General features: G+C 43.6%; 3 protein-coding genes and 5 non-coding genes across 8 annotated transcripts; 4 read left to right on the forward strand and 4 right to left on the reverse strand.

Moving 5' to 3' along the window:
- Positions 1-10,589: 10,589 nt before the first annotated feature.
- Positions 10,590-15,228, reverse strand: LOC145363560 (putative G-protein coupled receptor 139). The gene is made up of 2 exons (XM_080218746.1): positions 15,183-15,228; positions 10,590-11,500 (listed from the first exon to the last, which is right to left on the reverse strand). Exons 1-2 carry the CDS (start codon positions 15,226-15,228, stop codon positions 10,590-10,592), a joined length of 957 nt encoding a protein of 318 aa, XP_080074872.1.
- Positions 15,229-16,679: 1,451 nt separating this feature from the next.
- trnaq-cug (transfer RNA glutamine (anticodon CUG)) lies at positions 16,680-16,751 on the reverse strand. The gene has a single exon. It is a non-coding gene; the product is annotated as a tRNA-Gln (tRNA).
- A 1,001-nt stretch (positions 16,752-17,752) lies between these two features.
- trnan-guu (transfer RNA asparagine (anticodon GUU)) lies at positions 17,753-17,827 on the reverse strand. The gene has a single exon. It is a non-coding gene; the product is annotated as a tRNA-Asn (tRNA).
- Positions 17,828-25,009: 7,182 nt separating this feature from the next.
- Positions 25,010-28,064, forward strand: LOC145363561 (putative G-protein coupled receptor 139). The gene is made up of 2 exons (XM_080218747.1): positions 25,010-25,079; positions 27,163-28,064. Exons 1-2 carry the CDS (start codon positions 25,010-25,012, stop codon positions 28,062-28,064), a joined length of 972 nt encoding a protein of 323 aa, XP_080074873.1.
- A 6,428-nt stretch (positions 28,065-34,492) lies between these two features.
- trnan-guu (transfer RNA asparagine (anticodon GUU)) lies at positions 34,493-34,566 on the forward strand. The gene has a single exon. It is a non-coding gene; the product is annotated as a tRNA-Asn (tRNA).
- Positions 34,567-45,258: 10,692 nt separating this feature from the next.
- trnak-cuu (transfer RNA lysine (anticodon CUU)) lies at positions 45,259-45,331 on the forward strand. Its single transcript has one exon. It is a non-coding gene; the product is annotated as a tRNA-Lys (tRNA).
- A 4,290-nt stretch (positions 45,332-49,621) lies between these two features.
- trnak-cuu (transfer RNA lysine (anticodon CUU)) lies at positions 49,622-49,694 on the forward strand. The gene has a single exon. It is a non-coding gene; the product is annotated as a tRNA-Lys (tRNA).
- A 9,396-nt stretch (positions 49,695-59,090) lies between these two features.
- Positions 59,091-62,841, reverse strand: LOC145363562 (uncharacterized). Its single transcript, XM_080218748.1, has 4 exons — positions 62,799-62,841; positions 62,359-62,653; positions 61,915-61,955; positions 59,091-59,404 (listed from the first exon to the last, which is right to left on the reverse strand). Exons 1-4 carry the CDS (start codon positions 62,839-62,841, stop codon positions 59,091-59,093), a joined length of 693 nt encoding a protein of 230 aa, XP_080074874.1.
- Positions 62,842-71,698: the final 8,857 nt, after the last annotated feature.

The raw sequence follows: 71,698 nt of genomic DNA on the forward strand, positions 1-71,698 counted from the left end.
GTATTGCACTTTGATGTGTACATTTCTGATGATAATTTATTGTCCAATATGCATTGTAAACACACTAACTCAAGCAATTATCTTGAACAGAAGGTGCACCCTGTTTTACTGCAGTGGCTCCTTTCAATTCTTCATTGTTTCCCAATTTCTTTTGCACTTGTTCAGCCAGTTCAGCAATGCAGATTGGTGGATTCTGTATTTATTTTGCTAATCTGCAACTCACTGTTGTTGATGGAGAATGGAACAATGGTTGCTAACATCACCGGAATGTTGCTTTCACCTCATTGTCCCTCCCAGAAACAGGATAGAGTTCCACTTTTCCTCACCTTGCAAACACCGACTCGCAATCATTGGATCATCCTCTGCATTCCAAGCAGGCAAATGTGATACCGCAACTAAGCTTATCTAATTGTTCTTTTCGCCTTCAGTCGAAAACCGGAAAGAAAGAATTTATTGATGCCTTTTACAGACTTCAGATGTCCGAAAGTACTTTCTAACCCAAGGAAGCTCATTTCCGGTGTTGTCGCTGTGGTGATGTTAAAAACTTTATTAACACAGAAAACAGTGGGAATGTTTAATTGTGTGTCAGACAGGGTTGCCCACTGACCCTGGAGTAAAGAGATTGCGGAGTCCAGGTATTTTCCGGTTACTTTGAACTCACACACACACACACAAGTACACGCACACACTCCCCCTCAGTCTCTCACTTTATGATTCATTGAGGAACCACTTTGATTAGAAACATTCTGCTGAACGTCTTATTCAGATTACTCAGTGACATTGAAATGCAATTATTTCTATAGTTCATTCGCTAAGTCTCCCTTCTCATCCTCCTGGTGCATTCACTGAGGTGGCACAGGTTGACCAGGGACTGAAAATAGATTGGTGCTTGATTACGCCAGACAAATTCCTGCAGTGGTTTCCATTAACCCGTGCAAGATCGGTGACACTTAAACTCACCGACTCTTACCACCAGTCATTGGGCATATTGTAAAAAAATTCCAAGCTGATAATCCACTTGTGTGACCGGCCCGGAAACACTGCTTCTGTGGTCATAAAACACCGAAGTGCGATTGGATCCCAGACCTTGTGGTCCGGAAGACCTGTTTCTACGCCCAAGCGTCTGAAATTCACATATAGACCCTTGCCCTAAACACACTGTGGTTTGTGGTGTGAAGATATTTCCTGTAACTCCAGCTGTCATAAGAACATAAGAACATAAGAACATAAGAAATAGGAGCAGGAGTAGGCCATCTGGCCCTTCGAGCCTGCCCCGCCATTCAATAAGATCATGGCTGATCTGTCGTGGCTCAGTTCCACTTTCCCGCCCTCTCCCCATAACCCTTAATCCCTTCTCTTATCAAAAACCCATCAACCCGCTTCTTAAAAATATTTAGCGAGGCAGCCTCCACCACTTCAACGGGCAGAGAATTCCAGAGATTCACCACCCTTTGAGTGAAGAAGTTCCTCCTCAACTCCGTTCTGAACCGCCCCCCCTTTATCTTGAGGCTGTGCCCCCTAGTCCTACTGTCTTTTTTGAGCGGGAAGAGTCTTTCCACCTCTATCCTATCCATCCCATTCATCATCTTATACGTCTCAATGAGATCTCCCCTCATTCTTCTAAACTCTAACGAGTACAAGCCTAGTTTATTCAGCCTCTCCTCATAGCTCAACCCCCTCAACTCCGGTATCAGCCTAGTAAACCTCCTCTGCACTCCCTCCAAGGCCAAAATATCCTTGCGCAGGTGCGGCGCCCAAAACTGCACACAGTACTCCAGCTGCGGCCTCACCAATGCCCTATACAGCTGCAGCAAGACCTCCCTACTTTTATATTCAATCCCCCTCGCTATGAAGGCCAGCATCCCATTCGCCTTCCTGACCACCTGCTGCACCTGCAGGCTGGGTTTTTGCGACTCATGCACAAGGACCCCGAGGTCCCTCTGCACCGTCGCCTGCTGCAGTTTTTCGCCACGTAAGTAATAGTCCTTCCTACCATTCTTCCTACCAAAGTGGACCACCTCACACTTGCCAACATTAAATTCCATTTGCCATTTCCTGGCCCATTCGCCCAGCCTATCTAGATCCTTCTGCAGACTCTCCACACCCTCCGCACAATTTGCCTTTCCCCCAATCTTGGTGTCATCAGCAAATTTCGACACCCTACACTCGGTTCCCTCCTCCAGATCATCTATATAAATGGTAAATAGCTGAGGCCCCAGCACCGACCCCTGTCACCTGTCACCTGTGACAAGGTGAACTCACTGTTGTGCAAAAGACGAGGCCTTGGGACGTCATCTGTGAAAAAAAACACTCTCAGTGTTGTTAACATTGCTGCGTGATATTGCAGGGTTTTTGTGTAGCAGATTACTGTGGGTTTTATTACTTTAATGATACTGCGACTGCATCTGTTCCCTACTTATTATTTTGAATTTGTTGCATTTGATGTTTAGTATTGATATCAGAGCATTTGTGTCGTTTCCTGTTCAGGCGAGTAGAAGGATGAATCTTGCTTAATGTGCTCACAAATCCACGACTGATAAGTCTGGATTGTTCATTTCGAAAGACGTGAACGCTCACTAATAATCAGACAAATATACCAACGGAACAATGGTTTCACGGTCATCAGTAAATTCTGAATTCTGGGCCTCTTGAACATTAACTGAGTTACTGGATTAATCGTCTCGCGATAATAGCAGGGGGCCACCCCTCTTTATTTATGATATCACCTGATTTTTACTCTGTCTATTACACTCGGTTCTTTTCAATATTGATCTCTGTTTCAACACTTTCCTCATTTTCTGTCCATTCCTTCTACGGTGACTTAAATTTCCTCTGTCCTATTTTCCAATCACTCAGTCTAGTTTACATGCTCCCTCTTTCCTCTGACTGCTTGCGTGAACCCGGAGTAAAACCACTCTCGCATTGCGGATGTACCGACACCTCAAAGAGTGCAGCGCTTCAGCAAAGACAGACCACTCCCACAAAACATAAATTTCAGTTATGAGAACTGACGTCTTCACATTGCTCCGTGAGTTTGTGTGTCCCGGATTGATAGTAATAGGCGTGTTGCTAGCTGAGCCTATTCTGCATCGCATTTGTTAAGCACGACAGCAGACTTCGATCCATTCTGCATTTCGTTACAGGAACGAGTGCCGAAGACTTGTGGTCCGTTGGCTCACCTGAGTTGGAAATTCTGGAAGAACGACCTTATTTTTCTGCTATATTAACTCCAACTCTTTGAGTCTCCTTCTGCAGAAAGTTGGATTTTCTTGTTTTAAATACATTTTATAAATTGCGGCACAGAGATTAGTGTTAATATTTTCCAAAGTTCTACTCTGCCGAAAAGACAAAAAAAAAGTTCTGGAATTAGATCTGACTGCTTTCCTGAACCTGGGGTCAAACCACTCTCGCAGAGGGAGGGCCGTAAATTCTGGCTGAGGTTTTTGTGCGGCGTTTTACGTATGATCTATCGCTGTGCCTCACTGCACAGTAATAGACCGCCCCGTCCTCCACACTGAGGGCGTTTATATTCAAGTAACCGTTCAGCTTCGACTTGTTAGCATGCGCCAGATATCGTCCTGAAACTTCATCTGTCTCCCGTGCTAAGCTTTTGGTAATAATCCATGTCAGTGGCTGTGCCGGTTTCTGCTGATACCATTGCATGAAGTCCATACCCTTGTTTGTATATGTGCAATCTAATTGCACCGAATCCCCTGCTGAAGCAGTTACTGCCACCGGTGTCTGATTTACTGGTTCTGCGCACAGTCCGCCTATGAAGATAGAATAAAATATCAAGAGCATTTGTTTGTTTTTGCGATAACTTGCGGAGCCTCCCATCTGCACTTTAAGTGGATATTTCTGATCGTTAATTACATTGCGGTGTAAGTGGCTTGGTGAACGTTATCCAGTACTTACTGTGCAAGAGTCCCGCCAGGATGAGCAGAAACATGTCTGACTGAATCTCTCTCAGTGAATGCGAATGGAATGAGTCAGAGACTGAGAAAGAGAGGGAACCTGAGCTCTGTGCAGCTGATTGCAGTGTGAGTGAATGTGAGTCTACGTGTGTCTGTGGAAGGGAGGGCTTTTATTGTGCCATCACCAGCCTACTAGCGACGCAGATTTTATTGATAATGTCCGTGAGATTGCGAGGCCCAGCTTGAATGTGGCGCCCTCTGCTGGCAAATGTTGCTTAATGCTCGCTGGAATTGGACTGCTGAGTGGGATCAGGGTTTACTGCAACACATATGTCACAAATGCATCCCAGAAATCTAAATTATAGCTTGTTAGACAAATGACGTATTTATTGTTGATGATTATTGTGGAAATGATGCAAAATCTGCGGTAACCATTCCTGGAGTTCTTTTTTTCAAATCCTGGGTACGACGAAATCGAGAGAACGCAAGACTTTGGAGAAAGTGCAGAGGTGAGAAATCAAGAGAGTGCTTGGGGTTAACAGTTAAATTTGATTTTTATTGTTTACAACCAAGAAGGCTCAGAAGCAAATCAATTGATATGTTCATTATTTTTCCCTTTTCGGAGAGAAAGATGTCATGTTGTAGATGCATTTTAAAGCCACGCTTCTACTTCTGTCGTAACTGTTGAGGACAGTGGCTGGTGACAGAATCTCCGTGGCCAATAGAATGTAAAAGGGTTGTTTTTGATGGGCGAAGGCCCTCTTTCTGCATTGTAGGGTTCTATGATTCTACATATATTGTAGCACACGCGCTTTGTTCTCAATTTGGAAATCAATTGTTATTCTCTCTTCTGTAAATTTTAAAATAAACGTCCCTGTAAAATGTCAAAATAAATCTTGAAAGCATAATGAACATATCATCGTTTTTCCAAACTAATTTCCCCATCAGGCAAAATGCATATCCATCCTTGGGTCCAATCTGTGCAAAAAAACAAATCCCTCGGAGTAAAATATCTCTCTATTGCCCACCGCACGAGCCACCCTGTCCAAGTATAAGAATCTCCCACACCACAGCGCAGTCCTGTGCAATCTCTCAGGGAGAAGTGGAACAATGAGACACACAATTAGAAAAAATACCACCAGAGGGCGGTTCGGCTTTACTAGAGTTTCAGCACTGGGACATTGACTCGCTCTCAGTGAATATATGCCAGATAATTACCTATGTACTGAACAAAAATAGACATTAATGATTGCAACCCAGTTCAGTGCAACCAAATATAGCTACTTGAATCGACATCTACGGAACTATGGCCCAAAGTTCCTCAGCAACAGCACTGGTAGGCAGCTCAGTCTCGATGTTGACATTCTCAATAAAACATTTCCCTTTAAAGCATTTTCAACACTGAGTGCAGAACGGTAACACACACTGGAGTGTTTTACCTATAGTGAGGTGTGATGCGACAATGACCATGCTCCAATGTCAACTGCAGGTTCCTTTTACATGTTTTGAAAACATTTTTTTGCCTGAATATCATAAGACCCTAAAATCCTGAACCTACACAGATTCCCCAACAACAATCCCACACAGGCCATATCCCCGGAGCCCACATATTCAACCCGCTAACCCTTCTAACCTATACACATACCTAAGGGGCAAGTTAGCGTGGCCAATCCGCCTAACCTGCACATCTTTGGAGTTTGGGATGAAACCGCAGCACCTGGAGGAACTTTGCACTAGTGGAAAAGTTAGATATGTTACACATCCTCTTTCTCCATATCAATAGTTCGGAAAGACCACAGCAGTTCAAGAAGGCTGCGCACCCTCTCTCCTTCTGAAGGGGAGAATGGAGTAGAAAACTAGACTTTACAGCAACTCTGACATTACTCCATGTATTAATAATAATAATTAAAGCCCTTAAGAGGAATTTCACTGGAGTCATGGTTATCACTACACTGGCAGTGGAACCAAATCCGTGAAAACAAAGTGACAAATTCATTCAAAAATTATTTACTTTCTTTGGTACAATTCTGGTGAAGGTGTTCATTCCCCGACTCTGCTGTGTAACCCGGGAAGCATTTTCTCTGTAAGAATAGTGACTGGAATGAAAAGCAAGGAAGTGAGGTGAGAACAGCCTGAGACACGGCAACAGATAATTAAGGGCGGGGTTTAGAAAGGGTGGCTAAATATCCAACCCTCTCCCCTTCCACAGAGAGGACAGAGACAATGCAGCTTCTCAGCATCTGGGTTGTGTGGGGAACATTCCTGACAGGTAAATGTGGATGCGCTCTTTCATTCCCCAAGCTTGGTTGGAGTCAAATTTCAATCATCCAGGGGTCTAAACTTTTTCTTATTAATATACTATTTTCCAGATCTGAGTCATGGAGATTCTGTCACCCAGCCGCTGCCCTCAGATGTTAAGGCAGAAGGAGCAGCGCTCGTATTAACCTGTACCTATGAAACTACACAGAACAGCTATACATTACACTGGTACCGACAACTCCCAGGAAACCAGTCCGAGTTTATAGTGTGGAGAAATACATATAATAATGAAGATAAAGCAGATTTTGCCAAAAGCCGTTTCTCTATAAATCTTCAGACCTCGACTAAATTCACCAGTTTAACCGTTTCGGATCTGCAGCTGACTGATGCCGCCGTGTATTACTGCGCTTTCCAGCCATCACAGTGATGGAACGCAGTCTCACCCCTGTACAAAAACTGCCTCTGGGTTGTTGGTGCGAGCTCCGTTCTGTTGAGCTTTAAGTAGGACTGCGGTTGCTGCAAAGCAGCCGCGCTCGCAGGCGCTCAGATACACACCGAGAGGAAACCAAATTAACCTCGGATCAAACTGTCACCCAACAGTTAGCAGGAGAGACTGAGAGAATGAGCTGCACAACTGCAGTGGAACAGAGAAACATCACATCATCATAACTGAAGCAAGCCGTTAAAATCCCCGCCCTCAATGATCGGCGGTTCAGACTATTTTGACCATCGGGGAAGTTATTACATTTCCAGCGTTGTGAAGGCCGCGGTATCAGACATTGGAGTGTTTAATGAGCAGGGACACACGGTGTGACTGAGACACACTGGGTCAATGCGATACCAGCTACAGCTTCATTCAAATCAATCAATACACATATACTCGTTTTTCTGAATATGTTGACATTTTTAGAGTTCACTTTCCCACAGTTTTCTTCCATCTTATAAGAAAAAGGCAATTAGATTTTCCCCGATGTGCTGACTATTTTGTGAAGCGTATATACACAGTCATACCCTATTAAGTTTAACAGAGATACTTAACCTTCATCTAGATCGCGCGCTCTGATGCAAAGTTAAAATATCCCATGGTCGCCATTTCAAGAATGAAAAATGAACATTCTCCCCCACGTTTCTGGGCCACAGTGTATAATTCACTTCTCACAGTTGAAACACGTGTGTTTTTTTTATATCTTTACCTCAAAGTTGTCTAGCTCTGCACAAACTGGTCTTGGACAGGAGTGTTATTGGAATGGTATTTTTGATCATGAACCTCTCTAAATAATGGTCAGCTCACACAGTGTGAAACTAATAGCAATTACGCCTCACTCTGGGCCACTGGGGAAGAAGACGCCACAAATGTCCCCAAAATAAAACATTTAAAAATAATTTTACCGAGCTTGCCTAGTAAAGCATTTATGGCACTTTCCTAGTTTCCTTTGGTGGCGGTAGTGTTGGAACGGCATTGTTACAGTCAAGCTGATATTAAGAAACGCCAGCTGTGAGTTGCAATGGGAGTTTCACTGTCTTGTCATTAAAATAACACAATGTCACCATCGGCTGGTGGCTTTCATTTACTGCAAGCGCTGGCCATTGTGTGTCACAGAGAAATTCAGTCAGTCGCTGGCTGGACCTGGGACCGGGTTGCTAAAGTGTGAATATTGTACAACACTGTCAGGGATGGAAATTTTCAGCAGGAGGTCGGGTGGCGCATTTGCCCTTTTGTCATCATCCACACTCTGTGAACTTTGTTCCCCATTACCCATGGGAGATATTGTTTGGAGATTGCAGTTTGGGATTAATGTATACCACTTAGTGTAGTTATCAGATGTTAATTCCATCCAAACTTGTAGCAGGTGAACGTTGCTGCCTTTTGATGTATCAAGCTCTTTGGAAATTAAATTGATCATGGTATCTGGATCTGGATACTATTAGTGGGCAAAAAAAACTGACAGATTTTTGTCAATTATTTTTATCGAAATCAATCTCTGTTTGCATTGACCCGTGCAGAATAAATGATTTTGGTAAAAACATTTTGCCATCGCCAACAAAGAATTACAGGATTCTCACATTGATGAATTGTTATGTCATCAACTGATTATTATTATGCCGAATAACATATGCTTCATTTCAGGTAACTATAAAGAAGAAATAAACGCTATCCTTGCTTTAATTCTTGATAGTTAATTCTGTTTATTCAATGTGCACGCCATGAAGAATGAATGAAACGTATTCACATCAGCATGAAATTTTGCAGAGTGCAACTGTTAAACTTTTGTTGTGCTGCACGCAGAGGGAAAATATTTTGTCCCATTCTTCCCTAAGCTAAGCATTTTGTTCTAACCTTTGCATTTTCAAACTTACCTGTGAAATGCGGAAATATTTTTGCTACTATTAACAGAGTATTTTTAAGGTGAATTTTTGAAATGACATTCTCAGGCCAGTTAGATTTTCTAAACTCTGCATTTTCATGACACTTCGAAAAGAACGGCAGGACGATAGAGACAGAGACCAGAAGAAAGAAGGTTCACACACAGAGTGCACGGAATCTGTTGTCACTGAGCCCACATCTGGTGATGACTTAAGCCTACCTCTGCCCAGTAACACTGACCATACCTGCAACGGATGCTGCAGTTGCACACATGGCAATTGTTCAAGGATGCACAGTGCCCACACCTTCAGAATCGCATGCATAATCTGTGCCAGCATTTGTCATGATGGGAATTTCACAGAAGCTAATCAGGTCACGCGTGACACCATGGATTGTGTGGCGTTAACAGCACCCACAAGTGGGCCTACTGGCCCAAGTGAGGAATTGAAGTGGTGCTGGGTCTATGCAGCCAATGACATCAATCTGTTATTCTTTGCTCTTTCCAAACCCCATCTTCGACTGATAGATATGGAGCGGGCCATTATGGTGACGGATGAAGAGGCAGAGGTGGTGGATCAGGAGGTGAAGGATGTGGTGAGACTACCGCAGGAGCAATTAACACCAGTCCCTCCGGAAGGAGGGCAGGGGGCTGCCGCTGAGGTCCTGGAGGTGGGTGAGCAGTCTCCGAAAAGGGTGCACAGAAGACTGAGGTTGCAGTGGCGAAGGAGGTACAGGACCCGGAATTTATTTGACACTGTCTCAGAGGCGACATGTCGCCGCTGGCTGCGACTGTCCAAGAGTATAGTGCGGCTCCTATGTGAGGTGCTCATACATCTGGAACCTCAGGGGAGGGGCGGACACTGCCATTCTACTTACGTTTTATTTGCTAAATTTGCTTTCTCAAGGTTTTTTTTGTAATCCTCAGGAAGTTGAAATCTAAACACTCAGGTAAGTTTAGGAAATTCCCCTATTGATCGTCATTTATCGAAATTCGGGGGGCGGGGGGAGTGGGAGGGAGGAGCGGGGTAAAAGCAGCTGGCTTTCCAATTACAAGAAAATTTGGCCGGTGGATAACAGGGTGCTTGAGTGTCTTGGGTTACAGGGAAATATAGGCGAGATGGTCAAATGCTCAGCTAAGTGGAGGATGGAATTTAGCCCTGAAAAGGTGATACACTTTGGGAGGATGGGTTTGACAAGGAAGTATGCTATGAAAGATATGACACTAGGAAGTTCGGAAGAACAAAGGGATCTTGGCGTGAGTGTCCATATTCCTCTGAAGGCAGAAAGGCAGATTCATAGGTGGTGAAAAAGTAGGAGACACACTCGACTTTATCAGTTGGGGTCTAGAGTACAAAATCAGAGAGGTGATGATGGAGTTATATTGGAATTGACAACAGAATCACAAATGTTGCATGGTCACAGGATGCTGATATATGATGTAGAGTAGAAGTGGAGTTGAGGCTATCATTGTATTAGCGGGAGAACTCAGAGTTGATACTCCTGTCCAGTGACCGTGAAATTGATACTGACCTGCCTGTAAATAATGTTATTTAATCCATGGCCTCTTTAAGGGCAGATGTCATTATTTTGGCAGGTTTGCATCACGGGTACAGGGAAGAGACCCGTCAGAAATTTGGGATAGTTGGAACTACACTACTGGATGTATGGCGTTCAACGTGGAAAACTAACCTCATTTATAGAGGAAGGTCACTTGTTAGAGAATTGGGGTCCTTGTATCCTTGTTATATGAAAAAAAATTCTGGGCACAGTAAGACGTCTCACAACACCAGGCTAAAGTCAACAGGTTTACTTGGCAGCATGAGATTTCGGAGCACCGCTCCTTCCTCACCACTCACCTGATGAACAAGACATGGCAAAGTCACATTTACTTTCTTATTTCTACACTTCGATGGGTGGTGATTACGTTAGAGGTAATAATTCTCAGACATTGACATTAATTAAATGTTAGTAATTTTTATTTTCAAGCCTGAACTGGTAAGAAGTGAAACCATTGACTAGATTTAATGAAGAATTATAAATATTGGAATGCATTACTTTCTCGGAACAATTATTTTAGTAATATGATTCAGTGGACAGTGGAGAGCATTTTTCAACTCTTCTCTGAATTTCTTCTGAATGGCTGCGTAAATAAAGGTGTTGGTGCAGGAACTAAGAAGCTGCAGCATGTCCCCGGATTCCTGGAGAATAAATTTGGGATCACTGAAGCTTTTAATGTTATAACCGTTTGTGATTCGTACATGCAAGAACTGTATAACATACGTCATCCACAACAGGATGAAACTGCCAGAGATTGTGAAGAGTAAAATGATGGACTTTCTCCGGCTCTCCATCTCGGGGTCAGTCTGATTCTCTCTGCCTTTGTCTGTACGGAGTCTCCTCCTGGCTCGGCTGGCTGCTAGAATGTGTCTGACGGTCAGAGCATTGAACAGGAGAATCAGAAGGAACGGAGCACACGGGGTCAATAAGCGGTCAAACCAGTCGTATGCTGTCCAGAAGAGTGAAGTGTACCGGATATCCTTCAGTCTGCAATACCAGGGCACATTGTCAACTACGTAAATAGGCTCGTGGATAAAGTACCACGGAATATTTGTTAAACAGCCCAGAGCACAGACAGTTCCTATCACAACAGCTGCAGTTTTCTCGGTACAGTATTTTATTTTCAGCTTCTGGCAGCATATTGCCACAAAGCGATCAAAGGTAAACATGACTGTTAACCAGACAGAACTCACTCTGGCTGCGTAAGTTAAAGCAATGCTCAGACTACAGAGTGGAGTGATGGACAAGAAGCTGCCTGGAAAATAAATGCCACTGATGCGATTTAATATCACAGCGGTGATAATGACCAGTAGATCCGTCACATTCATGGAGATAAGGTATCGAGTGATACATCCCGAAAGACCACATTTTCCTCTCGACAGAATCACAATCGCCACGAAATTAGCTGCATTAAAGAGAAGGAGAATTAACTTGCACAGGAAAACCACACTAATATAATCGCATTGACCAAAATGCATGGACTCTTATTTTCTGCGTCTGAAGAAATTTTCTGGGAGTGAAGAAACAAAAGCAGATTTAATAATGTGAAGATGGAAGACATCACGGATGGAAGAAGTGTGTTCTTAATCATCAAAATTGATTATCCAGTTTCTCCAGTTTCCTCCATCATTTTCCCTGTCACCACACACATGTCCTAATCAGATGATAAGTCATAAAATGAGGACAACTGGAGAAACTGAACTGATCTTGCAGGGAAAAAAAATTCTGTGCTGCGACAATTCGAATATAAACTTGAACATAAAACACAAATATTATTGTAAGAATTGGAATAAAATCACAGATAAACCCTGTATCGTATATGGGCACAACGCGAAGGCTATAATACCTGTTGAACATGATGAGCATTTTCCTCAGTTTAGTTCACTTAGTTCAACTTTAAATTATCTTTCGAAATTTATTCTTCCATCTGCACTGATTAGGAGGTAACTTACCTTTGTCAAGGCATTTTGATGTGTGACTTTTTACACTGCATTTCTCAGCCAATTATAGTTCGGGCCAATCGTTGATGTGCCAAACGAATCCTAGCAAGGAATGACCACACATACCCTTCGATTTCGAATGGTTTCTCTTGTCTTTGCCCTCTGTGTAATATAGCTTCGCCAATTTCATAGAATGGCAAAATTATTACAATTCAGCACGATCCCATTTCAGCAATTGTGATTGCACTGTTTCTCTGAATGTACTTCTCACCGAGAGTGTTCCACTATCCTATCCTCCTAACATTCCACATTCATCCATCCAGACAACTGTACAGTTAGTTTCTGAATTGTTCAATAGGATTTCTCGTCACCACAATGTCAGGCAGTTTATCACAAACACCAGCCATTTGCAGTGTAAAAAGCATTTCCTTAAATCAATTTTGCAGATTTTACGAACACTGTTCCCTTTATTGTGCGATGTTTTTGCTAGTGGAAACAACTTCTCCACGTCCAGTAAGTCCAGAACCCTTATTACATTGAAATTTAGTCCCAAACATTTATATACGTTTACTTCAATTCCGAAACCTTCACCTTGAAGTGTCATGCACTGTGTGGACTCTAATCAAGCTTTTTTTGGTGAACTCCATAACAAATAACTCCTATAGATTTTAAAAGCACATTACTGCAGATGCTGGACCCTGAAACCAAAAGACCTGCTGGAAAATTTCAGCAGGTCTGGCAGCATCTGGATGACGAGAAATAGCTGACGTTTCGAGTCCAATGACCCTTTGTCAAGGCTGTTTCTTTATCAAAGCAAACTCTTTACCGATAAATATCTCCGTCTCCAACACTTTATACACTGCTTCATTGAGTCAAATGAGGTTCGTCCAGGATGACTCACCCTTTAGAAAAACATATTCTGAGTTATTTCACCCCTTCTGCCCCTTGCTCTGGACATCTCTACCAGAACAAACTGTTTCTACCCCACAGATCTTTGGAACCCTTCACTAATTTTCATCAAAGCCCTTAACTAGTCCTTTAATCTTATCTATGGAATGTACAGCAAATGAGATTTAAGTAACCGTACCTGAGTATTTACTATCGAAGTCTTGGTATCGTTATGGCGAATCTACATTCCACCATTTTTGAAACGCCAAGTCTATACTTCATACGGTGACATGGCAGAAAAAGAATATATTGCTCCGAATGGGCCCAACCAGAGTTGTATACAATGTCAGATATCTTATATCCTTTTGTGCACAGTATCCTTGAGATACGTTCAGTAGACAACAAACAATTTATTTCGATGCCTTACCTGGGACCGCGATGACAGCAAGTGTAGTGTAGTAAATGGCGTATGGTAGTCCAGTAGGTGGAGCGTGCATCTTCTGTGAGACGCAGTAATGTCTAACCGAGAATCACTTGTGCCTGCTCGACTTTCAAATAATACTCTCTTATACCTGGTTTTATCCCCCTTAGGCGCAATTAGCTCACAATACCAATAATGTTACTTACACTCACTGAACAAACATCATTAATTAAACAATGAAACATGGTGGATTGTATTCCTTGAGGAAGCACTTTGATTTTTTTTTTGCTTCGGCGTTGATGCATGTAATTTAACAGAAGTGACATGCTGATTTTCACACTTAAATGCACCTTCAATCCGACAATGAAGTTGTTAATTGCTAACTGATATTCTAATTAGGCCAGCATCAATTTCATCTATATGAAAGGCCTGGAATTGAATAACGGTATGAAAATAAAGATGGCCTATCGACAAGAAACTTGTACAAATGACCATGAAAATCAAAGGAACATCAAAACCTGGCGATTCTTCTATAATTATGCTCGCAGGCTCCAGAACGTCGACTCATAGAAGCATGCAGCACAGAAGAGACCCTTTGGCACATCGATTTCGCATCAACAAAAATGCATTAAAACTAAACTAATCCCACGTTGAAGCACTTGACCCATCGTCTTGACTGTTATGAAATTTTATGTGCTCATCAATGTGCTTTTCAAAGTTTGTATGTATTCGTGCCTCTCCAGTCCTACCAGGCAGTGCATTCCGGGCTTTCAACTCTCCCTGTGAAAAAAAATGTTTCCTTAAATACCCTCTAAGCCTCCTGCATCTTACCTGCAAATTATGTCTTTTTTCTATTGATCCTTCAACAATGGGGGACATCAATTTTGTCCCTATCCTGTCCATAAACTTCTTGACCTTATCCAATCCAATTAGGTTCCCTTTCTGCCTCCTCTGCTCGAAACAACACGATCTTATCCACCCTCTCTTCATATCTAAAACTGTTCATCTCAGGCGCCATTCCGGTGAATTTTGTCTTCAGCCTCGCCAGTTAAATCACATGTTTCCTTAAATAGGTCTACAAGATCTGCACACAGTACTTCCAGCTTTTGCCTTTCCAGAGTTTCATACAGTTCCAAAGTATCCTACCTGCTCTGCTTTCTGTTGGCCCTATTGATGGGCGGGATGGAGGAGTGAGCTGGGTTTTAATATGAAACAAGTGGAAAAATGGAAGATTTTTTGAGACAAAGCTGATTTCCCCGATGTCCCCCCCCCCCATCAAATTGAGTTAGCGATGCCCCCACTTACCCTGTGTTCCCCCCAAATACATGTTCCCCAATGTCAGCATGGTGATACAGTGGTTAATACTGCAGCCTCACCGTGCTAGGGACCTGTGGGTCATTTGCACGTTTTCCCCGTGTCTGTGTGGGTTTTCTCCGGTTTCCTTCCCCAGTCTGAAAGTTGTGCTGGGTTAGGGTGCATTGGGCCGTGCTTAAATTCTCCCTCAGTGTCACCCGAACAGGAATGTAGAGACTAGAGGAATTCTCACAGTAACTTCATTGCAGTGTTAATGTAAGCCGACTTATTAGTGACACTGATAAATAAAATTGAACTGAAGGTCAAGGCGCTGCTGTGACAATGCACCCTCTTGTTTAAACACTCTGCAATGCTGAGACTGGGGAGAGGAATGAACAACAGGGAGCAGCATTGCAGCTTCTCTCCCCCCATTGAAACTGGGATTGTTGCTCCATCTGCTGCACCATCCCCACCACATCCACTGGGGGCAATCTGGACAATGGGCTGCAGGCAGACATCACTGCGCCTGCGTCACAATCACTCACCGCCGGCGGCCATCTTTCGTTGCCAGGGGAGACGGCCAGCGGCCATCTTGCGTTGCTAGGGGAGACGGAGTCCCGCGCGCTGCACTCTGGTTGAAATCCCCTCCCGCACATGCGCCCCGGCAGTTCCATTTTAATCTTTTAATATTTTGAATCTTGATGATTATTATTCACATTTCACCCGTCAGACTTTCGGTTCCTCCTCCATTCGGGAACATCGTTTCTTTTTTTTATTGCGCCTGTTTGTCAATCACAGCCGCGCGGTGCGCTCTGGGAAAATACTACAGCACATGCGCGGTTCCGCCACCTGCCTCTTTATAAAAATATGTATTTTATTTAATTTTAATTCCCGGATGTTCCGCCAATGAGCAGCGGCTGTGCCGGATTGGGCAAGAGGTGACACTGGGCGGAGCAGCGCCTGGGCGTGTTACGGCGACCCCTGGTGGTCAGGAAGGGAAATAGCAGCAGGACCGTCTCTGCCCAAAGGCTTCCCCAGTTCAGCTGCTCAGAGACACTGGGAACCTCTTCAACTGGAAACTTCAGCTTCTCACATTCACCCCCTGTGTTCAGTCATTATTTAATAGACAACATCTGTAGTGAAATCAGAAACAACTTGTTCACATTAAAGGGGATGGGAATCTGAACCATTCTGCTCAAAAAGCTCTGCTTGCCTTGAAATTTCAATTGAAATGTTCAAGATGAGAATTGAAAGATGCAAGTCATGTTGCATGTGGAACGCAAATGGATCCACTCTGTGCTACACATCTTTGCCATAAACTACATTCTATCCTGCGCTTCGCCCAGTGCGAGGGGTAAGGACTGAGTGGTCAGGGAATGGATTGATCTCAACATCGAAAACTTATCAGGATCTTGCTGGTCTCTGTACTGAACAGTGTTGGGATTAGGCACAATTTCCCCATGGAATGAGAGAGAATAAATTGGGTTCCGGTTGAAACTCCTCTGACACCAGTGAATAACTTTGGCAAACACCACTCTTCAAACAGACAGACCGAGAGCAGTTTCCAGTTACAGGAACTGAAGGCGAGGAACTGATCTCGTTAGAAAGAACAGAATAATAATTGGTGGAAGCTTTATTTAATCGCCACAACCACCTTCCCTTTCCAGCCGCTGAACTGTGAAATATATTTTTGTTGTGCTGTGTGATTTCTTTCTGAGATTAATACAGGTATCGCAGGTAGAAAAAAAAGTTCATTTTTAAACATCTATTCTCAAGATACCAATCCTACCCCACATAATCATCTGTGTAATTTATATAAATGACGAAGAATGGGGGAGCCAGCGTAGGTTCTTGTGAAACGCCACTGGACGCTGGCTTCCAGCCCCAAAGGCAGCATTCTGTCATCACCCTCTTTCTCCTATCACCCATGTTAGTTTCCCGGGCCCCATGAACGTGTCTTGTTTATACCATATATTCATTTGGGGTGATTGAATTGAAATGCCCTTCACCAAATCAATCATCTGCGTTGAGAAATTAAAGGAAGGTTCTACCGAGATTTGACCTCGGATTGCTGGATTCAGAGTCCAGAGTGCTCACCATTACACCACAGAACCAAACACACCACAATCCAGCTCCCTCTGGCTGTCCAGCTTCCAGGGTCAATTAGCTGCTTGATACAGACACAGACAGTTGGTGAACCCGAGCTTTACCTGGAAAGCAGGCAAAGCGAATATATGACACACGGCATTGAGAGGAGATGGAGTTTAGACATGACAGTACAAAGAGACAGAGATATCTCATCTTCCTGATCCAGTTACTGATGACAGGAATGTACACAGTGCGAATTATCCACGGTCACACTCTCCTTCCAGCCTTGAGCACGGAGTTAAGTTTTGAAGTGTTTGAAGTTTTGCTCCAGTTATTCAGGGTTTTGTTGAGACAATATTTGGAATAGTGTGTGCAGTTTGGATCTCCGCTTTTTAGCCAGAATAAAAGCAAAATCTGAGGATGCTGGAATCTGAATCAAAAACAGAAAAAGCTAGAAATTTTCAACAGCTTTAACGAGATGGAATAGTTAGCATTGAAAAACTGCAGGGATTCTATGATTCTATGAGTTTGATAGGGTGGAGGCTGAGACATTATTTTCCCTGATCCGGGAATATAAAACACGGGGCACAATATCAGGATAAGGCGCTGATAATTCAGGACAGCGATGAGGAGAAATTGCTTCACTCAAAGGGGAGTGAATCGTTTAAATTCTCTATGCCAGAGGGTTGTAGATGCTCCATTATTGAACGCATTTCAGTTTGGGTTTGACAGATTTATGATCTACCGAATAATGAATGGAAACAGGGATATGGAATTGGAACAAATGCTCGGTCACAAATTCATGTCTGGATTCCAATTGTTAAGTTTAGTGGTATAACGGAAGCATGTATACAATGCTATATGTAAGATGTCTGTAGTCAATAGTCATTAAATAATGTTGGTGACAACAGATAACAGTGTAGCCCATAACACTTAAGAGTTTTTTTTTATTGATGCCCACGGAACCCATCGTGAACCCGCAACGGTTCGCTTATGAATGGTGATGGTGAGAAAATATGGCAAGCTCCGTCCCTGGGTGGGCTCGATCCACCAACCTTTACGGTTAACAGCCGAACGCGCTAACCCATTGCGCCACAGACACTGAGACAGAAACTAGTGCAGATTTTCTAAACAAGGATGTCAATGACCACAATTCTATTTCTGCAAAATTTTGTTCCAGAACTGCAGCATGACAGCACCGTGTACAATTCTGTACCAGCCTCTTTGGTTATGTTGATCCCGTAACGTTGCTGTAGTGTGTTGGTCATTCCCTTTCTCCTATGAATGTGCAGGTAAAATGAATCCATGTGTCTTATCGCAGGGAGGAATTCAATGGGGCGGAAGGGAACTGACAACCAGAAGCCCAAGCTTCCAATATTTTCCACTCAATCATCAATAACACCATTCCCAGCTGCAACTCCTTCCAAATATTGTGATCCGTTTCCCTTCTTTTCTCTTCATTTTGAAATTCGCTTCAATACCCAACATAAATTGAATTGCAAACCTGAGGGCTAACCGTGGGAAACAAGTCTCTGGGTAAAACAGATACTCATTTCCCGATTCACAGCACTCAGAGTTTCACGCAAGTAAAGGAATTTAACACTGAGAGGTTTGGGAAACTTGGTGTGAATATTGATTGTGGCCCACTCAGGTATTGTGTAACTGCTGCTCGATGGTTCAGTGAGAGGGATATAATCTATGTACGTTTTGCTGAGCTTGTGTTCGGTGTACTGGGAGGCCTCAACCGGGTTGAATTTTGTGTCCCAGAGATATGCAGTAATCCACTGATTGAAGCTGCAGTCGCGGGGAACGTAGACAGGAAAACAGAATGAAATGGTTTTATTTATCCGGGATTCCTTTTTTTCAATATTCCACTTCCTCCTTCTTTGGCCATTAGTTTATTTTTCTAATGTAATTTTCAAAGGATAGCCACTGTTAAGTTCTGGACACTAAGCAACTGATCTCCGCAATTATCATTACAGCTTTTCTTCCTTTACTTTCCTTGAACAGGCTGTGTCAGAAAGCAAGACTGATACAGCTGCTGCTTGGGAGCTCAAAAGCGACTGGAGTCTACGCTGGAGATGTCTATGCAAACGTGTCAGGTTCCATCCTATGTTGGTGAGTGTTTATCACAGATGGATATGAATAGTGGGTCGATGAACAGAGCTTTCTGATCGATTGCCCTGGACTGTGAAACAGTGCTATAATAAATGAGGGATGACATGCCATGCCATAGAAAGAGGAATGAGAAAAGTCAACAGTACATGAGAAACTGCTCAGTTTTGTTTCATCATTGAGTACAGGCAGACAATTAGCTTATGCATCAAGGGGAAGTTCGCTCATCTGTGCAGGTACATTGTGCAACATTTCTTGTCATTCAGTTATCTAAATTTTACTATTTCATAACTTTTCTTGTTTTGTCATTAACTACTTTCTTTTTCCCCTTGTCTATTCATTGTTGCCTGTTTATTTGATATTATTTACTTTTTTTTCACCTCATTCTCTTCAGAACCCCCAGATTCCGTATATATCGGGTTCTTCGGTAACAGTGAGCAGTGTGTGTGTATCCTTGAGTTTCATTAAGTTTTATTCTTCCATTCTGTGTATCCGTGTAAATTTCTGGCATTCAGGCTTTGTTTTTAAGGTCGGATTATTTCATGAGGAAAGACTGGAGAAACAAGATTTATATCCACTGGATTCAGAATAAGAGTAGGCTACTTGATTGATATGTGTAAAATACAAAAGGATCTTGAAAAGGAGGATGTGAGGAGGATAGTTCCTCTTCTGGGTGAATCTATAACTAGGTATCACTGTTTCAAAGTAGGGATTCGCCCATTTAAAGTACTACTGCACCACAGCCTCCTCTAATGTATGTCTGTATTTATAAATACTCATCTGTAGCAATGTCCTTCCTTGGTGTGTCTCTATATCATTCACTGCTCTCAGGCTGCGTTCATCTTTGTCCCTCAGTTGGATTGTCTCTGTATCATTCCGCTCAATCTCACCCTTGCCTATGTCAGTGACTTTTATAGCTCTCTCAAAGTGTATAGGTGCATTGGGTGATATAGGAAGTGTACAGATGAGGGAGTAAGGACATACCTGCCTGCATAGCACAGTTGATCAAACGTTTAAACATGGAGAGTTAGCGAGCACCTAGCCAATGCTCTGCTGAGGCCTCATTCAGCCACCTAGTCTTTGAAATTTCTTAGATATTAAGTAGAGGGACCAGACAGTGACGGGGCTGATCCACTGAAGAATTCCTAAAACAGCTCCATGGCTAAACGTCTCAGATGTTGCAGCATTGAATATAGGGAGCCATTGAGCTGATGCACAGACTGGGCCACACTCACCTGCATAGGCACATTGCTCAGGGTTTTAACAGGAAGTATGCACAGGGATAGGAAAACATACCTTTCAAGTTATCACCAGTTTACACTTGTATCTTGCTCAGACCTGCCTTACAGTCACATTCTTTGACCTGCTGCATTATTTTGATCACTGCTTGTTTCTTGGTTCTCAGATTGAACTCTTTCTAGACATAGATTTCTTCCCACCTGTTCTATTTTGTGTTCACACCCTCAACCTCATTTTCATCGCTCCCTTTGTCAGCCGGAGACATCTCCTACCGCCCGCCCCCTTTTCTATCGTCCCATTCCCGGGTTAAATCTCACAGCTCCGGAATCCATGAGCTGCTGTCTGGCAGCTTTGAAACATTTTTAAGTCTCAGGAACCTTTATTTGGTGAAACTGATCTTCCCAGACAAGCCTGAATTGAAGAAAATAACAATTGGAAACGAAACATAAACCCTTTAACTGGTAGCTGCTCTCTCTCTCTCTCTCTCTCGCTGATTAACCTTTCAGTCTGATGGGATTCTGCTGTGTGTTGTCTCAGCCGATCCTGGATTGAATTGGGTGACAGTTTGATTCGAGGTTAATGTGGTTTCCTCGGGGTGTGTGTCTGAGAGGCTGACAGCGCCGCTGCTCAATCTGACTGTTACTTTCTGCGATTCTCCACACAAACCACAACAGACTGGAGCACCCAATGATAGCTGCAAAGCAGTTTTTGTACGGGGGTGAGACTGCTTTCTATCACTGTGAGTCTGAAAGCGCAGTAATAGCGGCCAGCGTCACTCAGCTGCAGGCTCGAGATGGTTAAAGTAGTTAATTTATCCGAGGTCTGGAGATCAATGGAGAAATTGGGTCCAAAACCCTCCCCTCTCTCTTGTGTACCCCCGGAGCTTTTCAATATAATGAACTGCAAGTCTTTCTGTGGCTGCTGCCTGTACCAGTATAAGGCATAGCTGTTTGCGGTAGTGCTGTAGGTACATCGGATAGTCACCGTTTCACCTTCTCTCCCCTCCAAAGACTGCGGCTGAGAAACAGAATCTCCATCACTCGGATCTGTAACATGTGTTCAAGAAGAAGAAAAAATCTAAGTGTTGGACGTGCTGCTGAAATAATATTAACACTTTATATTCACCACGACATAACTGGAGTTATGAAATAAAAACAAATGATGGTGGAAATACACAGCAGGGTCAAGAACCACCACTGGGGAGAAGCAGAGCTAAAGGTTCAGATCGCGATAACATTTAACCAGATTGGAGTCATCCTTACTGATAAGAAACAGCCCGAACACAATGCAGACAGTGAGGAACTCCATGGCGGCTGCAGAGCCCGGGGCTGTGACTACCTTTAAAACTCCAAGCACTGCCGGAACAGAATCTGTTTTTACAGTCACTTTCTGATCTCAAACTTCCCGTCCAATCAACAATTTGCAATCTACCCGTCATAGATTGAGATAAGATTTCAATGAGTTTCAGTGATCAGCTGAAGCTCTTTGACCTTCACTATTACATATCTGAGACTCAGTGACTGAGTGGGTACAGTGTGTGGTGAGAGGGAAGAATCAGCTTCACTGACAAGGCCATAAGAGATAGGAGCAGAATTAAGCCATTCGGCCCATTCGTGTCCATTCCACCATTGAATCATGGCCGATATGTTTAAAATCCCCACAGAATCAGAGAATCCCTACAGTGCACAAGGAGGCCATTCGGCCCATCTAGTCTGAACCGGCCACAATCCTGAACCGAACACCCCAAGGATGTTGATTAGGTTGATTAGCCACGGTAAATTGCTCCTTAATGTCAGGGGGATTAGACGGTAAAAGTATGGGGTTACAGGGATAGCACAGGACCTGGGTGGGATTGTTGTCGGTGCAGGCTCGATGGGCCAAATGGCCTCCTCCTGCACTGTAGGGATTGTATTCTATGATTCAATCCCACCCAAGCCTATTCCTGTAACGCCACATATTTACCAGGCCATCCCCCTGACACTAGGGTCAATTTGTCATGGGCAATCAATCTAACCCGCGTATCTTTGGACTGTGGGAGGAAACAGGAACATCCGGAGGAGACCCACACAGACACGGGGAGAACGTGCGGATTCCACACAGACAGTAATCGGAGGCTGAAATCGAACCCGGGTCTCTGGCGCTGCGGGGCAGCAGTGGAAATCACTGTGCCACAATGTCGCTCCTGTGGGGTTTCTCTATCCCAATTTCGTACCTCGATCCCATAATCTTTGGTCCGTTTCCCAAACAGGACCCTATCTATCTCTGTCTTAAATATACCCAATGATCTGTCCTCCATAGCTTCTGTGGAAAGAAATTCCATAGATTCACCACCTGAAGAAATCCCTCTGTATCTCGATTCTAATGGACGTCCCTTTACTCTGAGGCGGTGCGCTCGGATCCCTGTCTCCCCTACTAATGGAAACATCTTCTCCATGCCCACTCCATCCAGGCCTTTCAGTATTTTGTAAATTTCACAGAGGCCCCCCACATCCCTCTAAACTGCATCGAGTACAGACCCAGAGGCTTCAGATGGTGGCAGTTTTATTTAATCGGTTTCAATCACTCATGTTGAATTTTATTTATTTTTATGTAGCTTTGTGACGGCTTCTCACGAATATTAATCTCATTGTCATGTGCGTGACTTGTTCACACCGAACGCTTCATTCTGAACGGTAAATTTCGTCGGGCTGTGACTTTAAATAAAAGAATAAACAGATTGTACAACAGCGGATTTAGGTGCAGATCCCCTGAGAAAAACAAATGTAGCAACCCGAAACGTCCAAGCTAACAAATGAAGATAAACGAATAGAAAGGCAGTGAGTGAATCAAAGGCCGATACAATGATCGAAGGAGGGAGATAAGTAGAGAAGAACAGCTGGAGAGGCAGAGAGATAAGCAAGAGAAAAGGGAATGACAGAATGAGGCAGCGACAGGGAGATAAATAGGGGCGCAGACTTTGAGATAAGTGAGGGAGAGGCGGGAAGGAAATAGATGATGGTACGGTGAAGGGAACAGTTGGAGATATGTAGAGATAATACAAAGGGAGACACAAAGAGAGGCAAACGAACTGATGACAAGAGAAACATAGATAGACAGTGACAGAAACAATCGTGTCCAACTTGAAAATCAATGGCCTAAATCCAATCAGAATTCCAGAAAGGGAAAGAAAAATAACTTAATTTAGAACGTGATGCCAGCAGGGAGATTTCCGAGAACCCCCTAAACACCCTCAGAATGAAACCAGTATCACTATTACATTGTGATCCTGCCCCTGTCCCTGCAGGAAACACGCACATGCAGTGAGACAGCTCCATCTGGCGGCGATCTGAGGTAAATTATTATTTTCTGGAAAACCACCGAATTCTCAGAATATGGAAGTTACTGCATTAGTTTAAAGCCTATGTTTATTAGTGTCACAAGTCTAGACTAATAAATTCTGAGTTTCACTTTTTCCCTGTTCCTCTCTGGTTGTCCGACTCTCTCGTCGTTTGGGACTTATGTACCTTGTTCTGTCATTCCGCCTCGGTTTCTCTGTCTCCCTTTGCTCTGCTTCTGACCGTCTCTGTCTTCGCACATACTCTAGGTTCTTCTCCTTCTTCTCTTTTCCCTAAACTTTAGGGTTGAGACAATCCAATTTCTCCCACTGTCCCATCTCAACGAATCCATCAAATTACTCACTATATTGGAGCAGCAATAATTGATGAAGTTAACAACGGGGCTTGAGGGATAACATTATGATGGAAAGATGTAAATGCAAATAACTAACGAATATAGGGAATGAATACGAATCCAGGGCCATGTCTTGTGTTGTTATTTTAGGGTAAGCATCTTATCGGAATCTTGATGGCTTCTTTTTTTAAAATGGGCTTTTATAGCCATTATTAATTCAATACAGCGAATCGCCAGCAACTAAAATAACCTTAGGATTATCTCTCATGTACACGTTCAACTGGATTAATTTACATTGTATTAATAAAAGTATGGCAAAATATAATTTGACATAGCGGCAGAGTGGTTGGCACTGCTGCCTCACAGCGCTGGGGATCCGGGCTCGGTCACTGTCGCTGTGGAGTCTGCGTGGGTTTCTTCCGGGTGCTCAGGGTTCCTCCCGTAGTCAGAAAGATGTGCTGGCTAGGTACATTGGTCATGTTAAATTTCCCTTAAATGTATCCGAACAGACGCCGGAGTGAGGCGACTGAGGGATTTTCACAGTAACTTCATTGCAATGTTGATGTGACTGAAGATTTCCAGCATTAAGCCAATGTTTGAATGATCAGTGTCTGTTCCATGGGCTTCTCTCTCTCTGTGCGTCTCTCTCTCTCTATCTCTTTCCTTGCGCGTCTCTCTCACTCTTTGCGTCTCTTTCTCTCTCTCTCTCCCTCTCTCTGTTTATGTCTCCCTCTCCGTGTCTCTCTCCCTGTGTATCTCTCTCTCTCTCTTTCTCTCTGTCTGTCTGTCTCTCTCTCTCTCTCTCTCTCTCTGTCTCTGTTTGTCTCTCCCTCACTGAATTGCAAACATAACTGGCCAACAGTAGGAATGAAGTCACCGGGTAATATAGATCCCATGGTGCTGATTTGAGAATGACCATCGTCAGCTTTTAAACGAATTCAACCATTCTGAAAAGGAAGAAATTGAAGAATTATTTGTTAGTTAAACTTGAGACTGTTTTTATTATGTGAGTGAAACATTCAGGCGCATATTCCGGCCATCTATAGGAAAGGAATCGTCCACGCTGCCAATGTGGCAAGTGGAAGGCGTGAAATGGTGAGCTGATGTGTTTATTTACCGAAACGTAAGTAAGGTGCAGTTTGTTGCTTAATTGCGCCCCGCGCCCCCCCGAGACTTTGATTCACAATAAATGAGGACCTCACTGAATGTGTCCCAGAGCTAAGTTTTAAGCTTCTGAGAACCCTCTAGTTTCTGTGAGACTATGCACGGACCAGCGAAAGGCCTCTTCTATGCCATTTGTTATCCTGTTCTTGCTGCTATTGGTGCCCCTGGTAAGTGAAGGATCACAAGTAAGTTATTTGTGTTTAAAAAGAACAATAAACTGGATCTGTTCTCTTTCAGGAACGGGATCATTGTGTCTACTATTCAGCAATCACGCGTTTAAGGGACTTCAACCGGGCATCAATATATGTCTATAGGCGCCTTGTTTGATATTATACCAAGTAATGGTAAATTCTACGACGCATTTGATTGAATCAAGGACTACTCCAAGACAATATTCAAATTACTCTGCTGCACACAAGGATATAAATGCATTTTATTGGGTTGCCTAATTTGGACCAATTGATGCCTTTGCATCTGTTATATTTTCGACTCTGAGTTTCGTTAGATGTAGTAAAATTCGCTGGTGTTCTGAATGCTATTTTACAATAATACCGCATAACAGCGAAGTAAGATGCATTTCCACGCAGTGATCTTATTACAGCATGGGGGAATTAACTATTAAACTGCATTCTTTGAATTAGATGCAATTAAATATTTTTTAAAAACCTTATAGTGATTACAAGAATTTACAGCGCGCCGTCGGCAACAATTTAATATTGAAAATACCGTGATTTATTACTGGGCAGCCCTCAATGTTAATGTGTTTATAGGAATCATTTAAGGAAAGGTTTCAAGGGGATGCGCGGGTTTCCTCCCACAATCCAAAGGTGTGCAGGTTAGGTGGATTGGCCATGCTAAATTGTCTCTTATTTTCAGGGGGAGTAGCTAGAGTAAATGCATGACACCATGGGGTTAGTGCCTGTGTGGAATTGTTGTCAGTGCAGACTCGATGGGCCGAATGGCCTCCTTCTGCAGTGTAGGGTTCCCTGAATGGAGAATCAAGATTTTAAATTTGCTATACATGTTTTTCTTGTGCTGATCGGTTTTGTACATTTGACTTTTATTTTGGATATTTTTGTGGGTGTCCGTGACCTGGTCAACATTTATTGCTCATTTACAGTTGCCAGTGGGAAAGGTAAAGTTGTTCTTATTTCTTCAGCCACTGCAGTATGCAGGCTGGGAACTTGGTCAAGGCCATTTGAAACCGAACGGCACAAGTAGATCACATAATTAGATTTAAAGAAACGTCCTAAAGAAAGGTGGCGAGAAACAGCTGTTGAAAGCAGAAGTTCCAGAGATTAGAGCCTCGGCAGCTGAAGGCACAACTGCTGGCAACGGTGGGATGAACACACAACGGGCAGAGTTCTCAGTAAACTGAAAACTTCGCCCCAACTATTCTACGAATGGTATGTTTTGTATGTATAGTGTGCAAGAAACAGTAATTTTCACTTATCTCAATAGATGGGACAATAATAAATCAAATCAAATCAATTCAAAAGAAATTCCTCTCATCTCGATCTTAAATCGGTAATCCCTTACACGTGAATTAGGAGGGCTAATAGGGGCGATGAAGTGTCTTCAGCAAACAAGGTCAAGGAGAATTCCAAGGCTTTTTGCGCAATATTAGGATCAAGAGATTAGCGAGAGAAAGAGTAGTCCCACTCAAAAACAATTGGGGGAAGTTATACATGGAAGTGGGTGAGATCATTAATGAGTACATTGTACTGGTATTCATCGAACAGAAGGACATGATGGATGTTGAGGTCAGGGATAGATGTGTGAATGTTCCAGAGAATGCCAATATATCAAAGGAGGAAATGTTGAGTACCCTAAATTGCATTAATATAGGCAATCCCCCGGCCGAATGGGGTCTACCCCAGATTACTGTGGGTTGCAAGGGAAGAAATAGTTGCAGCCTTAACAGACGTCTTCACATCCTCTTTGGCCACAGGTGAGATTCAAGAGGGCTGAGAATAGTCTCCTGTTCCCCTGTTTAAGAAAGGAAGCAGGAGTAATCCAGGAAACTACGGGCCAGTGAGCCTGACGTTAGTGACGGGGAAGCTTTTGCAGAAGATACTGAGGGGCAGGATACGTTTTTAGTTCAGCATTTGATATTGAACGAATGCCAACTGCTGGAGTCTGGGGGTGGCAAAGGGTAAGATCAGGATGGATTCAGTAACTGATTGGGTGAGTCAGTAACTGGTGTTTGGATTCTGCTCTGTAACTTTTCACTCCTTTTACCTCTCACAGCCAACTTGTTGGCGATTGTAATCTTATGCCGAGGGCGGTGTGGACTCTCCCGGTGCATCACCTACTACCTGGTGGCGATCGCAGTGAGCGATTTGCTGGTCATCATTTCTGCCGTCATCCTCAATCGGATCGGTCGCATCTACTTTTCTAACAGTGTCCTATCTACCACCCCCGCCTGTAGAGCCATCGCCTTGCTGGCCTTTGTCACTCGGGATGGTTCAGTTTGGCTGACTGTGACTTTCACCATCGACCGTTTCGTGGCCATCTGCTGTCAGAGCCTGAAGACCAGATACTGCACCGAGAAAACAGCATTGCGGGTTGTAGGAATAGTCTGTGCCCTCAGCTGTGTGGGAAACATCCCTTCCTACTTTGTCTACCAGCCCTTGTACATCCTGGATGGGGTGCCCTGGTTCTGCGATATGAAGGTCGCCTTCTACACATCGCCAGCCTGGCTGGCCTATGACTGGCTGGACAAAATCTTAACCCCGCTTCTTCCATTCCTCCTCATCCTGCTACTCAACGCCCTGACTGTGAGATACATCTTAGTGGCCAGTAGAGCCCGCAGGAGACTCCGGGGCACCGAGAACCAGGGAGATCCGGAGATGGAAAACCGCAGGAGGTCCATTGTCCTGCTCTTCGCCATCTCGCTCAGTTTTCTTCTCCTATGGGCTACCTACGTCGGACATTTCCTCTACGCTCGGCTCGCAGGTGCGGGCTACCTCACCACCCTGAGTTTCAATAACGCAGACTATATCTTTCAAGAGGCAGCCAACATGCTCCAGACACTCAGTTCCTGCAACAATGTCTTCATCTATGCGGTGGCCCAGCACAAGTTCAGAAAGGAGCTGAGGAAATTGCTGATCTGTCCATACACCATGCTCACTGGCGGCTTTAAACAGTAGAAAAAATAAGAAATATTTCCTAGGACCGTCAAAGTGGCCCAGTGTGTAGCTGTTGCTGTCTCTATGTTCTACTTTACCTCTTTGTCTGCCTCTTCGTCTCACTTTATCTGTTTGTCTGTCTCTCTTTATCTCTCTCTCACTCTCACTCCCACTCACACATACACGCACACACACGCACACACACGACCTTGGAAATCCCACGTTCAACATCCCACCCTCCGTGTATTTAGGCACAAAATTTAGCGTTCCGTGTTGTCAGTGCTGAAGGAGTCCTGAACTCAGGCGTGGTCCATAGACTGGATGAAATGCTAAACAACGTTCTGTATTTGCCCCCTCAAATGCAATGTCATAATATTAAAACCAGATTTTGTTCACCCTCATTTAACACCACAAAAATCAGTGTATGTTTATTTCTCTCATTACTTTATTTTGTGTGGGGGCGGGCACGGGATTCTTGCTCAGTGGACTTTGCTGCTGTGTTTCCCACGTTACATCAGCAAAAAACAAAGAAGAATGGAAGTTACAACACAGGAGCAGGCACTTCGAGCTTCCAAACCTGCAGCAAAAGTGAAACTCAGAATTTATTAGTCCAGACTTGTGACACTAATAAACATAGGCTTAAAACTAATGCAGTAACTTCCTTCCATATTCTGGGAATTGGGTGGTTTTCCAGGAAATAATAAATTATCTCAGATCGCCGCCAGATGGAGCTGCCTCACTGCATGTGCGTGTTTCCTGCAGGGACAGGGGCAGGATCACAATGTAATAGTGACACTGGTTTCACTCTGAGGGTGTTTTGGGGGTTCTCGGAAATCTCCCTGCTGGCATCACGTTCTAAACTAAATTATTTTCTTTCCCTTTCTGGAATTCTGATTGGATTTAGGCCATTGATTTTCAAGTTAGATCCTTTTCTTTCTGTCACTGTCTATGTTTCTCTTGTCATCTGTTCGTTTGTCTCTCTTTGTGTCTCCCTCTGTATTATCCCTACATATCTGCAACTGTTCCCTTCACCATATCATCATCTATCTCCTTCCCGCCTCTCCCTCACTTATCTCAATGTCTGCCCCCGCTCTTTATCACCCTGTCACTGCCTCATTTCTGTCATTCCCTTTTCTCTTGCTTATCCCTCTGCCTCTCCATCTGTTCCTCTCTACTCATCTCTCTCCTTCGATCATTGTATCGGCCTTTGATACACTCACTGCCTTTCTATTCGTTTATCTTCATTTGTTAGCTTGGATGTTTCGGGTTGCTGCATTTGTTTCTCTCAGGGGATCTGCACCTAAATCCGCTGTTGTACAATCCGTATATTGTTTTATTTAAAGTCACAACCCGACGAAGTCTACCGTTCAGAATGAAGCGTTCAGTGTTAACAGGTCACGCACATGACGATGAGATTAATATTCTTGAGAAGCCGTCACAAAGCTACATAAAAATAAATAAAATTCAACATGAGTGATTGAAACCGATCAAATAAAACTTCCACCATCTGAAGCCTCTGGGTCTGTACTCGATTCTGTTTAGAGGGATGTGGGGGGTCGCTTTGAAATTTACAAAATACCGAAAGGTCTGGATGGAGTGGGCGTGGGGAAGATGTTTCCATTAGTCGGGGAGGCAGGGATCCGAGTGCACCGCCTCAGAGTAAAGGGGCGTCTATTAGAATCGAGATACAGAGGAATTTCTTCAGAGAGATGGTGGTGAATCTATGGAATTCCTTTCCACAGAAAACTGTGGAGGACAGATCATTGGGTATATTTAAGACAGAGGTAGTTAGGCTCCTGCTTAGGGAAGGGACCAAAGATTATGGGATCGAGCTACGAAATTGGGATAGAGAAACCCCACAGGAGCGACATTGAGGCACTCACATTGCAGCCTCACGGCGCCAGGGACCCGGGTTCGATTTCAGCCTCGGGTGACTGTCTGTGTGGAGTCTGCACGTTCTCCCCGTGTCTGTGTGGGTTTCCTCCGGATGTTCCTGTTTCCTCCCACAGTCCAAAGATACGCGGGTAAGATTGATAGTCCATGACAAATTGACCCTTGTGTTAGGGAGTTAGCATGGTAAATATGTGGCGTTACAGGAATAGGCTTGGGTGGGATTGAATCATAGAATACCATCCCTACAGTACAGGAGGAGGCCATTTGGCCCATCGAGCCTGCAAGGACAACAATCCCACCCAGGTTCTGTGCTGTCCCCGCAACCCCACACTTTTACCTTCTAATCCCCCTGACATTAAGGAGCAATTTATTGTGGCTAATCAACCTAATCAACATCCTTGGAGTGTTCGGTTCAGGATTGTGGCCGGTTCAGACTAGATGGGCCGAATGGCCTCCTTGTGCACTGTAGGGATTCTCTGATTCTGCGGGATTTTAAACATATCGGCCATGACTGAATGGTGGAATAGGCACGAATGGGCCGAATGGCTTAATTCTGCTCCTATCTCTTATGGCCTTGTCAGTGAAGCTGATTCTTCCCTCTCACCACACACTGTACCCACTCAGTCATAAGAACATAAGAAATAGGAGCAGGAGTAGGCCATCTAGCCCTTTGAGCCTGCCCCGCCATTCAATAAGATCATGGCTGATCTGAAGTGGCTCAGCTCCACCTGAGCCTCAGAGTCACTGAGTCTCAGATATGTAATAGTGAAGGTCAAAGAGCTTCAGCTGATCACTGAAACTCATTGAAATCTTATCTCAATCTATGACGGGTAGATTGCAAATTGTTGATTGGACGGGAAGTTTGAGATCAGAAAGTGACTGTAAAAACAGATTCTGTTCCGGCAGTTCTTGGAGTTTTAAAGGTAGTCACAGCCCCGGGCTCTGCAGCCGCCATGGAGTTCCTCACTGTCTGCATTGTGTTCGGGCTGTTTCTTATCAGTAAGGATGACTCCAATCTGGTTAAATGTTATCGCGATCTGAACCTTTAGCTCTGCTTCTCTCCAGTGGTGGTTCTTGACCCTGCTGTGTATTTCCACCATCATTTGTTTTTATTTCATAACTCCAGTTATGTCGCGGTGAATATAAAGTCTTAATATTATTTCAGCAGCACACCTAACGGTTAGTTTTTTTTCTTGTTCTTGAACACATGTTACAGATCCGAGTGATGGAGATTCTGTTTCTCAGCCGCAGTCTTCAGAAGGGAGAGAAGGTGAAACGGTGACTATCCGATGTACCTACAGCACTACAGCAAGCGACTATGTCTTATACTGGTACAGACAGCAGCCACAGAAGGATTTGCAGTTCATTATATGGAAAAGATCCTGGGATACACAAGAAGAGAGAGGGGAAGGTTTTGGACCCAATTTCTCTGCTGAACTCCAGACCTCGGCTAAATTAACTACTTTAATCATCTCGAGCCTGCAGCTGACTGACGCTGGCCGCTATTACTGCGCTTTCAGACTCACAGTGATAGAAATCAGTCTCAGCCCCGTACAAAAACTGCTTTGCAGCTATCATTGGGTGCTCCGGTCTGTTGAGGTTTCTGTGGAGAATCGCAGAAAGTAACAGCCAGATTGAGCAGCGGCGCTGTCAGCCTCTCAGACACACACTCCGAGGAAACCACATTAACCTCGGATCAAACTGTCACCCAATTCAATCCAGGATCGGCTGAGACAACACACAGCAGAATCCCATCAGACTGAAAGGTTAATCAGCGAAAGAGAGAGAGAGCAGCTACCAGTTAAAGAGTTTGTGTTTCGTTTCCAATTGTTATTTGTTTCAATCCAGGCTTGCCTGGGAAGATCAGTTTCACCAAATAAAGGTTCCTCAGACTTAAAAGTGTTTCAAAGCTGCCTAACAGCAGCTCATGGATTCCGGAGCTGCGAGATTTAACCCGGGAATGGGACGATAGAAAAGGGGGAGGGACGGTAGGGGATATCTCCGGCTGACACAGGGAGTGATGAAGATAAGGTTGAGGGAGCGAACACAAGATAGAACAGGTGGGGAGAAATGTATGTCTAAAGACAGTTCAATCTGAGAACCAAGAAATAAGCAGCGATCAAAATAATGCAGCAGGTCAAAGAATGTGACTGTAAGGTAGGGTCTGAGCAAGATACAAGTGTAAACTGGTGATAACTTGAAAGGTATGTTTTCCTATCCCTGTGCATACTTCCTGTTAAAAACCTGAGCAATGTTCCTATGCAGGTGAGCGTGGCCCAGTCTGTGCATTAGCTCAATGGCTTCCTGTATTCAGTGCTGCAACACCTGAGACGTTTAGCCATGGAACTGTTTTAGGAATCCTTCAGTGGATCAGCCCTGTCACTATCTGGACCCTCTGCTTAGTATCTAAGAAATTTCAAAGGCTGAATGAGACCTCAGCAGAGCATCGGCTCAGTGCTCGCTAACTCTCCATGTTTAAACGTTTGATCAACTGTGCTATGCAGGCAAGTATATCCTTACTCCCGAAGTTGTACACTTCCTATATCACCCAATGCACCTATACACTTTGAGAGAGATATAAAAGACATTGACATAGGCAAGAGTGAGTTTAAGCGGAATGATACGGAGACAATCCAACTAAGGGACAAAGATGAACGTGGCCTGAGAGCAGTGAATGATACAGAGACACACCAAGGAACGACATTGCTACAAGTGAGTATTTATAAATACTCATAAGAGGAGGCTGTGGTGCAGTGTTATTTTAAATGGGCGAATCCCTCTTTTGAAACAGTGATACCTAGTTATAGATTCACGCAGAAGAGGAACTATCCTCTTCACATCCACCTTGTCAAGACCCCTTTGTATTTTATCATATCAATCAAGTAGCCTACTCTTATTCTGAATTCCAGTGGATATAAACATTGTCTCTCTAACCTATCCTCATGAAATAATCCGGCCTTAAAAACAAAGCCTGAATGCCAGAAATTTGTACGGACACACAGAATGAAAAACTGAAACCTAATGAAACTCAAGGATACACACACACAAGCTGAGAACTGCTCACTGTTACCAAGGAACCCGATATATAGGGAATCTGGGGATTCTCAAGAGAAAGAGGCGAACAAAAATAGGAAATGACATCAAATAAAGAGGCAACAATGAATAGACAAGGCAACAGGGGGGAAAAGAAAGCAGTTAATGGCAACACAAGAAAAGTTATGAAATTGTAAAATTTAAATAGCTGAATGACAAGAAATATTACACAATGTACTTGCACAGATGAGCGAGCTTCCTCTTGATGCATAAGCTAAGTGTCTGCCTGTACTCAATGATGAAACAAATCCGAGCAGTTTCTCATGTACTGTTGACTTATCTCATGCCTCCATCTATGTCATGGCATGCCATTCCTCATTTATTACAGCACTGTTTCACAGCCTACGGCAATCGATCAGAAAACCCTGTTCATCGACCCACTATTCATATCCATCTGTGATAAACACTCACCAACATAGGATGGAACAATTACCTGACACTCTTGCACAGACATCTCCAGCGTAGACTCCAGTCGCTTTTGAGCTCCCAAGCAGCAGCTGTATCAGTCTTGCTTTCTGACACAGCCTGTTCAAGGAAAGTAAAGGAAGAAAAGCTGTAATGATAATTGCGGAGATCAGTTGCTTAGTGTCCAGAACTTAACAGCGGCTATCCTTTGAAAATTACATTAGAAAAATAAACTAATGGCCAAAGAAGGAGGAAGTGGAATATTGAAAAAAAGGGATCCCGGATAAATAAAACCATTTAATTCTGTTTTCCTGTCTATGTTCCCTGCGACTGCAGCTTCAATCAGTGGATTACTGCATATCTCTGGGACACAAAATTCAACCCGGTTGAAGCCTCCCAGTACACCGAACACAAGCTCAGCAAAACGTACATAGATTATATCCCTCTCACTGAACTATCGAGCAGCATTTACACAATACCTGAGTGAGCCACAATCAATATTCACACCAAGTTTCCCAAACTTTTCAGTGTTAAATTCTTCCATTTGCGTGAAACGCTGAGTGCTGTGAATCTGGAAATGAGCATCTGTTTTACCCAGAGACTTGTTTCCCACGGTTAGCCCTCAGGTTTGCAATTCAATTTATGTTGAGTATTGAAGCGAATTTCAAAATGAAGAGAAAAGAAGGGAAATATTAAATCTTGGGACAGATCCTGAGGGAAATGGATCACAATATTTGGAAGGAGTTGCAGCTGGGAATGGTGTTATTGATGACTGAGTGAAAATATTGGATCCTTGGGCTTCTGGTTGTCAGTTCCCTTCCGCCCCATTGAATTCCTCCCTGCGATAAGACACATGGATTCATTTTACCTGCACATTCATAGGAGAAAGGGAATGACCAACACACTACAGCAATGTTACGGGATCAACATAACCGAAGAGACTGGTACAGAATTGTACACGGTGCTGTCATGCTGCAGTTCTGGAACAAAGTTTTGCAGAAATGGAATTGTGGTCATTGACATCCTTGTTTAGAATATCTGCATCAGCTGCTGTCTCAGTCTCTGTGGCGCAATGGGTCAGCGCGTTCGGCTGTTAACTGAAAGGTTGGTGGTTCGAGCCCACCCAGGGACGGAGCTTTTACTATTTTCTCATCATCACCATTCATAAGCGAACCGTTGCGGGTTGGCAATGGGTTCCGTGGGCATCAATAAAAAAAAACAGCTCTCGAGTGTTACCGGCTACACTGTTATCTGTTGTCACCAACATTATTTCATGACTATTGACTGCCGACATCTTACATATAACATTGTACACATGCGCCCATTATACCATTAAACTTAACAATTAAAATCCAGACATTAATTTGTGACCGAGCATTTGTTCCAATTCCATATCCCTGCTTCCATTCATTATTCGATAGATCATAAATCTGTCTAACCCAAACTGAAATGTGTTCAATGATGGAGCATCTACAACCCTCTGGCGCAGAGAATTTCAAAGATTCACTACCCTTTAAGTGAAGCAATTTCTCCGCATCGCTGTCCTGAATTATCAGCGCCTTATCCTGAAATTGTGCCCCGTGTTTTATATTCCCGGATCAGGGAAAATAATGTCTCAGCCTCCACCCTATCAAACTAATAGAATCATAGAATCCCTACAGTTTTTCAATGCTAACTGTTCCTTCTCGTTAAAGCTGTTGAGAATTTCCAGAACTGTCTATTTTTGATTCCGTTTCCAGCATCCTCAGATTTTGCTTTTATTCTGTCTAAAAAGCGGAGATCCAAACTGCACACACTATTCCAAATGTGGTCTCAACAAAACCCTGAATAACTGTAGCAAAACTTCAAATACTTCAAAACTTAACTCCGTGCTCAAGACTAAAAGGAGAGTTTGACAGTGCGTACATCCCTATAATCAGTAACTGGATCAGGAAGATGAGATATCCCAGTCTCTTTGTATTGGCATCTCTAAACTCCATCTCCTCTCAATGCCGTGTGTTATATATTCGCTTTCCCTGCTTTCCAGGTAAAGCTCGGGTTCACCAACTGTCTATGTCAACATCAAGCGGCTAATTGGCTCTGGGAGCTGGACAGCCAGAGGGAGCTGGATAAGAGGCAGCGACAGAAACAGGAAGAGAAGCGATTTGATAGCGTTTGGTAAATGATTGTGCCAGTTGCTCTCCGTGATGAATGCCTGCCGTGTGTTACCTTGTAAATTTCACAGAAGCCACAGTGGTAAGTTTGCTGAGTTTTGAAAACTGGAAGTGCCACAGGAACGGCTTGCGGGACGATTTTACCTCACTGTCGATTTCATGTTCCAGCGAACAGGAAACGCTGTTTATATTGGCTGATACAGTCCCTTGTGTTCCATCTAAACGTGACAGATGAAAGGAGAAGCTTGTTTTTGGTGAATCAAAAGTCTGAAGTAAAAAAATGGAAGGCAGATGGTTCATGGATAAATTAGTTCTTTTTTAAAGCACTTGCATCAACTTCCCAGATGGTCTAGTGATTAGGATTCAGCACTTTCATTGCCATGGCCCCGGTTCGATGCCTGGTCAGGTAATGTAGACTTATTTCTGTGTAACGACACTGCGTTACTTCCTAGTCACTACAGATCTTGCCGAATCAGTATCACTGAGATTTCCTCTTTTGCGTCTGAATTGGAAATATCACCTGTAAAGAACAGAAGAGAAAAGAGCGATAGGCTCCAAAGCGCTGACGATAGAAATGGTGATGCGGGTTAGGATATAGTTTTTTAATGGGGTAAATTTTTTTGTTTCTACTGACACAAATATTTCGCAGATCTGGGTCCAAATCTCGGGCTCAATGACAAGAAATACTTTAATTGAATTAAACAGTAAACTCTCCGACCTCCAGTGAAGTGGAAGCAGTTTTTCACTCAGAAACTGGTGACTGGTGCCTGTTTTCATATCATCTGTTCCACTGCTGAGGCCATACCAATTCTTCCGCTTGAAATCATTAATTCTATTAATCGTTTATCAGCTCCTAATCATGACTGGAACAATCCTTTTGTATTCCTTATGTTAATAATTCTCAGTCTGTAAGTGAATTTAAATGAGAGGTGTTTAGTTACCGTTAGTTATTGGGATTTGCCCAGTTGGCAGGTTTCAGTTTACACTATTGAATGATACTTCGCTTGTATTTTCAATGTTAGCGCCGAGTGGCCCCCAAATAAAGAGCAGCCAATTCTTCCCTCGTACAGCGAATCTAAGAATCAGCAGGAATCTGCCTTCGATATGAACGGTTTTGAAAGGTGTTTATGTGGATTGTTCTCGGGGTTTGTGTTCACGGGAATACATTCACGTGTCAATGTCAGAACCGCTGTTATAAACGGCACCCAGCAGACAGCAGCTGTGACCCAGAAACCTGCGGCAGTTTTTGTACGAGGATTTCATTCATTTTCATCACTGTGAGATTCTGTGCACAGTAATAGACCGCGGTGTCAGACAGCAGCAGCTCCGAGATGGTCAATCGGTACAACTTTTCTGACTTCTCGATTGTATCAGAAAACCGGCTCTGAGCGAAATCCGCCTTCCATTCATCACCGCCGCTCGTATGCCTCCGGACTGCAAACTCGGGCTGTCTGCCTGGGTATTGACGGTACCAGAATAAATAATATGCATCGTCGGTATAGGTGCAGCTTAAAGTGACACTTTCTCCCTCTGTCCGTGTGAGTGAGGATTCCTGCTGAGGAACAGAATCTCCATTGCTCAGATCTGGAAAACACGGTAAAAGAAATAAAAATCATTCAGCTGAATTGAGGATGAAAATTCGCAGACGATGTAATACAAAAATAGACATTAAATAACATCAAATTCGCCCCAACTGATCGACGTTCCGTTCAGAATCCCCGGAAGAACCCGCCATTTCAATGCCCCTGCCCTTTTCCCCCTCAGCGGCTAATCTTTCCCCATCCCAACTGTGTCTTTACTCCTCTCTTCAAGTGTTCATTGTGTTAATGTGAGTCACTTTCTACAGAACTCCCTCGAAAGGAGATTCATTGTAATTTCCAGTTGATCTTTTCGTTTCACTCAAATTTATGGGATATCGATTTGGAATTCTCCCCGAATGGAATCATCCTTTCCCCGTCCACCGTACTGAACCTCTTCATCATTATAAATTCATCAATCAGGTTGCTCTTTAATCTTCTGCCAGAAGATAAATTAACCATAATGTTTAGATTGCATTCTGTTGATGTCATCTCCCAATTCTGGTACCAGGTTTGCTGTGAGTTTTGCCAGCCGATATTCCTGCAAGGAAAAGCCAAGGGCAAAGACTCAAGAGCTCTAAGGCAGGCCCGATGTCTGATTAACTGGAGCGTCCTGCTTTTCAAATTTATTCCTCTAGAAGTTCCACTCCTTTTTAAAGAGTGAAACTTACCGACAATGAATGTCACCCAGATCACAGTGAGGACCGAGCGCCGCATTGCTGCTGTTCCTGGATTCCAGGTACTCTTGTGTCTCCCAAAGCTCAGAATATCGAACAAGATAAGGCTGAGACCATTGGCTGAGGCTGGTTTGATGTCACTTCCTATAGGTCGTATGGCAGGAAGAGCTGAAATCACTGGATCTGATTGGTCTGACGTCATTGACGTCAACACAATTGTTGATTACAGGGAACTGAGACATTGACCATACACTCTGCTGTTCAGAGCGAGACGGGTAAACACAGCTAGATTGATCCTAATTGAGCTACAAGACATTTTTACCTTCAATTGACCCGAAAGAAATCGCTTTGAAGAAGGAATTGCAAGTGTTGAATGTGGATGAAGCTGTTCCGAGTATTTGAGTCACTGTCATTAATCAGACTGAGTTTGAGAAGGGGGTCAATTGGGAAGATGATCTAAGACTTTTCCTGTGATAGCGACATTGTCTCTGTCTGCTCTGCAGAAGATTTATCCTGTGATAGCGACATATCAAACAGCGAGGAAATACCACGAAAGTGAATAGGTGAAACTTCCAAATTTAGTGTATGTTAAAAAGGTTGGTTTATTAAATACACGTTAAAGGGTTGCATCCAATTGCTCAGTTAAAGTGAGCCTCACATCTAACTCCTCTTTCGGAGCTGATGGGATGTATCTTGTGGATACATTCTCCAGACTCTCTCCTTTTCTGAGGGCTGAAAAATGTCTCCAAACGTACAAGACAAGATCTCTGCTGATTTTCACAAAAGGTACAAAACGGTGCCTTGAAATATCACGGAGATGTTTTCTCTGATACTGCATTTCTGAGCTACACAGCCAGCAGAGAAGTAACAGATTCAGGACAAAAATCCCACACTGGGAGTTCCAAACAGCGCTCTCGTTGCGAAACCAAATCAAAAGTTCCGCCTCGAAAGTCTGGGTCACCGGCAGCCTCAAAACTAAAACAACATCAAGAACATTTGCGGAATGGTATTAGTTAACTCCAGTGTACAGTTATACAGACAGCAACCTTCATAAATTTCATTACTTCAATGTGCTTTTTTCCTTTCGATGTGTTTTCTGTGACTGTAACATTGAACAATCATCTCTCCATATCGTCTCCCAGTTTTCTGGAGCTTTTGACTGCGGCCTGCTCACACAGATTATTTAAACAGAGTGTGTTGCCGAATAAGAGAAAACTTATACGCGTTGAACAGATTTCGCAAAGCGGTGACTGTGATGTTTACATCAACCCCAAGTGGATTTTCCCTCGTGCCCACTGAGCTTCAGAATGTTTCCTGGAGGCTGCTGTGGTTTCTGTCAGCAGTAACAATGCAAATTTTTCTGATGATAATACACAGATCAGGATTACTTTCCCCGACCACCTCTTCCACCTCCCCCAGTCTCTGAGACTGCGGCCGTTCCCCTATCAAGACATGACTGTAGCCATGCTCGGACCCTTTTCTTTCCATGTCACCACGAGATCGCCACCAAGTGGTCTCACAGAACCAGAGACACAGACGGAACTGAGGCATGAACATCCTGAGGGCAGAGAACAAATTATTAAAGGCGGGGATTAGTATCTTCAAATCTGACTCTGTGCTGATCTGTTTGTCGGACTGAAATCGGCAGTTTGTTTGTGTAGCTGCTCCTGGGAACAGTTTCATTCGAAGTTGCTTTGGTTTCCTTTCTCTGCGCATTGTGGCTACATCGACCGCGATTTTACACAAGCGACAACAGACAGGAACTGCATTCTGCAGTAAAAAGAACAGTTTTTGTACAGGGCTGAGCTTGTTTTCTGTCACTGTGAGTCTGAAAGCGCAGTAATACACGGCGGCGTCAGCCAGCTTCAGACCCCGGACAGTTAAACTGGTGAATTTATTCTCGGTCTGGAGCTCAACAGAGAAACGGCTTTTGGCAAAATCGGCTGTATCTTCACTGCCTCCCGAGTGTTTCCACAATATAAACTCAGGCTGTGAGTCTGGGTGCTGCCGGTACCAGTATAGATAGTAGGAGCTCTGCTTAGTATCATATTTACAATTTAAAGTCACCGCTTCTCCTTCTGTCCCAACATCTGAGGAAGGCGACTGAGTGACAGAATCTCCATAAATCAGATCTGAAAAATAAATATAGAAAAAATCTGATCGGGCGACTGTTGAAAATTTTGTTTTACACCATGTTTCAAAAATGTAAAAAACAAAGTTGAAATGTGTTTGGTCCACATTTACCTGTCAGAAATATTGCCCACACAACCCAGATGCTGAGCAGCCGCATTGTCTCTGTCTGCTCTGTAGAAGAGGAGTTGGGGATTTTGAAGACATGTTCTAAACCCCGCCCTCAGTAATCTGCTGTGAGTCTCAGGATGTTTTCACTTCACTTCCTGATGTTCGCAGTGACATTGAGAATAGGCAGGCTGGTGAGCTGGCTGCCAGTGGCTGGCTGCCAATGATTGGAAACACTCAGAGCCGGGGAACAGTCAGTGCTTTATGGAAGGAATATTTCCGTTTTACACAGCAGATGGTGACAGTTAAACCCGATTCTGATTATTGTGACCGTCAAACTCAGGCTTGCTCCAGGATTTGGTTCATTCAGGATCAGTCCGTTTAAGCTTTACCATCGGGGGAGTGGCTCAGTCATGACTGCGAGATTTCCCTCATGCAACACTGAGACAATTACTGAACAGTTATTGCATTTTATGTCGGAGTGGTTGATTGACTGTCCACATTGTCAGCGTCCCTGCCTTTCGAAGAGAAACTCCCAATTCAAGGGTAAAGCGAGTATTTGTTGGGGAAGGAAGGAGCGGTTCTACCGCCGTTCAGCGGGTCTGATAATCAGTTATGGAATCCGTCCCAACATAGTTCAAAGGAAGGGACATGTGTTTGTGATGATATGCTTAAAAAGTATACCTGCTGCTTTGGACAAAGGTACTGGCTGTCACTGTACATTCCGTGGAACAATCTTGAGGTATAAACATTTCCACTAATGTAACGTCTCTCAATGGCACCTCTGTTTAAAATTATCAACTTCAATCGGGTTAGTTATCGTATATTCAATGAGCCACCACCCTCGGAGTTTGGAATTTGTTTAAGGGATAATAATGGCAGCACTTCCAGTAACTCGACAATCATGCGTTCGAAACATGACAGCAAAGTTCAGACAGCAGATATACAGTCCCCTGAGGATATGTAAAGCTTGTCCTCATTACCTACAATTCAATACCAGCCGGCTAGGCAAAACTTTTCAGTGTCACTTCCATTCATAAAATAAATGAATATGGTGCTGAAATGATTACAGCGTAATAATTCAGAAAGCAGCTCTCAAAGTGGGTTTTCATTCACATTTTCATACCCTTTCCCACATCAGACACACCTTCTCTCACTCGCTCTGGCCTCTGATCAATATCAGGCTCCAATCCTGCTACAATGCGGGTGTTTTTGTAATGATTATTGACCACTTTATCTTCTCCAAAACATTGAAGCAAATTGGGTTCAAGCTTTTAAATTATCATTGCAAACAGTGCAGAAGGAGGCTATTTGGCCCATCAAGTCTGCATCCTTCGCAATCACATCAAGGCCCAGTCCCCACAGTCCCTACTAATTTCCCTAAAACTAAGGGGCAATTTAGTATGGCCAATCAACCTAACTTTGGACTGTGGGAGGAAACCGGAAAACACAGACAAGAACATGCAAATAACACACCGGAGGCCCTGGCGCTGTGAGGCCGCAGCACCAGGTGCCGCCCATCGCTGCCTATTCGGAGAAATGTTCCAATAGCGGTGGACAGGAGGGGAGAGAATCTTTGGTTATTCATTGGCCTCGCCTGACAGCTTCCTTTTGTGGCTCAGTGGAATTTTGCCGGACTGATTTAAGATGCCGAGCAGCAAATTAGGTTCTGAATCGTTGAACTAAATTTGGGAAAAAAAGTAAAGCAATTACAGATGAAAAGTGGAAACTGAAGGCAGGACGGGAAAGAGTGGGAAAATAAATTGAAAAGAACAAGGACAATTAACATGTAAACAGTTAAAGTTCCACAGATGTACTTGTGGAGTCTATTTTTAATATGCTGCGAATTGAAATCATAAAGTAATATAGTTCTGGGAGTGAACCTCACAACCTATTGTTGTGTTTTGTATTATTTGCAGGTTGAGAAAGATCCCTTTGGCTCTCACACCGCTGAGTGAATTATTGCTGCTCTTCACCGGTGTGAGAGCGCCCTCTGCTGCTTAGTCTCTGGATTTGTCGCTGTGGAATTTTGACTGGGACCCGCTCCATCTCTGCAGCAGTGTGGGGACTCATGGCATTGAAATACACAGCGGAGTCGGCATCAGGGCCTTGTTAATCATTACCTCAGTGATCTTGGTAGTTTTACTAAACTTTGATCTCAAAATTTGGGCTTGAAATTTGTTATCCCCCCAAAGTGATAAAGCGTGTGAGAGATGGACACTCAGCCAGAACCTGATGTCCTCGTGTGTGAGTCGCTGAAAGTAAATGTGCAGTTACAGCAGGCAGTAAAGAAGAAAAATGATTCGCTAATCTTCATAGCAAGAGGATTTGAGTATAGAAATAGGGATGTTTTGCTGCAATTCTATCGGGCATTGCTGGGGCCACACCTGGAGTATTGTGTGTAGCTTTGACGTCCTCATCCGAGAAAGGATGTCCTCGCTACAGAGGGGTTGCAGAGAAGGTTTACCAGGCTGTTTCTTGGGATGTTAGTTTTGTCATTTCAGTAGAGAATAAAACAGTTAGAATTATATTTATTAAAGCTCAAAAGAGTGAGAGGAGATCTCACAGAAACTAATAAAATTCCAGGAGGATTACATAGACACATAGAAGCAGGAATACGCCATTCAGCCCATCGAGCCTGCTCCGCCATTCATTTTGAACATGGTTGATCATCAAATTTAATATCCTGATTCCCTTTTCCTCTCATAAGCTTTGATCCCTTCAGTCCCAAGAGCTATATCTAATTTCTTCTTGAAATCAGAAAACGCTTTGGCCTCAAATACATTCTGTGGTAGTGAATTCTATACATTCACCACCTTTTGGCTGAAGAAATTTCTTCCCACCTCAGTTCTAATAGGCTTACCCTTTTTTCCTCAAACTATGACCCCTAGTTAGAATCATAGAAACCCTAATGTACAGAAAAGGCCATTCAGCCCATCGAGTCTGCACCGACTACAATCCCACCCAGGCCCTATCCCCATATCCCTAATATTTACCCACTAATCCCTCCAAGTACGCATCTCAGGACGCAAAGGGCAATTTTTTAGCATGGCCAATCAACCTAACCCGCGCATTTTTGGACTGTGGGAGGAAACCGGAGCACCCGGAGGAAACCCACGCAGACAGGAGGAGAATGTGCAAACTCCACACAGACAGGGCTAACTACTTTGCTACCATGCCGAGTTCTGGATTCCTTCATCACTCGGAACATTCTTTCTGAATCTACACTGCTTAACTATGTTAGAATTTTACAAGTCTCAATGCGATCCCCTCTCACTCTTCGAAACTCCGGTGAATACAATCCTAACCGATTTAGTTTCTCTTCCTATGACAAACCTGCCATCCCAGAAATCAGCCTGTGCTATTAGGCTGATAGGAAGTAATAAATTGTCCCTAAATTAGTTTCCCTTAATGTGTATTGCCATAAAACAATAGATAAGGGTCATGGGTGGAGGGGGGGACTGGTAATGTTAAAATGGTGGCCGGGCTCGTTGGGCCGAAGGGCCTGTTTCCCGGGCTGTTATTGTTCTTTGTTCTTTGTTAAATCTTCGCTGTGCTCCCTCTCGAGGATTAGAGAGAATAGATCCAGAAAGAATTTTCCCGATGATGGGGGAATCCAGAACTAAGAGTGGCAGTTTGAGGGTAAGGTTTAAACCTTTTGGGACTGAGCTGAGCAGAGATTTCTTCACCCAGAGAGTAGCGAAGTCATGGAATTCACTACCACAGGAAAGTAGTTGAGGCCGAAACGTTGTGTGTTTTCAAGAAGAAACTAGATGTCGCTCTTCCTTCTCGAGAATTTTTGCCGAGTGATTCCTAAGTTTAGAATCAGATGATGCAGAAAATTCTCCAAAGGTCAGTTAATGTTGGTGGCGAATCCTGAAATCCGAATGGCTTCGAAATTCAAAGCATTTGGAGATGGGCATGATAATCAGTACATTTTGGATACACGGCGATAGCCCGACTGGAAGCAAATTCGGCCTCCTGGAGGAGAAATTAAACTAATTCCACAAACCTGTCTCTTGTCCACATCAATCTGTATCCACATTGCCTCTGCTACTTCCTCCTGTTAAAATGAGCAATGATACATTCTGTTGCATTTTTCTTTTGTTTATTTGAACAACGAAATGTATTCCATGACCTTTAAAACAAATTAACATTTGGCAGTGGTGTGATTCGAACACACTCTTCCGCAGTTATTTGCCATGCTGAATTTAGTGGCAAAAACTTGTCATCAGCGCTGCCAGAGGAAGCAATTGACGTCATATCTGGTGCTGCCAGGAAACAGAATAAATGGAGTAAGACAAAATCATAAATCCCATTCATCCTGCTCCACTATTTAATAAGATCAAGGCAAATGAAGTCACCATAGTCCCAGATGAACAAATGTTGTTATTTATTCTTCAGATAATAAAAGAATAACATTGCGGGTATTGAAATCAGAAATTAAAACAAAAAAATGCTGGATCAACTCAACAAGTCTGGAGAAAAACAGAATTAACGTTTCAGATTTAAACCATCATCCTCCAGGGATATTCACTTTATTTGTGTAACTTCAGATTAAGATGCTACAGAAAAGTAAACGGAACAGATTAAAAGTTGAGGACATTCTTATTGAGCAGCTGAGAATGCTCGAGGGACCAAATGGCCCCCTTATGACCTTATTTCCCATATTCTAATCAGTGAGGTCAAGGCAATGGTTATGGTGATGTGAATGAGTCAGTGTGGCTGGACGATCTTATAATTTCAGGTTCTAGTATCTGTGGTGATTCGGCCTCTGCCAAATTTCCAACTGGTTTGCTCTTTGAGGCGGGCTTGTTTCTCCTGAGGCCTCTCCCACTCTCTGTGTGCCAAAGTGACTCAGCTCACCGATGTGAAGAAGCTCGTTTTTCCAACACAAACCTGATTCACATTAGTTCAGAAGGTCATGTCAAAATGTTTCCGACAAAAATAATTAAGGAGAAAGATGTAAGAGGAGTTTGTTATGCTTAGAAGGAGCTGCGACAAAGAAGCGGAAGATATGAATGATGTTAGTGATGATTGACAGGAATGCATTGTAACCTTGGCGATTTTGTCGACCGAGTACATTTTACACTTTGAAATCAGAATAACGAGATGCCATTTGGAAACGAACATTTGTTGTCCGCCTATTTTAGGACTCGAAGGAGCACTAGCGCAATGTACCTGGTTAGCTCAGTCGGTAGAGCATGAGACTCTTAATCTTAGGGTCGTGGGTTCGAGCCCCACGCTGAGCGCCGTTCTTCTTAAAACTTTGCTGCTTTACTGGGTGAAGATGTGGGTATGCCGGCGTTGGACTGGCGTAAACACAGTAAAAAGTCTGACAACACCAGGTTTTAGTCCAACCTATTTATTTGATAATATACTCGCAAGCTTTCGAGGGGTTACCCTCTTCGTCAGGTGAATGGAGAGTTCTGGCCTCAGACAGAGCATATAAAGCACAGACAGTTTAGAGATTTTACTGATTTTAATCAGTAATCTCTAAACTGTCTGTGCTTTATATGCTCTGTCTGAGGCCAGAACTCTCCATTCACCTGACGAAGAGGGTAACCCCTCGAAAGCTTGCGAGTATATTATCAAATAAATAGGTTGGACTAAAACCTGGTGTTGTCAGACTTTTTACTGTGTTTACTGGGTGAACACTGTTTCCCCAGAATGTCACCGCTTAAAATGAGTCGTTCTCAATGTTGCTTTGTTAATACCTTAATCACTATTTTCTGAATGAAAGGCGCCTCCACTCCTTTGGAAGTCGGACAGTTTTGTGCTGAATTCAGTGAGAAGTTTTTTTTTAATCATTTAGCACCAGATTTGAACCTAAATCTGGAAATTATGTGTGTAAGTGGAAAAAGTAAAATCTACTCCACTATTAGCCAGATTTTACCTTGCATCATCAGCTCTATTGTCAGAGTTTTGCAAACTATCACTGTCCTTTTACTGTTCTTAATTATCTGAACATGACATTTTCATCTCAACGCAAAATGGTATATCTGCCTTACTGGTGCAGGCAACTGGTTAAATAATAGTTTTTGCATAACAATAAGTTTTTAATTCCCTGACCGGGAATCGATCCCAGGCTGCAGAGATAAAAACACTGAACTCAAACCATTAGGCCGCTAGGGAAGTTACTGTTGCTGCTTTCAAAAATCTAATTGATGTATTTAACCTTTGCCTTTTATTTTTCATTTCAGACATTGTTTCACACCCGAAATAGGATTCTGTTTCACAACACCGGGTTAAAGTCCAACAGGTTTATTTGGTAGCAAAAGCCATTCGCTTTCAGAGCTCTGCCCCTTCGTCAGGTGAGTCCTCAACTGACGAAGAGAAGAACAATATAACCTCAAACTCAGATCAAACTGTTCTCACTGTTATGTGTTGTTAGGGTCAACCCTCCTGACACCCTCCGCAGTGTGTACAGACGAAGGCTATTTTTCTGCAGCGGATTGATATCAATGAGTGAAGTGTTCGGCCATTTCAGGGCGAGTGAAGAGGAACAGCATTTGCTTGAATTTGGAAACCCTTTAGGGCAGACCCCTTGAAAAGTGAGCATAGTGAATGCTGTGCCCGCCAGTGTCTCTGGTCAAAGGGCCTATCTAATGAGAATTATGGATGCAGACACTTCAGGTTCCGTCTGTGCCTCCTGGCCTGTCTTGTGTCATTGGAGTGGTTGCTGCAGCTGTTCCGGAACTGCAACTTGGAGCGAGGTTTTTGTACAGCGACTGTCATGTTTTGTCTCAGTGTGAGGCTGAGTCGCACAGTAATAAACTGCAGCATCCGCGTTCTCCGTGTTTTTAATGAGCAACTGGCCGCGTTTCGCAGTGGTATCAAGATTCAGTTCAAAACGACCACTTCGGCCTCTGCCAGACGTCTCCATTATAATCCACTCCAGTCCCTCACCGGATTTCTCTTTGTACCAATGCATCGCATAAAAGTCGGATACCTCGTAACTACAATCTAACTGCACGGAATACCCTCTCTGGACACTTTTCCAAGCGGGGGATTGAAGCACACGGTCCGAGAGACATGGACCTGGAATAAAATTCACATGATGAATCATTGAAAAAACATGAAAATAAAATTAACAATCAATTTTTGTTATTGGGTCCAACTCCTGTCCGTACATGTTAGCATCACCAGAATGAGAGGCAATAGATATAATTGCACAATGCAGTACATCATTGTATTTGAAATCTCAGTAAGAAACCCGCACACAGTTCACAGCAGAAGGAAGTGAATGGGGAGGGAACATTGAAATGTCGGCTGATTTATGTCAGTGACGCCCACACAAATCTAGCTCATGTAGTTTTGCCGCCCTTGCATTTCCCGGAAATGGATGTTACTGATCTGCTGTAAGTACAGCCTTTATCCATAGCTACTCATTTTACCGGTGGTTCATATTTGAGCATATGAATTGTCTAAAGAGTAGTTGCGTCTTCCCTTCCCGGTGAGGGAAAGTGACGGGAACCACATCCCTTTGTCATCTTGACTGAGAGAAATAGCCAGTCGTCGAACTCTGTCAACCCCTTTACACAGTGAATGGATCCTGAGGAACTGTAGTTAAGGAAAGACAAAATACGGAAAATTCAAATAGCTATTTCCCAGTAAAACTGCTGCCTCACAGTGCCACAGACCAGAGTTCGATTCCCGGCTTGGGTCACTGCCTGGTCAGAGACTGCACGTTCTCCCCGTGTCTCCGTGGGTTTCCACTGGCTGCTCTGGTTTCCTCCACCAATCGGAAAGACAAGCTGGTTAAGTACATTGGCCATGCCAAATTCTCCCTCAGTGTATCCGAACAGGCGCCGGAGTCCGGCGACTAGCGGATTTACGCACTGGCGTATTTGCAGATGTTAATGTCAGCCTACATGTGACACTAATAAATAATCATTAAAGTGAATAAAGGATGACTGTGGATATACGCTTCACAAAATAGTCAGCACATCGGGGAAAATCTAATTGCCTTTTTCTTATAAGATGGAAGAAAACTGTGGGAAAGTGCACTCTAACTCGACGTTTGGAACTGGGCGCTTTTGTGAATAAAGTCCACATATTACCCGCTACAAGACACAAACAATGCGGAGGGCCAAGTTCAATGAATGTGAATATTTTTAGCATTCCAACAGTAATACCAGCTTTGACAACTCGTAACATCTGTTTTGAAACGACATACGTTTGCTATCAATGCTAAGATACTATTTCTGTTTCGACATTTGTCCTTTTAATTATTTTTTTTCATTTAGTTCATTGGCCATGCTAAATTGCCCTAGTGTCAGGGGCATTAGCGGGGTCGATGCGTGCGGTTATGGGAATAGGGCCTGGATGGGATTGTGACCGGTACAGACTCGATGGGCCGAATATCCTTCTTCTGTACTCTAAGGATTCTATGATTCTGTGAGTCTATGAATATTGTTGCTGGTTGCTGTTGCGAGTCTGGAATTCGGCTCGACAGTTCCCTCTGCTGGCGGCGATGTTTCACTATAAAATGCCGCATTCTACCACCTGTCAGTCTTCAGGACTCAAGTTTGTTTTTAACAATTTACGGTCATGAATTCTATCACGATTTTGTTGGTGCCCCTTGTTCAGATTTTAGACTGCACCTGGAGAGGAGAATCTTTTCTTATGAGCCGCCCTCCTCCAGACAGAAGAAAACTTTTTCCAGACGTGGCTCATGGGGCTCCTGTCACTCAGCCGGTATCCTCAGCAATTCAGACAGAAGGAGAAGCGGTGGCTTCACAATGTATCTGTAACACGACATTCTACTCCCTGAAAATGGAACATTCTGAACACATCAATTAAGTCGCTTTGATACATTCTTGCTTATAAGCAAAAGATACAAATTAATCCCTGGCGCGATTCCGATTCCGAGCATGGCCAATGTGCAGTTTTGGGCGCCGTACTTACGCAAGGATATTTTGGCCTTGGAGGGAGTGCAGAGGAGGTTTACTAGGCTGATGCCGGAGTTGAGGGGGTTGAGCTATGAGGAGAGGCTGAATAAATTAGGCTTGTACTCGTTAGAGTTCAGAAGAATGAGGGGAGATCTCATTGAGACGTATAAGATGATGAATGGGATGGATAGGATAGAGGTGGAGAGAGTCTTCCCGCTCAGAAAGGATAGTAGGACTCGGGGGCACAGCCTCAAGATGAAGTGGGAGCGGTTTAGAACGGAGTTGAGGAGGAACTCCTTCACTCAAAGGGTGGTGAATCTCTGAATTCTCTGCCCGTTGAAGTGGTGGAGGCTACCTCGCTAAATATTTTTAAGACGCGGGTTGATGGGTTTTTGATAAGAGAGGGGATTAAGGGTTATGGGGAGAGGGCGGGAATGTGGAACTGAGCCACGACAGATCAGCCATGATCTTATTGAATGGCGGGGCAGGCTCGAAGGGCTAGATGGCCTACTCCTGCTCCTATTTCTTATGTTCTTATGTTCTTATGAGTGCCTTTTACACTTTGAAATCAGAATAACGAGGTGCCATTTGGAAATGCATATTTGTTGTCCGCCTATTTTAGGACTTGAAGGAGCATTGGCACAATGTGCCCGGCTGGCTCTGTCGGTAGAGCATGAGACTCTTAATTTCAGGGTCGTGGGTTCGAGTCCCACGCTGGGCGTCGTGGTTCTAAAGCTTTTCTGGGTGAACTCCATTTCTCCAGAATGTTACCGCTTAAAATGAATTGTTCTCGATGTTGCTTTGTTAGTACCTTAATCACTGTTTCCTGAATGCAAGGCGCCTCTACTCCTATGGAAGTCGGACAGTTTTATTCTTAATTCAGAGAGAAGTTTTTTTAATCATTTAGCACCAGATTTGAACCCAAATCTGGAAATTATTTGTGTAAGTGGGAAAAAAAATCTACTCCACTATTAGCCAGATTTTACCTTGTATCATCAGCTCTATTGTCAGAGTTTTGCAACCTATCAATGTCCTTTTACTGTTCTTCATTATCTGAACATGACGTTTTCAACTCAACGCAAAATGGTATATCTGCCTTACTGGTACAGACAACTAATTAAATAATAGTTTTTGCATAACAATAAGTTTTTAATTCCCTGACCGAGAATCGATCCCAGGCCGCAGGAATAAAGAGTACTGACCGCAAGCCAGTAGGCCACCAGGGAAGTTACTGCGACTGGTTTCAAATTATGAAGTATGAAACCTTTGCGTTTTATTTTTCATTTCAGACATTGCTTTACACCAGAAACAGGATTCTGTTTCAAATTGTCATCCTTTGGCATGAGAAAAATTGACTTCTTAACCAATAAAACACGGATGTTGTTAACTAGAAAGTTGTTGATGTACAACTTTCAATTTCCAAGCCTCAGCGGCTTCATCACTGCAACTTATGTGAAAGGTCACGGCAACACAAGGCAGACATCCGTCACTGAAAGGAATTGACACAGATTCCATTTTAAACACTTTCATGTCGCATTTCTTTCTGTTTCTGTTGCTGCCTCTGCTCCAGCTGCCTCTGACCGTCCAGCTCCCAGGATCAATTAGCTGGTATCACCGAGTTCTAGTTTCATCTGCCAGTGACACAGAGAATGGGTGAACCCGAGCATTACCTGGACAGGAGGATCAAGGACTGTGGGACATAAGGTATTGGGAAGAAGTGGAGTTTACAGATGACACGGTAAAGAAATACCACGACCTCATCTTCCAGATTCCCCCAGATACCGATTAAAGGAATTTGTACAATGTCAATTATCCACAGTCACATTTCCCTTCCAATCTTGAGTATAGATTTAAGTTTTGTCATCTTTGAAGGCTTGCTGCTGTTGCTCAGGGTATTGCGGAAGCCTCATTTGGAATACTGTGTGCAATTTTGGGGTTCCACATTGATGACAGGATATACTTCCATTGGGGAGGTTATAGCTAAGGTTCACTAGATTATTCCCTGTGATGAAGGCATTGTCCCAAGATGAGCGGCTGGGTAAACTGCGCAGAAATTCTCTGAAGTCTGACAGAATGGAATGTGATCTCATGGAAACCTAACCAGCAATTAATGAATTTAATCAGATGCATTCAGAGATGTCATTTTCTCTCTCGTGGAATTTAAAACAAGGGGACACAATCTCAGGATAAGGAGCTGATCATTTCGAACTGAAATGAGGAGGACTTGCTCCACAGAAAGCTTTGTGAATCTTTGGAATTCTCTATCCCATAGGGTAGAAGATGCTATCAGTATTTTTAATTCATTCGTGGGGCATGGGCGTCGCTGGCTGGCCAATGTTTCTTGCACAACTCTAGTTGCCCTTGAGAAGGTGGTGGTTAGCTACCTTCTCAATCGCTGCGGTCCATGTGTTGTGGGTTGACCCACAATACCGTTAAAGGGGGGAATTCTAGGATTTTGAGCCAGCAACTGCGAAGGAACAGTGATACATTTCCAAGTTAGCATGGTGAATGGCTTAGAGGGGAGATTGCAGGTGTTGGCATTCCCATCTAGCTGCTGCCCTTGTGCTTCTAGATGGAAGTGACCATGGATTTGGAAAATGCTGTTTTAAGGATGTTTGTTGAATTGCTGCAGTGCATCTTGTATATAATACATACAAACTGCTGCTACTGATCGACGTTAGAGAAGGTATTGGATGTTTGTAGATGTGGTGCCAATCAAGTGGGTTGTTTGTCCTGGTTGGTGTCAAGCTTCTTGAGTGTTGTTGGAGCTGGACCCATCCAGGCAAGTGGGGACTATTTCGTCATACACTTAATTTGGCCCTTGCTTTTGGGGACTTAGGTGAGTTACTCATCGCAGGGTTCCTAGCCTCTGATAGCCACTTGGAAAATGAGCATAGTGAATGTTGTGCCCGCCAGTGTCTCTGGTCAAAGCGCCCATCTAATGAGAATTATGGATGCAGACAGTTCAGGTTCCGTTTGTGCCTCCTGGCCTGTCTTGCGTTATTGGAGTGGTTGCTGCAGCTGTTCCGGAACTGCAACTTGGAGCGAGGTTTTTGTACAGCGACTATTGTGTTTTGTCTCAGTGTGCGGATCAATCGCACAGTAATAAACTGCAGCATCCGCGTTCTCTGTGCTTACAATGAGCAACTGGCCGCGTTTCGCAATGGTATCGAGATTCAGTTCAAAACGACCGCTTCGGCCTCTGCCAGACGTCTCCCTTATAATCCACTCCAGTCCCTCACCGGGTTTCTGTTTGTACCAACTCATGGCATAGGAGCTGGATGCCTCGTAACTACAATCTAACTGCACGGAATCCCCTCTCTGGACACTTTTCCAAGCGGGGGATTGAAGCACACGGTCCGAGAGACATGGACCTGGAATAAAATTCACATGATGAATCATTGAAAAAACATGAAAATAAAATTAACAATCAATTTTTGTTATTGGGTCCAACTCCTGTCCGTACATGTTAGCATCACCAGAATGAGAGGCAATAGATATAATTGCACAATGCAGAACATCATTGTATTTGAAATCTCAATAAGAAACCCGCACACAGTTCACAGCAGAAGGAAGTGAATGGGGAGGGAACATTGAAATGTCGGCTGATTTATGTCAGTGACGCCCACACAAATCTAGCTCATGTAGATTTGCCGCCCTTGCATTTCCCGGAAACGGATATTACTGATCTGATGTAAGTACAGCCTTTATCCATAGCTACTCATTTTACCGGTGGTCCATATTTGAACATATGAATTGTCTAAAGGATCGTCGCGACTTCCCTTCCCGGTGAGGGAAAGTGACGGGAAACACATCCCTTTGTCATCTTGACTGAGAGAAATAGCCAGTCGTCGAACTCTGTCAATCCCTTTACACAGTGAATGGATCCTGAGGAACTGTAGTTAAGGAAAGGCAAAATACGGAAAATTCAAATAGCTATTTCCCAGTAAAACTGCTGCCTCACAGTGCCACAGACCAGAGTTCGATTCCCGGCTTGGGTCACTCCCTGTTCAAAGTCTGCACGTTCCCCCCGTGTCTCCGTGGGCTTCCACTGGCTGCTCTGGTTTCCTCCACTAGTCGGAAAGACAAGCTGGTTCGGTACATTGGCCATGCCAAATTCTCCCTCAGTGTATCCGAAAAGGCGCCTGAGTCTGGCGACTAGGGGATTTACGCACTGGCTAATTTGCAGATGTTAATGTAAGCCTACATGTGACACGAATAAATAATTGTTCAAGTGAATAAAGTATGACTGTGGATATACACTTCACAAAATAGTCAGCACATCGGGGAAAATCTAATTGCCTTTTTCTTATAGATGGAAGAAAACTGTGGGAAAGTGCGCTCTAACTCGACGATTGGAACTGGGCGCTTTTGTGAATAAAGTCCACATATTACCCGCTACAAGACACAAACAATGCGGAGGGCCAAGTTCAATGAGTGTGAATATCTTTAGCATTCCAACAGTAATACCAGCTTTGGCAACTCGTAACATCTGTTTCGAAACGACATACGTTTGCTATCAATGCTAATCTACTATTTCTGTTTCGACATTTGTCCTTTTACTTATTTTTTTTCATTTAGTTCATTGGCCAAGCTAAATTGCCCTAGTGTCAGGGGCATTAGCGAGATGGATGCGTGCGGTTATGGGAATAGGGCCTGGATGGGATTATGACCGGTACGTACACGATGGGCCGAATATCCTTCTTCTGTACTCTAAGGATTCTATGATTCTGTGAGTCTATGAATATTGTTGCTATTTGCTGTTGCGAGTCTGGAATTCGGCTCGACACTTCCCTCTGCTGGCGGCGATGTTTCACTATAAAGTGCCGCATTCTACCACCTGTCAGTCTTGAGGACTCACGTTTGTGTTTAACAATTTACGGTCATGAATTCTATCACGATTTCGTTTATGCCCTTTATTCAGATTTTAGGGGCTGCTGAGGGATTCAATCCCAAGTTGTTGTGATTTTGTGTTTGTCTGTTGAGGTTACTGTGTGGCTTACTTTAAAAACTGAACGTTGGTTCAACAATTTAGCGTTCCTGCAATGTTTAATCTCGGCGACATCTAGTGGCTGCGGTTTGTACTATCTACTGCAAAAGTGTTTGAAATCCAACGCAATATTTTTTAATAAAGTTCTAAAATTTCTAAATTTATCCAATGAAAACATTTCACTCACTCACAATGCTGGTGCTGCTATGCAATATTTTCGGGTTATTGTAAACGTTAATTACTTTGGTGAATTGCGAATTGGCTTGAATTTATTTTCAACATTTCTGTAAATGTTACATTTGCAGAACTGCGCTGCTTCTGTATGAAGAGGGGTTCAGTCTCTCAGTGATGCGTTCTTTTTTCTGGTGAGAACATTATGTATCTGGATGACTTTAAATACGTAAACTTTGTGAATTAATTTCGCGTTTCTGCATTTTTTGAACTCAGTGACACTGAGCTGTTACACGCTTTGTTATTGAATACCAACATTCTGTGGGTTTGCAACTGCTTGACGCATGACTGCAGGCAGGAAACAGACAGGTTTTATTGTCACCCACCAGGGCAAGTGGTGGAATTTCTACTCAATAAACGTATCTGGAATTAACAATCTACTGATGATCATGAAGCTATTGTCGGCTGTCAGAAAAACCCATTTGGTTAACTAATGTCCTTCAGGGAAGGAAATCTGCCGTCCTTGCCTGGTTTCACCTACATGTTATAGCAGACCCACAGCAATATGGTTGACTCTCAACTGCACTGGGTAACTTAGAATACTTACTAACTTAGAATAGGCAGCAAGCCAGCAACGACGCCTATGTCACATCAATTAATAAAAATGCATTGTGGACACTCCGAACCATGCTACCTGCTCTCCGCTGGGAGAGGGCGAGGCCACTGAGAACAGGATTTATCTCTGCCCCAGGAAATGTCAAAAAGGTACCGGGACAGGCAATGCAAAATTGCAGTGCAGATCCAATATCTGCAGTGACAGGAAAACGGGAACATGACACAAATAGCTTCAAGAGCTAATTTTATAGTTGTAGGTGACATTTCATGTGCAACCAGTGACTAAAAATAATTGTAACCTACCTGAGTTTTATTTCCTTCCTATAAACAATCATTTTAGCAGAATTGCAAAAAGTTTGATTTGCATTCTCTTCCACATATTGATCGCTGATGGTGGACAAATCATTTTGCATTACGTTTTTTAACGATTTCAAAAACATTAGGTAGATGATCAGATCTAAACATACCTGAATTGCACAGCGGGTCCCCAAGGTGGATTAGTCTACCATATTTCTATTTTATGTCACCTACAACTACAAAATTAAACCTTGAAGCTATTTGTGTCATGTACCCGTTTTCCTGTCACTGCAGGTATTGATCTGCGCTGCGCTGTCCCAGTACCTCATTGACATTTACTTCTTATCTGCTTTTTATCAGCATGAGTTTATTACACTCCTGAGATTATAATGTGTATGGACATCGAAAGTTTGGAAAAACTTTGACTTTTGGCTCTCGAAGGCCGGTAAGACAAGAAAAACGGCAAAGAAACACTGAACATTATGTTGTAGTTCCAAGAAGCTCCATTGCACAAACTGGTCCTTCGGTGACAGAGCTGATTTTTTTCCTTTAATTCATTCGGGTGACATGGCGTCGCTGGCTGGCCATCATTTACTGTGTATCCCTGATCACCCTTCAAATCAATGGCTGCCTAGGCCATTTTTAAGGGCAGTTGAGAGTCAATCACATTACTGTCTATCACATTTTTCTAAAAATCGGAAATGGTTTCACAGTCACCAGCAGATACCTAACTTCAAATTTTCTAAATTTTTAAATTAAATATGGTAGACTAATCCACCTTGGGGACCCGCTGTGCAATTCAGGTATGTTTAGATCTGATATAATGTTTTTAAGTTTGAAGTCAATTTCCATCAACTTCCAAGGCGGGATTCGAACCAGGATCCCTGGTCTCTAGCAGAATTAGGCATTAAATATGAAATGTGAAATGTCTATCAGAAGAGGTAGAAACATTCGGGTGTATTTACACGGAGACACTTCAGAATGTGAAACTCGATCTTTGGAGAAACAGCGTGATGAATTTATGGCACAGTTTGAAAAATACGGGCGGGAGACAGGAATAAGTAGAAATAGAATTCAGGGTGTAAATGGTTATTTCGGATTCCAGTGGAGAAGGGGTGTACGAGGACGAGCTTCGACCAGCTGGACCTAGTGGCCTATTGGTGTTAAGTGGGAAGAGTAGAATGTTGTGAACTATTCTGTTTGGAGAGGACAGGAACAACCAGCCAATAGACTAAAGAGATTGAAATTCTCACATACCCTGAAGGCAGTTCCCAGTGAGTAACAGTAAAACCACTGCGGAAACTGAACAGTCTGAACCAACCGACAACTGAGAGGAATTAGGGCAAGTTTTCATGACGGTTAGAAACCGCCATGAACAGACAGAAAACAACTCAGATGTAGAAATAAAATGAAATCAACTTGCAAATAGGTAGAATTGATGGATTCAAAGAGATAAATAGCCCAACGGCAGACAGTGTTGAACTGAGGCCAAAGGTCAATTTTTGACCCACAGGTATACATTGTTATTTTGGTATAATAGGTGCGGATGAAAATCTCTGTTCTGTGCTGAAACTTGATATTTACAGGGTCACAAGACTGCTGATTTTCCTGCGGGCAATTAAATCTAGACAGCAATTGATTCATTGAAGAGAAGAGTGAAATTTACGATTTAGTTCTCTGGTTCGCACTTCACCAATATATTGATTCGTAGATATTTAATAAAAATAGAATCATACTCAGCAAAAAATAACACAATTCTGTCAATAATGGCAGAATTTGAAGGCGCTGCCAATGTACCCGTTCGCTCTTCTTTGGTCCCCACTGGAATCCTGTCCTGTCCCAGAAGTTTCTCCCCCTCAATTACCATTTTAAAATTAATGCTAATCCTGTTCCCAGCACCACCCCTTCCGCAATTATCCGTGAAAAAAAGTTGGAATGTCTGCCACGCTTCTTTTTGTCCTCCAATAATCAATGCATTTTGAAATAAATTCATAGAATCCTTACAGTACAGAAACAAACCACAGGCCACCCAATTCCAGTCCATCGTCCCATAAACCCTTCTAATCTCCCTCTCACACTGGGGTCAATGTCAATCAACGAAATCTGCACAGCTTTGGGCTTGTGGGAGGAAGCCAGCGCACTTGGAGGAAACCCACACGGACACGGAGAGAACGTGCCAACAGTGCCCCGAGTCTGCAATTGAACCTGGGTCCCTGGCGCTGTGAGGCAACATTGGCAACTGCGTCACTGTACCGCCCCTAAATTCAATTAAACATATTGCCGCAACCGATAGGTATTCACCCGATTGACAAGTTTCCGGGATAAACAGTGACTAAACAAACAATCCATTTTATTTCTACATTGCAGATGCCAGCTCACTTGTGTCACCACGTTCCCTTGTACAAACCTGTGCTGCCGACGACACGTTTATTTTAAGCTATGAATATTCAGGTCTCTGTCAGTACACAATACAATGGTACCGTCAGACCCGAGGACAGGCTCCGAAATGTGTGCTTCAGCCACTCACTTTAGGAGAGGAGAATAAAGCCAATGCTGTCAGGGGGAGAATTTCTGCTTCTATCCAATCTTCATTCAGAATCAGCCGGTTAAAGGTCTCCAAACTTCAATTGAGCAACTCTGCTGTTTCTGACTGTGAAATGAGTTGGCGCACAGCACAGTGACACAGAACACGAAAGAGCTGTACATAACCCTGAATATGGTGAAGTTTACAGGCATAGTGATTTCAAATGGGGAAATAGCTAGACGGAGACCTGAACTTTGTGAGGATTACAGGGATCCTTGTGCATGAGTCGCAAAAACCCAGCTTGCAGGTGCAGCAGGTGGTCAGGAAGGCGAATGGGATGCTGGCCTTCACAGCGAGGGGGATTGAATATAAAAGTAGGGAGGTCTTGCTGCAGCTGTATAGGGCATTGGTGAGGCCGCAGCTGGAGTACTGTGTGCAGTTTTGGGCGCCGCACCTGCGCAAGGATATTTTGGCCCTGGAGGGAGTGCAGAGGAGGTTTACTAGGCTGATACCGGAGTTGAGGGGGTTGAGCTATGAGGAGAGGCTGAATAAACTGGGCTTGTACTCGTTAGAGTTTAGAAGAATGAGGGGAGATCTCATTGAGACGTATAAGATGATGAATGGGATGGATAGGATAGAGGTGGAGAGACTCTTCCCGCTCAAAAAAGGCAGTAGGACTAGGGGGCACAGCCTCAAGATAAAGGGGAGGCGGTTTAGAACGGAGTTGAGGAGGAATTTCTTCACTCAAAGGGTGGTGAATCTCTGGAATTCTCTGCCCGTTGAAGTGGTGGAGGCTACCTCGCTAAATATTTTTAAGAAGCGGGTTGATGGGTTCTTGATAAGAGAGGGGATTAAGGGTTATGGGGAGAGGGCGGGAAAGTGGAACTGAGCCACGACAGATCAGCCATGATCTTATTGAATGGCGGGGCAGGCTCGAAGGGCTAGATGGCCTACTCCTGCTCCTATTTCTTATGTTCTTATGTGCAGACATAGTGATACAGAACACGGAGAGCTGAATAAAAGCCTGAACATAAATTACAGATTCTTGTAATGCTCACCATGTTCAGGTTTCTGTACAACTCTCCCAGTGCTCTCTATCACTGTGTCTACAATCCTCATCACGTTAAGGTTATTGTACAACTCTCTCCGTGTTCTGTATCACTGTGTCTGAAATCCTCACCATGTTCAGATTTCTGTACCGCTCTCTCCGTGGTCTGCATCACTGTCTGAAAAGCTGACCATGTCCAAGTTTTCGTACAGCTTCTCCTTTTTATGTATCACTGTGTCTGTAATCCTCGCCATATCGGGTTTTTGCACAGCTCTCTCCTTGATCTGTATCACTGTCTCTGAAATCCTCACCATGCTCAGGTTTCTGTACAGCTCCCTCCTTGTTCTGTATCACTGTCTCTGAAATCCTCACCATGTCTAGGTTTTTGTACAGCTCTCTCCTTGTTCTGTATCACTGTCTCTGAAATCCTCACCATGTCTAGGTTTTTGTACAGCTCTCTCCCTGTTCTGCATCACTGTGCTGTGCGCCCGCTCAGTGCACAGTAATACACAGTGGAGTCGCTCAGTTGCAGCTTGGAGATCTTTAACCGGCTGATTTTTTCGACTGGATCGATAAAAGCAGAAATTCTCGCCCCGGCAGCGTTTTCTTTGTTCTCCTCGCCTGATGTGTATCCCTTAAACAGGTATTTTAGGCTCTGGCCTGGAGAGTGACGGTACCAGTGGAGCGTGTGTTGACAAAATCCCGGATATTCGCAGGTTAAAGTAACGGTGTCGCCAGCAGCACAGGTTTGGAGAGACGGGGTCTGTGACACAGATGAATTGGATTCTGCAGAACCTATAAAATAATGCACAATATTTCTATGATGCCATTACCCACGTTGCATGTTAGTTTGCCGGGGGAAACATCGCGTCAATAATTGGCCATTTTGTCGCAATTGTTTCATTGAAGTGTGTTCGACATTTATTAACTATAATTGGGGAGACGGTGGCATAGTGGTATGCACTGGATTAATTAATCCAGAGATTTAGTAATCCACGGGATACCCTGGGGACGCAGGTACGAATGGTGCCACGGCGGATGGTGAAATGTGAATTTCAGTTCAATCTTGAATTGAATTCCATAAAAACAATGTTGAATCAAAGTCTAATGATGACCATGAAACTATTGTCACCTGTCGTTAAAACCACATCTATTTCACTCAGGTCCTTCAGGGAAGAAAATCTGACATTCTTATCTTGCGTGGTCCACATGTGACTCCAGATCACATGGTCCTGGGTTCAATTCCCGGCTCGGGTCACTGTCTGTGTGGAGTTTGCACATTCTCCTCGCGTCTGCGTGGGTTTCCTCCGGGTACTCCAGGTTCCTCCCACAGACAAAAGATGTGCGGGTTAGGTTGATTGGCCATGCTAAGAAATTGTCCCTTGGTGTCCAGGGAGGTGTAGGTTAGAGGGATTAGTGCGTACAATATGTAGGGATATGGGGGTAGGGCCTGGGTGGGATTGTGTTCGGTGCAGACTCGATGGGCCGAATGGCCTCTTTCTGCACTGTAGGGTTCTATGATTCCATGAGATCCACAACAATGTGGTTGCCTCTCAAGTACCCTCTAAAATGGGCTTCACAAGCCACCCAGTTCAGATGCAATTAGGGACACCCACATCCCTAAAATGAATTGAAAAAAATGGCAAAAGAGCGAGGGGCAAATATTTAGATGATTTTTATTTTATCACACAGCGAATTTTGCTCAGTTGGATCATTTGGAGATGTGATATTGGAAACGTATTCAGTCGGCATTTTAAAACGGCAAATGGAAGAAATCTCCAGAATCAGATTAGAATTCCGGGGGTTTTGAAGAGCAGGAAAGTAAAATAGGTAAAGTTCAGCAGCACCTACAAAGAATAGCCACTTGGCCAGAATGATGTCCTTCTCAGATATCTCATTTTATGCTGTCTATTTAGCGTCTGCTTCTTGAGGATTTACAAACCTGAGGGAATTATATGAAAGTTCACTCTTCTCACCATAACGATTGCTGCCCAGAGTTGATTGACTGAGAGTAACCCTGCCTTTCTATATCCTGGGTCACATCAAGATTCAGGCGAACACAGCCATACTCGCCCAGCCAAACTGATTAAGTGAAACTGATATTGCATATATGTGTCAAAGATCAAACTTTGATACAGTCTAACTCTTTACACAGTTTCGTCCATCAATTCTATAATTTATATTATTAGAATGATTTACAGTTAATACCAGTGGATTTCTAAATCTGAGTTGTTCTCTTCCTGCTGCTTGCGAATTCTTGCCAACATGAGAACCTGTCCCAGACACTCTCCAATGTCAGTTGAGATCAGCGTGCTCAGTTTCCCCGATTGACTTGTTCACTATTAGTCACTGTGGAAATTGCCTTTTCAATGTGCCTGAGATTTTCAATTCCTTCCATCCATTGGTTGATTGTTCCCCATGCTTTGCAGTCAGAATCCCCTCTGCATTTTATATTCTATAGATTCTACAGAACATAAATAGGTCATTCGGCTCACAGTACGCTTGTCTGCACTGCACAAGTGCCTACTCCCCTCAAACTCCAACCCTAATGAAACTTTTGTACACTGAGCACTGTGTCCTCCTCCCTGCTCGAGTTTTCACACCGTCATAAAAAGTCCTTACGCCATTTACTGCAACCACGCCATGTGGTAGCGCGCTCCACATTCTTCCTAATTTCTCTTTCTTTTATCTCAGTAGCATCATATTCAACATTTCTTTAATTTGAATCATTTTCTCCACACGTACATTAATGAACCTATGATATAATGCTAAAGATTTACATCAACATCAAAAACAGAAACATGTTGGCAAACCTCAACAGGTCTGACAGCATCTATGGCGAGAGAATAGAGCCAACGGTTCCAGACTGAATAACCTTTCATAACAGCCACAGAGTGAATCAAATTTGACACTAGGACAGAAGCCATAGTGTTCACAATGTGCGCTATGTGAAACCACTTGGGAGACAGAAAGCCCAGGATGTTATTAGTATTATCCGATACTACCACTAAATCATTAAATGTCATTATGGGGTCAATGACATTGCCTTCCCCGTACGATGTCTCACCTTTGGTGGTCACACGCCTCTTCAATCTGGTCCCACACTCGGACCCGACTCCAGTTTCCTACTCTGCTCCCAAATCTAAAACTGCGGTTGAAAATCTTCCACAGGAACCCCCTTCCCTCACGTTGCTCTTGTAGTCACAGAGGATTGAAATAATCAGATTACAAGAGTGAGCTGACTGTGAAAACTAACCTGGATCGCCTGCAATATGGACAGATCTGGAGTCACTTACCAGCTGAGACAGTCACCACCGTCCCAGACCCATCTGTAAATCTCCATTCTCCCCACAGTGTCAGCGCTCTCACTTAGCCCGGTACAAGAATGACTTGCAATGTAAACTACCGGGAAAAAAATACTGAATAATTAGCGTTTATCAATTATTCAGGGTTTATAGATCAATAATGAAGAATGATTGTTTTATATCTCCCATTTAAACAAACTGTTCCTTGGGACATTCTGAACTCTTGGCAAAATGGCCCAAGAACAGAGCGGAGATGGACACTTCGTATAAATAGAATAAAAAGTTAAAGGAAGATAACTGAATGGAGGAAATTTCAACGAAATTCAAACATGTTGCAACGATAGGAACAAGAACTCGCAATCTATGGTCCGTGTCCTGGGAATTATTGTTTCGTTTGTTCAGAAATATTGAAGTATTTGTTCTCTTCTCTTCCACTGTGGTGTCCCATGTGTGTAGTACCAGTGCTGAGCTTTACAGTAATAGGTGGCGGTGTCTTCAATTCTCATATCCCTAATTTCCAGCGAAAATGTCTTTTCTGCTTTATTCACCAACACGATAAATCTCCCTCCGCTGGAGATCCGCTCCCGCTCTGTCCCGGTCTGGGTTTGTCTGAAGAAATGGCCATTTTGTAACTCATAAACACCATTGAAATCACAGTTGATGGTGAGAGACTGACACTCCTTCCTGGTCACCGCTGCCGGGCTTTGTGTCACTGACTGACTGAAAAATCCTGCAAATTAAACACAGAGAGTTTAATGGGCCAGCAGAGCCGAACTGCACAACGGGGCTAAAACCCCAGTGTCTGTAATTGAGATGGAATTGGGGCAGCTTTATGTTCAATCCACACAATGTGGGTTAGTTTGATCGGTACTCACGGGGTAAATAGGCACACACGGTGAAAACAAGAAGGATTCTCATTGCTCTGCTGCCTGGAACTGAGGTTTATATGACGGGGAGCTGAGACTGCAGAGTTGGACTGCTCTGGGAGACTCGATCGCAGAGCTGAATTGAAATGTTTCTGACCCGAACATTGGCAAGTTAGGCCACGCCCACCTTTCAAATTAAATTCAAGAATTTAAATAGTGAACGTAGCTGTGCACTTTCGGTCGAAACTCCTCGGCAGCCAGAACACAGAGACTCACCCTACGACCCACAGCAGGGAATACCTTGCTCTACTTGCTCTCGAGTAGATTATTTATGCTCTTAATTCAGGGGATGTGCTCTTGGCTGGCGATGGCAGCAGACGTTACCAATCTCGAATTACCCTTGATAAGATGGTACTGAATTGCCTGTCGGAACGGTTGCAGTCCCTGCAGTGCAAGTACACACACCGCGCTTTCAGAGAAGGAATTCCAGAATATATAGAGACCGAGGGACAGTGAAGGAATGAAGAATATTTCCAAATCCGGACAGTGGTGGCGTTCGCATGTCCTTTTAAATTGTAGCTGTTCTGAGCCTGAAATGTCCAAGGATGTGCATGTTAAGTTGATTGGCATCTGTTTCGCGTCGTGCCAAAGAGCACGGTTTCACTGCCATCTCCTGGACATCCTTTGCTATTGCAGATGTTGTGAAATGCTGATTTTAGTTGCTGTTTCTTGCTCTTTTGTTTGCTCGATACCCAAATAGTAAGGTCAGCATATCTTGGCAATCGCTAATGCTCTCAATTCATTGGTTTTGTAGACCATCACAGAAGGCACACAACCGCCAAGTACGTGTGGGCCTGGAGTCACCCTTGGCCAAATTGGAAAGTGATGGAATATTTCCTTTCCTGCAGGGCACTAGAGAATCTGATATATTTCTTGTGAGGGCTCCAATTACGGAAACAAAATTTAAGTTCAAAATTGTAACTGCATTTTAAAACCCACATTCTGTTGCAGTTGGATTTGAAAATATGCCTTGAGAAAATTTCCTCCCCTCAGAATTACGCTCCCAGTGATATTACCACTCTGCCACCGTCTCCCCTTTCAACATTGATAGAGTGCTTTTAGCAGAGAAGAAGGTCATTTTGAAGCGGAATGCATGTGTTGGCACTCTATGCACATATGTATGCACATTTTCACACTAATCCCTCAGCGTCCACACCCACTTTCATAGCGTTTTCATCATTTCCATTTGCCCGGGGTGCCTGGGCCTTTGGTTAAGCTGGTTACTTTTCCAAGACAACGGGAAGTGTAGACGGAGTCAATAGATGGAAGGTTGATTTGCGTGATGAACTGGGCTCCGTTCACAACCTTGATAGTTATCCATAAACAGGAACTGTCACATCAAGTCAGTGATGTACATGTGACTTCAGAGCCACAGAAAGTACGTTGACTCTTAGCTTCCCTCCACAATGACCTAGCATGCCACTCAGATCAAATTCAATTGACGATAGAGATCAAATACTAGTCTTGCCAGCAATGTCCAAATGAAGAATAACAAATAAGTCATTATTAGTTCGCAACAGTAAGATTTGAGTTACATCACTCAGGAGGACAACAGATATTTATAACTGGTTAAGGATGCTGACTAATAATGGTCTAAGGATGAGAAGCGGTGAACTGTGGTTCCGCTCCATTCTCTATCAGTCTGTAACTCCACAGATTCGGGAATCTTCTGCTGAAGCAGGACTACAGATCCCCGGCCCAGCACATTGCTGATGTAACCAATTCCGAATAGTGAACATCGGTGGCAACCTCTCAAATAATGTAGGACAGGTAAGGCACATCAGAGGCTGAGCAGTGAAATGAGACTGCGGGTGTCACTGCCACGGGCAATGGCTCCACAAGGTTGTTTCAATAATATCCACTTGGGAGCTGCGAGAAACATGTGACGACAGCGCCCTCTGACGGTGAGTAAGGGAACTGTACACTGTCCCGATCGCCAATAAAGTCCAAGATCATCAATGGGGAATTTCCAGGGTCTTCTTCTGAAAGTTGTGTTTCAAACTATTCAGCACTGCAAGTAGACGAATGGAAATACGAGTCAGTTGGGAGAAAATGCATTTCCCTTTATTTATGAACCTAATTACAATTTGTTCGTATCTTTTTTATTTTGCATTTTGAAATCTTTATTTCTCACTTTCTTGCATTTCTCCTTCCTCACATTTGTAATCTTCTGTCCACTGTACAAAATCGTAAAGATATTATTCGCAAAGTGAGTTGCATGATTTTCGCAGCAAGCGAATCGAAAGGTGATATATTTCCAAGTCAGGATGTTGTGTGACCTGGAGATGAACTTGCAGGTGATGATATCGCAATGTGTCTGCTGCCCTGTCCTTCCAGATATTAGAGACTTTGGGATCGGAAGGTGCTGTGAAAGAACGCTTACCCCGTTTTTAAAAAAAACAAATAGATGTAATTGCGGACATCAATTTCCAGAGGAAGCCTGTGGTTCTGCTGGTTAATTATTACGCTACTCTGAACATTGTTTTTTATATCATAAATAGCCAATAAATATTTCTAATTATCAAATCACCTCATGATGACTCAGTCCGTGGGCTGAACACATTCCCATTCTGCTCAAATCCATCAAACAGATATTCCGCTTTTCCCCCACCATTTAGTTCACTTGCAATGTGTTGTTTATCTACTTCCCACAGTGGTCTCTTCAAATCCCGCAGGATCCAATGGCAGCCCTCAGCGACTGCAGGGAATTCTCACCGTTATAGAGGAGCTTTTTAAAATTAGAGCCCCCAGAAGAAGTATTGGAAAACGAAATGTAGTTTCACTTCTCTACCCAATTTTACAGGGAAATCATTCAATTTTACAGGGTCATCATTCAGTTTGATTGCATTCCAATTCGCTGCAGTGAGATGAACAAATTCACTTTGTTCCTTTCGCCCTCCGCCAGGAGGATTCATTGGAGATAAAGGAGCTGCGAGATCATTGGCTGACTTGAAGAACGAAGGAGCTTGAAGCCGATTGGGTGTCGACTGATAACGTTGCCATTGATCTCAGTTGTAGAGATTATGCAGCGAAATAATACTGTTTTATGTTCTTCCAGGGCCGTTAATTGAGATGGGCCGAAGGCTACTCAGTCTGAGCCAGCAATTCCTGAACGGAACATTGAATGTGTCAAAGTCTGCTGTGGTTATGAATACTTGGAATGCTCAATAATAATTTCAACACAGATTCATCTTATTTAAAAAGGCTGCAATAATCCAACAGGACCACGCACCACTTCCTGAACCAGTCGCTGATCAGCCATGCTAAACTCTCCCTCAGTGAACCCGAACAGGTGCCGGAATGTGGTGACTAGGGGATTTTCATAGTAACTTCATTGCAGTGTTAATATAGGCCTACTTGCTACACTAATAAACAGACTTAAACACTGAACTTCTGATCTAACCAATGACAGAAATCGGCCAGCGGCAGCAATGTCTATAAACGCACAATGGTGTTACAGTGAGAGCAGCAAAAGGAAGCTGAGGCCGGGGTCACCGCAGACTCAAAGCTGATGGAAGTGCGGAGTTCTCAGCGGCAGTCGCAGCTGATGGAGAGGAAACAGCGACAGCTGAACCTGCAGCAGTCTGTGACTATCCTGTATCTGCTACTGCTCAAGTGACTGAGAAAGAAATAGTGACTGAAGGGTGCGAATGGATCAGAAACAATTTCCCCTCCCTGTGGCTCCATGAAAGATCTTTCCCAATTGCTCTTTTCGCATTCCACGTGTTGTTTTCCGTTCTGAAGGTCCGGCAATGCCTTTTTGAAATTTACTATTGAATGTTCTTCCCTTATAGTTTGCGATGCTCTACTCCAGATGGTAACAAATAGCAATGCAATAAATAATATTTATCTATCGCTGTCCACTGTTCTGTGAAAGTGGGATAAATGTTCGTTTATTTATCAAACAGTTGCATCGCTGCCTTTGTTCGTTCAAATCGACAGGGAACCGGTCTGAGAGATCTTGGGAGATATTTCAATGTCTGGGCCTCCATCTCTTCATTAAATATCCCGTAACTTACCCGGAATAATGCTCTGTCTGGATCGGTACAGCAAGCTTTCAGATATGGAGCGGCTATCCCTTAAAGTCACTGACTCCTTCCAGAGCCTCCACCGCCGATGGATTCTGGGAGACTCAGTGTGCGTCACTCGGCCCTGCAGCCAAAGGTAGAATGTATCATAGACTGGAATGGGATTTATCACAGGAAATAGACAAAGATCCTTCGAATATTGATTCACCGAATAGCATGATGATTTCAATCTGGAAGCACCATGGAACACGTGCTCCCCGGATGACATTTCTATGGAGAATAGTCGAATTCAAATGTTCTTCTCTTTTGATATGAAAGAGTAACTCCAAATCAGGAAGAGGTCTCACTGATCGGGTGATCAGGGAGAGAGTGATTAAAGTCCCAGCTCCCTACACAGGCTATACACTTTGCGGGTGATCGCGACAGGTTTTTGTACGGCCCTGTACGGTCTTTGCTACACTGTGCCTCCATCGCACAGAAATAGGTGGCAGTGTCTGTCAGTCGAGTTTCACTAACATTCAGAACGCTGTGTTTCTCTGAGAAACTGTATCGAGCCGTGATCCTGCCCTGCTCGCTGGTACCACTTACCAGGTGCTGCAGGGTTCTGTCTGGATTTTGTCTGTACCATTGCAGGGTCAGTACAGCTACTGTGGCTGAACAGTTCAACGATGCAGTGGCTCCCTCGGTAACAACCACTGACTCCGGAGACTGTGATAGCTCTTCACTGCCAGCGGCATCTGCAAAAGTACATTTGCAGTAATAACACAACGTACTATAATGCAGCACAATAAAGTACAATCGCATTCACAATTCGAGATAATACAACAAAGCTGAGTACAACTTAACAGAACATAACATTGCTGAGGTGTGAAACATTCCTGTCAGAAATAGTGACCACACTTACACTGAGGGAACAGTAAGAACTCGAGGAAAAGAATCTCCCAAGTGAAGCTCAGAAACATGTTGGATTCTATCGACTTGTGTGACACAGCTGTCAGCAAATCCCAGGCTGAGAGGAGCTCCTGGGAAAGCAACGCTATTGGATATCAAACCGATCCCCAAACCAGTACCACTGTGGCGGCTAGAACCGGGTCGCTGGGACTTGTCATCACAAAGTGAAGAAGTGAGGGAGCTCAGCATTTATAGCGTGGGGGAGGAGAATGGGCATGCACAGAGCATCCGGTATTGTGACGTCACAGCATCCGGCATTCTGACGTCAGAATATTATAACGTCACAGAATCCCTGCAGTGGTCGCTGGGACCTGTGAGCGCAAAGTGAATCAGTGAAGGAGCTTCGGTAATCATAGTGTGGGGGAGGTGAGTGCGCATGCGACAGAACTTCCGGCATTCTGACGTCAGAGCATTATAACGTCATAGAATCCCTACAGTGCAGAATGAGATTCGACCACTGAATCTGCAGCGACCACAGTCCCACCCAGGCCCTCTCCCCCTAACCTCATATATTTACCCCACGAATCCCCCTGACACGAGGGAGCAATTCAGCAGAGAACACAGCAGCTAATTCAGACTCAGCGTGTCATTTCCATCAGTAATATTGTAGTGTTCGGTAATTGTGATTGGTGAACAGATATCAAACAGGACATTCCTCCTGCTCTTCTTGGAAACAGTGACCATGTGATGTGTCACCTCCAGCTGAGAAGGAACACGGTGTCCTCGATTGAACAGGTTACCGAGAGGCTGACAGCTCTGACGGTGCAGCATTCACTGAGCACTGCGCTGTTTCCTCGGGAAGTTGCCAGATTCTTATTCCTGCCAGACTGCCCTGTGTCCTCCGGCGCGGAAAGAATCTCTGAACCGACTGGAGACAGAATCCGGGAAATCCTAGGTGACCACTCATTTACCCAATCCTGGAAAGAATCGGATTTAAATAAAAAAATGAAAATTAAATTAACTTTACTGGGCCCGTGGAAACACGAGGACAATGAAATTAATCTTTAGAAAGATATTTCAGTAGAAACCGGAAAGAAAGAATTTATTAATATTAATTTATTGATGCTTTTTACAGCATTCAGATGTCCGAAAGTACTTTCTAACCCAAGGAAGTTCATTTCCAGTGTTGTCGCTGTGGTGCTGTTAAAAACTTTATTAACACAGGAAACAGTGGGAATGTTTAATTCTCTGTCAGACAGGGTTGCCACACTGACCCTGGAGTAAAGAAATTGCGGAGTCCAGGTATTTTCCGGTTACTTTGAACTCACTCTCTCACACACAAGTACACGCACACACTACCCCCTCTGTCTCTCACTTTATGATTCACTGAGGAACCACTTTGATTAGAAACATTCTGCTAAACGTCTTATTCAGATTACTCAATGACATTGAAATGCAATTATTTCCATAGTTCATTCGCTAAGTCTCCCTTCTCATCCTCCTGGTGCATTCACTGAGGTGGCACAGGTTGACCAGAGACTGAAAATAGATTGGTGCTTGATTACGCCAGACAAATTCCTGCAGTGGTTTCCATTAAATCGTGCAAGATCCGTGACCTTTGAACTCACCGACTCTTACACCTGTCATTGGGAGTATTGTAAAAAAATTCCAAGCTGATAATCCACTTGTGTGACCGGCCCGGAAACACTGCTTCTGTAGTCATAAAACACCGAAGTGGGGTTGGATCCCAGACCTTGTGGTCCAGAAGACCTGTTTCTACTCCCGAGCGTCTGAAATTCACATATAGACCCTTGCCCGAAACACTCAGTGGTTTGTGGTGTGAAGATATTTCCTGTAACTCCAGCTGTCACCTGTGACAAGGTGAACTCACTGTTCTCCACCTTTTAGTGAAAGGTGAGGTCTTGGGATCTCATCTGTGAAAAAGCCACTCTCAATGTTGTTAACATTGCTGCGTGATAGTGCGGGATTTTTGTGTGGCAGATTATTGTGGGTTTTATTACTTTAATGATACTGCGACTGCCTCTGATGCCTTTCTCATTATTTTGAATTTGTTGCATTTGATGTTTAGTATTGATACCAGAGCATTTGTGTCGTTTCCTGTTCAGGCGAGTAGACGGATGAATCTTGCTTTAATATGCCCACAAATCCACGACTGATAAGTCTGGATTGTTCATTTCGAAAAACTTCAACGCTCGCTAATAATCAGACAAATATACCAACGGAGCAATGGTTTCATGGTCAGCAGTAAATTCTGAATTCCGGGCCACTTGAACATTAACTGAGTTACTGGATTAATCGTCTCGCGATAATACCACAAGGCCATTCTCTTTTTATTTATGATATCACCTGATTTTTACTCTGTCTATTACACTCGGTTCTTTTCAATATAGGTCTCTGTTTCAACACTTTCCTCATTTTCTGTCCATTCCTTCTACGATGACTTAAATTTCCTCTGTCCTATTTTCCAATCACTCAGTCTAGTTTACATGCTCCCTCTTTCCTCTGACTGCTTGCGTGAACCCGAAGTGAAACCACTCTCGCATTGCGGATGTACCGATACCTCAAAGAGTGCAGCGGTTCAACAAAGACAGACCACTACCACACAACATAAATTTCAGTTATGAGAACTGACGTCTTCACATTGCTCCGTGAGTTTGTGTGTCTCGGATTGATAGTAATAGGCGTGTTGCTAGCTGAGTCTATTCTGCATCGCATTTGTTAAGCACGACAGCAGACTTCGATCCATTCTGCATTTCTTTACAGGAACGAGTGCCGAAGATTTGTGGTCCGTTGGCTCACCTGAGTTGGAAATTCTGGAAGAACGACCTTATTTTTCTGCTATATTAACTCCAATTCTTTGAGCTTCCTTCTGCAGAAAGTTAGATTTTCTTGTTTTAAATACATTTTATAAATTGCGGCACGGAGATTAGTGTCAATATTTTCCAAAGTGCTACTCTGCCGAAAAGACAAAAAAAGTTCTGGAATTAGATCTGACTGCTTTCCTGAACCTGGGGTCAAACCACTCTCGCAGAAGGAGGGCCGTAAATTCTGGCTGAGGTTTTTGTGCGGCGTTTTACGTATGAACTATCGCTGTGCCTCACTGCACAGTAATAGACCGCCCCGTCCTCCACACTGAGGGCGTTTATATTCAAGTAACCGTTCAGCTTCGACTTGTTAGCATGCGCCAGATATCGTCCTGAAACTTCATCTGTCTCCCGTGCTAAGCTTTTGGTAATAATCCATGTCAGTGGCTGTGCCGGTTTCTGCTGATACCATTGCATGAAGTCCATATCCTTGTTTGTATATGTGCAATCTAGTTGCACCGAATCCCCTGCTGAAGCAGTTACTGCCACCGGTGTCTGATTTACTGGTTCTGCGCACAGTCCGCCTATGAAGATAGAATAAAATATCAAGAGCATTTGTTTGTATTTGCGAAAACTTGCGGAGCCTCCCATCTGCACTTTAAGTGGATATTTCTGATCGTTAATTACATTGCGGTGTAAGTGGCTTGGTGAACGTTATCCAGTACTTACTGTGCAAGAGTCCCGCCAGGATGAGCAGAAACATGTCTGACTGAATCTCTCTCAGTGAATGCGAATGGAATGAGTCAGAGACTGAGAAAGAGAGGGAACCTGAGCTCTGTGCAGCTGATTGCAGTGTGAGTGAATGTGAGTCTACGTGTGTCTGTGGAAGGGAGGGCTTTTATTGTGCCATCACCAGCCTACTAGCGACGCAGATTTTATTGATAGTGTCCGTGAGATTGCGAGGCCCAGCTTGAATGTGGCGCCCTCTGCTGGCAAATGTTGCTTAATGCACGCTGGAATTGGACTGCTGAGTGGAATCAGGGTTTACTGCAACACATATGTCACAAATGCATCCCAGAAATCTAAATTATAGCTTGTTAGACAA

Source organism: Carcharhinus amblyrhynchos, unplaced genomic scaffold, assembly GCF_965287045.1.
Source record: "Carcharhinus amblyrhynchos unplaced genomic scaffold, sCarAmb.v2.hapA scaffold_39, whole genome shotgun sequence".
Lineage (NCBI taxonomy): Eukaryota > Metazoa > Chordata > Chondrichthyes > Carcharhiniformes > Carcharhinidae > Carcharhinus > Carcharhinus amblyrhynchos.

Excerpts from the sequence above, each read along its gene's own strand:
- LOC145363560 (XM_080218746.1), bottom strand. The coding sequence starts at position 15,228 with ATGGCCGCTGGCCGTCTCCCCTGGCAACGAAAGATGGCCGCCGGCG. Across the intron at positions 11,501-15,182 it reads ACGAAAGATGGCCGCCGGCG|CTAATTTCGTGGCGATTGTG; the intron begins GTGAGTGATTGT and ends TCTTTAATGCAG.
- LOC145363561 (XM_080218747.1), top strand. The coding sequence starts at position 25,010 with ATGCACGGACCAGCGAAAGGCCTCTTCTATGCCATTTGTTATCCTGTT. Across the intron at positions 25,080-27,162 it reads TGCTGCTATTGGTGCCCCTG|CCAACTTGTTGGCGATTGTA; the intron begins GTAAGTGAAGGA and ends TACCTCTCACAG.
- LOC145363562 (XM_080218748.1), bottom strand. The coding sequence starts at position 62,841 with ATGAGAATCCTTCTTGTTTTCACCGTGTGTGCCTATTTACCCC. Across the intron at positions 62,654-62,798 it reads CGTGTGTGCCTATTTACCCC|GATTTTTCAGTCAGTCAGTG; the intron begins GTGAGTACCGAT and ends TTTAATTTGCAG. Across the intron at positions 61,956-62,358 it reads TACACACATGGGACACCACA|ATTTACAGATGGGTCTGGGA; the intron begins GTGGAAGAGAAG and ends GGGAGAATGGAG.